Raw genomic sequence first — 60948 nt, forward strand, 5'->3', positions numbered from 1 at the left:
CAAGTCATTAAGGAATTCTACTTGCAGTCATTACAGAAGAACTAGTACCAGACTTGATTTCCTACTATACACATCTAGAAAGCTGAATAAATATAAGTTAACTGTTTTCAGGTTTCAGACAATAGGCAGTGTAAGATGGAAATCTTGAAAAACAAACATGCAGGGTGACGCCATGATCATGCTGGTGACCTACCTGGAGAACATTTCTTGACCACTGCACAAAGATGTTCATCTCAAATGGAGTATGACAATATTCCTGAGCTTATGATGCAGGGTTGAATTTTGGGGCTATTGAGGCAGCTGGAAATTTTGGGACAGATGGCTGAAAAGGAGAGAGCTGCACGGAAGGAGTTCTCATAAATTTATGGCGGGGAGGGAAATGTTCTATGTGGGTCTCTGGGCACAGCCTTGTTTTCACAGGTGTACAGTGAAATTCCATAAAGCTGAGCTCAACAGGGTTGACAATGAGATGAAAATCTTAGAGGTAGCAGAGTTCTGCGTGATATTGAAATATTGATCCAGGGGCCAGAGCTCTGGCATCATGGGTAAAGCTGCCGCCTGCAGTGCTGGCATCCCATATGGGCGCTGGTTTGAGTCCCGGTTGTTCCACTTCCTATCCAGATCTCTGCTATGGCCTGGGAAAGCAGTAGAAGATGGCCCAAGTCCTTGGGCTCCTTCACCCACATGGGAGACCTGAAGGAATCTCCTGGCTTCTGGCTTCGGACAAGTGTTGCTCCGGACATTGTGGTCATCTGGGGAGTGAACCAGTGGATGGGAGACCTCTTTCTCTCTGCCTCTCCTTCTCTCTCTGTGTAACTCTGACTTTCAAATAAATAAATAGATCTTAAAAAAGTGTGTTATCTGTTTTTTAAAAAAAGAAATATTGATCTAGCTCAAGTGGAGAAATCTCATGGATTGCCTGGGTATTTCATGGAGGGACAAGAAAAGCCAAAACTTAAAAGTAAGGAGCATATTTTAGAATAATGGCTACTCTAGGCTCATTCTAATAAAGCCTAAATCCAAGCCCTGACTGGGTCAAGAATAGCTGATGGTGAATTAACTGCTTGCCAGGACAAAAATCAAGAAGAGCTAACCAAACTCAAAGTAAGTAATATTAAGGTACTAATACAGATTGGAACAGAAATAAAAAATTAGAAGTCATATAAATACTAAAATTTAATAAAACAAATTTATTTTTTGAAATGAGTAATATAATTGAGAAATGAGTAATATAATTGATAAACCCATATGAAGATTCTTTAAAAAGTTCATGGAAAGTGTACACTATCTTGTAATTTTATATTTCCTTTTAAGTTATGAAGTACACTTGCAGCAATATCAGTTGGGAAAAGAAGAGTGAAAACAGAAGTCAGAGTTGTTAGTAATGAATAAGAGATTTTACTAGAGAATACAGACATAAATACAGTAATAAGGAAATAAATTTGACAACATAGATGGAATGGGCAGATTCCTTGGAGCATGAAATTTACTAAACGTAGTTCAAGATGAACAGTATCTGCATAGTACTATACCTATTAAATATCTATTAACACACTGAAGTTACAACTTGAAAAGACAACTTCTTATAGTAGTAATCCCAGGGACAGATGGCTTAGTTGGTGACTTTTATGAAACAATAAAAGAAGAAATTGGGTTGGCAGCATCTTAAGCCACAGCTTCAGATGTTGGCATCTATATTGGAGGGTCGAGTCAATTTCTGGCCACTCTGCTTCCAGTCCAACTCCCTGCTAATGTGCCTGGGAAAGCAATTGAAAATGGCCCAAGTACTTGGGCCCAGGCCCCTACCACCCATGTGGAAGACTGGAATTTGGCCTGGCCCAGCCCTGGACATTGTGGCCATTTGGAGAGTGGACCAGTAAATAGAAAATCTCTCTCTCCTCCTCCTCTCTCTCTTCCTCTGACATTCTTCCTCTCAATAAATAAATAAATAAATCTTTAACACGTATATAAAGAAGGAATGGCATCAATCTTATATAAACACTTGTATGAAACAGAGGCCACACTAATCCAGGCATCAAAATCAAGTTAATACATTACAAAAATTATAAGCCATTATCCATCATGAGCATAGGCACAAGTGTTATCAAGACAATATTAGCAAAACAAATGCAGCAATATATAAAATGGTGAAAACATTATCACCAAGTGGGTCTTATCACAGAAATGCAAAATTACTTTAATATTCAAAACTCAATGCAACTCACCATATTGAAGGGCAAATTATTAAGAAACAATTTATCATCATATCATTGAAGAAAACTCATTTGATAAAATTCAGAGCCTATCATGTCTACAAACACTCAAAAACACATGCACACAAATTATGAAAAGGAAGAACGTCTCAATTTAATAAAGGCATTCTACACAAAAGGACAGTTAATAGCTTAAGAAACTGTCATAAATTGAATGCTTCCGCATTCATGAATAAGGCAAAGATTTTAATGTAGGTTACAGGAAGTGCAATGAAATAAACAATAAAATTAATATTATAAAGGAAGATAGGAAACTTTCTTTACTCACAGGCAGCATTATTATGTACATAGGAAATCTGAAGCAATCTGAAAAAAACTACAATTAAGTGGATTTTTAAGGGTGCAGGATATGAGGTCAACATATGAAAAATTGCTATGAACAAAAAATTGGAAAGTACAATTAAGTGAGGTAGCTCAATTTATAATAACATAAAAATATAAAATATTTTTGGATAAACTTAACAGTGTATTCCCAGATCTGGGCACTGGAAAATAGAAAACATAGTTGAGGTAAAATAAAGAGGTCTAAATAAATTGAGAGGTGTACCACAATAATGGGTCAGAAGACACATTATTGCTAAGATACTGATTATCTTTAATTGAATCATAGATTCAAAGCAATCTCGGGAAAAATTGTAGGAAGTTTTTTGAAGAAGAGCAAGTGATTCTGAAATTTGTGTGTAAGTGCGAAGAACCTAGAATATTCAAAATAATTTTGAGTAAGAGAACAAAGTTGGGCGATTGACACACTGTTTCAAGACGTAATACATAAAGTTACAGTAATGAAGAAAGCATACTTTTGGTGTAAAGAGATACATACAGATAAATGGGGCAGACTAGAATCCAGAAATGGGGACTCACAACACATGGTCCTGAGACAACTGAATATCCCAACAAGAACAACAAAAGGAACCTCAAGTTTTACCTGACTTCATACACATAATTAGCTTAAAGCAGATCATGGATCTAAATATAAATGCCAAATATAAAAATCCTAAAATAAGGGACCGGTATTGTGGCACAGTGGGTTAATATGCCACCTGCAATGATAGCATCCCCTATAGGTGCTGGTTTGATTCCTGGATGCTCCAGATTTGATCCAGCTCCCTGCTAAATGTACCTGGGAAAGCAATGGAAGACGCCCCTGCAACCAAGTGGGAGACTTGGATGGAGTTTCAGGTTCCTGGCTGAGCCTGACCATTGGTGATTTGGGGAGTGAACAAGTGGATAAAGACCTGTCTCCCTGTCTCTCCCTGTCTCTGTCTGTAGCACAAATAAATAAATCTTTAAAGGAAAAGAAAAACTGTGCAAATGTTTAAAAATAATTTCGCACCAAAACTGATTTGTCTTTTAGTTTCAATTTCAGACAGAACAAATTAAGATAATTCATCCCATTAAGTGGCTAAAGAAGAAAAATCATATGATCACATCAACAGACATAGTAAAAGTCTTTGAAAAAAAATCCAGCTCCCTAGGAGATGGGATGGTTTGCGGGTGGGAGGGTAGTTATGGGGGGAAGAACTGCTATAATCCAAAAGTTTTACTTTTGAAGTTTATATTTATTAGATAAAAGTTTTTTTATTAAAGAAAGAAAAATCCAACTCCCATTCATGATAAAGCCTCTCAGGAAAATATGAAGAGTATGAACTTCCTTAGCACTTGACAAAGAACATGTATAAAAGACCTACAGCTGATATCTTATTTATTGGTGGGAAATTAATGTTTTCCTGGTAGGATTAGGAGGCAAGGAAGCCAAGAAGCAAAGATATCCCCTCCTCACTCCTATTCAATTTCATATCCAAATAACAAATGCAGTGAGAGAAGAAAAAGAAATAAATGGCATACGGATTGACAAACAAGAAATAAAACTGTGTTCACAGATGACATGATTGTTTATGTATAAAATTGCAAATTAACAAAATCAAACAAAAAAAAAACTCCTTGGAACTAATAAGTAATTAATTGTAGGATTAAGATTAACAGAGAAAATGAGGCCGGCACTGTCGTATAGCGGGTAAAGCTGCCGGCTGCAGTGCCAGAATGCCATATGGACTCTGATTCAAGACCCAGCTGCTCCACTTCCAATCCAGCTCCCTGCTAATGTGCCTGGGAAAGCAGCAGAAGATGGTCCAAGTTCTTGGGCCCCTATACCCATGAGGGAGACCTAGAAGAAGCTCCTGGCTCCTGGCTTTGGATCGGTTCAGCTCCAATCATTGCTGCCGTTTGGGGAAGGAATCAGCGGATGGAATCTCTCTCTCTCTCTCTCTCTCTCTCTCTCTCTCTCTCTCTGTAAATCAGCCCTCAAATAAATAAATCTTTTAAAAATTAATATAGAAAAGTCAATTGCTTTTGTATATACCAGTAATGAGAAATTCGTATTTAAAATCAGAAACAGTACACCACTTAATTAACATTATAAAAATGAATTACTTAGGTTTAAATCTAACAAAATATGTGCAAGATCTTTATGAGAAAAGTATAAAACAGAAGTGAGAAATTGAAGAATTTGTAAGTAACTGGAGAGATATTGCATATCAATGGATAGGAAAAGAGAATATGAGAGATGATCACAAAATTTGCAGAAAATGTGTATTGCTAGAAAAGCTACGTGTGGATTTCAAAAATTCTTGCACTGAAATAAGCTTTTGCTTAATACGACTTTCCCATGAACTATTTTTTTAACTTTTATAATAAATATAAATATCCAAAGTACAGCTTTTGGATTACAGAGGCTCCCCCCCATAACTTACCTCCCACCCGCAACCCTCCCATCTCCCACTCCCTCTCCCATCCCATTCACATAAAGATTCATTTTCAATTATCTTTATATACAGAAGAACAATTTAGTATATACTAAGTAAAGATTTCAAGTTTTCACCCACACAGAAACATAAAGTATAAAGTACTATCTGAGTACTAGTTATAGCGTTAATTCACATTGAACAGCACATTAAGGACAGAGATCCTACATGGGGAGTAAGCGTACAATGACACCTGTTGTTGACTTAACAATTGACACTCTTGTTTATGGCGTCAGTAATCACCCTAGGCTCTTGTCATGGGTTGCCAAGGCTATGGAAGCCTTTTGAGTTTGCCAACTCCGATCTTATTTAGACAAGGTCATAGTCAAAGTGGAAGTTCTCTCCTCCCTTCAGAGAAAGGTACCTCCTTCTTTGATGGCCTGTTCTTTCCACTGGGATCTCATTAGCAGAGAACTTTCATTTAGGTTTTTTTTTTTCCAGAGTGTCTTGGCTTTCCATGCCTAAAATACTCTCATGGGCTCATCAGCCAGATCTGAATGCCTTAAGGACTGATTCTAAGGCCAGAGTGCTGTTTAGGACATCTGCCATTCTATGAGTCTGCTGTGTATCCCGCTTCCCATGTTGGATCGTTCTCCCCTTTTTAATTCTTTCAGTTAGTATTAGCAGACACTAGTCTTGTTTATGTGATCCCTTTGACTCTTAGACCTATCAGTATGATCAACTGTGATCTGAAATTGATCACTTGGACTAGTGAGATGGCATTGGCACATGCCACCTTGATGGGATTGAATTGGATTCCCCTGGCAGGTCCGATTGAGCATGTCTCAAACTATACATCTCTTCCCTCTCTTATTCCCACTCTTATATTTAACAGGGATCACTTTTCAGTTAAACTTAAACACCTAAGAATAATTGTGTGTTAATTAAAGAGTTCAACCAATAGTATTAAGTAGAACAAAAAAATACTAAAAGGGATAAAGTATTAAGTTGTTCATCGACAGTCAGGGCAAGGGCTGATCAAGTCACTGTTTCTCATAGTGTTCATTTCACTTCAACAGGTTTCCTTTTTGGTGCTCGGTTAGTTGTCACCAACCAGGGAGAACTTATGATATTTGTCCCTTTCGGACTGGCTTATTTCACTCAGCATGATGTTTTCCAGATTCCTCCATCATGTTGCAAATGACCAGATTTCATTTTTTTTTATACTGCTGTATAGTATCCTATAGAGTACATGTCCCATAATTTCTTTATCCAGTCTACTGCTGATAGGCATTTAGGTTGATTCCAGGTCTTAGCTGTTGTGCATTGAGCTTCAATAAACATTGCGGTGCAGACAGCCTTTTTGTTTGCCAATTTAATTTCCTTTGGGTAAATTCCAAGGAGTGGGATGGCTGGGTTGTATGGTAGGGTTATATTCAAGTTTCTGAGGAATCCCCAGACTCACTTCCATAGTGGCTTTACCAGTTTGCATTCTCACCATCAGTGAGATAGTGTCCCTTTTCCCCCACATCCTCACCAGCATCTGTTGTTGGTAGATTTCTGTGTTAGCCATTCTAACCGGGGTGAGGTGAAACCTCATTGTGGTTTTGATTTGCATTTCCCTGATTGCTAGTGATCCTGGACATTTTTTCATGTGTCTGTTGGCCATTTGGATTTCCTCTTTTGAAAAATGTCTATTGAGGTCCTTGGCCCAACTCTTAAGTGGGTTGTTTGTTTTGACCTTGTGGATTTTCTTGATCTCTTTGTAGATTCTGGTTATCAACCCTTTATCTGTCACATAGTTTGCAAATATTTTTTCCCATTCTGTCAGTTGCCTCTTCTCTCTCCTGACTGTTTCTTTTGCAGTACAGAAACTTCTCAATTTGATGCAATCCCAATTGTTAATTTTGGCTTTGACTGCCTGTGCCTCCAGGGTCTTTTCCAAGAAGTCTTTGCCGGTGCCAATATCTTGCATGGTTTCTCCAATGTTCTCTAATAATTTGATGGTGTTGGGTCATAGATTTAAGTCTTTAATCCATGTTGAGTGGATTTTTCTGTAAGGTGTAAGGTAGGGGTCTTGCTTCACGCTTCTGCACGTGGAAATCCAGTTTTCCCAGCACCATTTATTGAATAGACTGTCCTTGCTCCAGGAATTGGTTTTATATCCTTGATGAAATATAAGTTGGCTGTAGATGTTTGGGTTGATTTCTGGTGTTTCTATTCTGTTACACTGGTCTATCCTACTGTTTCTGTACCACTACCATGCTGTTTTGATTACCACTACCCTGTAGTATGTCCTGAAAACTGGTATTGTGATGCCTCCGGCTTTGTTTTTGTTGTACAAGATTGCTTTAGCTATTCGAGGTCTCCTGTGTCTCCATATGAATTTCAGCATCATTTTTTCCAGATCTGAGAAGAATGTCTTTGGTATTTTGATTGGTATTGCATTGAATCTACAAATTGCTTTTGGGAGAATGGACATTTTGATGATATTGATTCTTCCAATCCATGAACATGGAAGATTTTCCCATTTTTTGGTATCCTCTTCTATTTCTTTTTTTTTAAGATTTTGTAATTCTCATCGTAGAGATCTTTAACGTCCTTGGTTAAGTTTATTCCAAGGTATTTGATTGTATTTGTAGCTATTGTGAACGGGATTGATCTTAGCAGTTCTATCTTTGCTGTGGCATTGCTTGAGTACACAAAAGGCTGTTGATTCTTGTGCATTGATTTTATATCCTGCTACTTTGCCAAACTCTTCTATGAGTTCCAGTAGTCTCTTAGAAGAATTCATTGGATTCCCTAAATAAAGAATCATATCATCTGCAAAGAGGGATAGTTTGACTTCTTCCTTCCCAATTTGTATCCCTTTAATTTCTTTTTCTTGCCTAATAGCTCTGGCTAAAACTTCCAGAACTGTATTGAATATATAGCAGTGGTGAGAGTGGGCATCCCTGTCTGGTACCAGATGTCAGCAGAAATGCTCCCAACTTTTCCCCATTCAATAGGATGTTGGCCGTGGGTTTTTCATATATTGCTTTGATTGTATTGAGGAATGTTCCTTCCATACCCAATTTGCTTAGAGTTTTCATCATGAAAGGGTGTTGAATTTTATCGAATGCTTTCTCTGCATCTATTGAGATAATCATATGGTTTTTCTTCTGCAGTCTGTTAATGTGGTGTATCACATTGATTGATTTGCAAACATTGAAGCATCCCTGCATACCAAGTATAAATCCCACTTGGTCTGGGGGGGTGTTCTTTCTGATGTGTTGTTGCATTCTATTGGCCAGATTGTATTGAGGATTTTTGCGTCTATGTTCATCAGGGATATTGGTCTGTAATTCTCTTTCAATGCTGCATCTTCTTCAGGCTCTGGAATTAAGGTGATGCTGGCTTCATAGAAAGAATTTGGGAGGATTCCCTCCTTTTCAATTGTTCTGAATAGTTTGAAAAGAATTGGAGTTAGTTCTTCTTTAGATATTTGGTAGAATTCAGCAGTGAATCCATCTAGTCCTGGGCTTTACTTTGTTGGGAGGGCCTTTATTATTGTTTCAATTTCTGTGTCAGTTATGGGTCTGTTTAGGTTTTCTATGACTTCATGGTTCAATTTAGGTAGCTTGCATTTGTCCAGGAATCTATCCATTTCTGATAGATTTCCCTGTTTGCTGGCATACAAGTCCTTGTAGTAATTTCTGATGATTCCTTTTATTTCTGTGGTGTCTGTTCTTACGTTTCCATTTTCATCTCTGATCCTATTGATTTGGGTCTTTTCTCTTCTTTTTTTTTTTTTAGTTGGGCCAATGGTGTGTCAATTTTGTTTATTTTTTCAAAAAACCAGCTCTTTGTTTGGCTGATCTTTTGTAATGTTTTTTTTTTTTTGATTCAATCCTGTTGATTTCTTCTTTGATTTTAATTATTTCTCTTCTCCTACTAGATTTGTGTCTGGTTTGCTGCAGTTTTTCTAGATCCTTGAGATGCATTGAAAGCTTATCTATTTGGTGCCTTTCCAATTTCTTGATGTAGGCACCTATTGCTATAAACTTTCCTCTTACCACTGCTTTATCCCTTAAGTTTTGGTATGTTGTGCTTTTGTCCTCATTTACTTCCAGAAAGTTTTTGATTTCTCTTTTGATTTCTTCTATGACCTAGTGTTCATTCAGGAGTATGTTGTTCAGTCTCCATGTGTTTGCATATGTTCTAGGGATTCCTGAGTTGCTAATTTCCAGCTTCATTCCACTGTGGTCTGAGAAGCTGCATGGTATGATTCTAATTCTTTTGAATTTTCTGAGACTTGCTTTATGTCCTAGTGTGTGGTCAATCCTAGAGTTAGTTCCATGTACTGCTGAGAAGAATGTAAATTCTTTAAGTGTAGGAGGAAAAGTTCTGTAGATATCTGTTAGATCCTTTTGGGCAATAGTGTCAATTAAATCTGCTGCCTGCTTGTTGATCTTCTGTCTGGTTGATGTGTCTATTTCTCAGAGTGGAGTATTGAAGTTCCCCAACACTATTGTATTGCAGTCTAAGTCTCCCTTTAAGTCCCTTAACATATCTTTTAAATAAACTGTTGCTCTGTAATTAGGTGCATATACATTTATAATAGTTACATCTTCCTGTTGAATTGATCCCTTAATCATAATATAGTGCCCCTCTTTGTCTCTCTTAACAGTGTTTGTGTTAAAGTTTATTTTGTCTGATATTAAGATGGCTACGCCAGCTCTTTTTTTGGTTTCTGTTGGCATGGAATACCTTTTTCCAACTTTTCACTTTCAGTCTGCATGCATCTTTGTTGTAAAGATGTGTTTCTTGTAAGCAGCAAATAGATGGTTTAGGTTCCTTAATCCATTTAGCCAATCTGTATATTTTAACTGTAGAATTGAGGCCATTGACACTCAAAGTGACTATTGATAAGTAGTAACTATGCCCTGGCATTTTCCAAAAGATATTTCTAATATATGCTTTGAACTTCCTGTGATCTTTTACTGGGAGGTTTCCTTCCTTTACCTTCTTTCTTTCTTTTTTTTTTTTTTTTTTGACAGGCAGAGTGGATAGTGAGAGAGAGACAGAAAGGTTTTTCTGCTAGGCTCAGGGCTGGTGCAGACCTGAGGTCGCCCTGCTTATGATGTATGTCCAAAATGGTGCCTGCTCTGTCTTGCTCGCCTTTGAGAGGTGAGCGGAGAGAGAGAAACTTGTGTCCGTATCAGTCACTTTTTTAATTTTTTTTCTCTCTGTTCTAGTTAGCCTGGTGAACTTTTCCCCACGGAGTTTCAAGCCTCGTTCCCTCTAGCCTCCTCTTTCCGCTTGCCTGCTGGTATCTCGGGCTATGGAGGTTCGGCTCACCTCGCGTTCCAGCGCTGGTGCGTTGAGTCTGCCGCTGGTGTCCCGAACTTGGGCTCCCACGCTCTCCACGCAGGTCCACTGTGAATCACTAGTTCCGGAAGAGTTTCCTCTGCTGTTTCATCCCCTACTCTTCCTTGACCCTGCAGTATCTCCACTTATATTAAACTTTCTCTCCCCCCGGACTAAGTGTGCTCCCTGCCTATTCCGCCATCTTGCCGCCTCCTCTACTCTTAATTCGAGAAAGATCTTCCTTTTTACCGTTGGTTCACCCTCCAATGGCCGCTGCGGCCAGCGCATCGTGCGGATCCAAAGCCAGGAGCCAGGTACTTCTCTTGGTCTCCCATGCGGGTGCAGGGCCCAAGGACTTGGGCCATCCTCCACTGCCTTCCCGGGCCATAGCAGAGAGCTAGCCTGGAAGAGGGGCAACCAGGATAGAATCCGGCGCCCCGACTGGGACTAGAACCCGGTGTGCCGGCGCCACAAGGCGGAGGATTAGCCTGTTAAGCCAAGGCACCGGCCCCTTTACCTTCTTTCATATTGATGGCCATGTTTCTGTGTTTCTGTCTGTAGCACATCTTTAAGCATCTTTTGCAGAGCTGGACGAGTGGTGACAAATTCTTTCAATTTCTGTTTGCTGTGAAAGGTCTTTATTTCACCTTCATTCACAAATGAGAGCTTTGCAGGATATAATATTCTGGGATGGCAGTTTTTTTCTCTTAGTACCTGGGCTATATCTTTCCATTCCCTCCTAGCCTGTAGGGTTTCTGATGAGAAGACTGCTGTGGGTCTAATTGGAGATCATCTGAGAGTAATCTGACATTTCTCTCTTGCACATTTTGGGATCTTTTCTTTATGTTTCACTGTGGTGAGTTTAATTACAACGTGTCATGGTAAGGATATCTTTTGGTCATGTTTATTGGGGGTTCTATAAGCTTCCTGTACTAAGATGTCTCTGTCCTTCTCCAAACTTGGGAAGTTTTCTGCTAGTATTTCACTAAAAAGGCCTTCTAATCCTTTCTCTCTCTCCATGCCTTCAGGAACTCCTAGAACTTGAATGTTGGTTTTTTTAAATAGTATCCTGTAGTTTCCCAACAATATTTTTTTTATTTCTAATTTCCTATTCTTTTCTTTGGTTTGACTGTATACTTCTTTATGCTCTGTTTTCTAAGTCTAATATTCTCTCTTCTGCTTCACTGATTCTGTTTTTAAGGCTCTCAAATGCATTTGTCATTTGATCTATTGAATTCTGCATTTCATTTTGATTTTTCTTCAATATCACAATTTCATATTATACTAGATTCTTCATTTCATTTTGATTCCTCCTTAAGATTTCATTTTGAGGACAGAGATTTTCTATCCTGTCCAGTAAGGATTTCTGTAGTTCAAGAATTTGTTTGTGAGAACTTCTAAATGTTTTTATCATAAATTTTTTGAAATCTGTATCTTGCATTTCTTCTATCTCATCATCTTCATAATCTTGAATTGCGGTGTCTTGTACATTTGGGGGCATCATAATGTCTTCCTTGTTCTTGTTGCTCGGTTTTTGCATTTGTTGCTTGGCATTGTGGAGATATTCTTTGGTTTCTTCTTTTTTTTCCTCACTGTGGTGGCTTTTCTCGTTATACTATGACTCTAGATTAAGTGGACTGTCTACTTTTGGTGGATCTTTAGAGGCTTGTGATGGGTGTGGCCAGAGAGCTCTGTTCAGTTCTTCAGGGTTAAGGGTGTGCCCACGGTGACACACCCAGGTTTGGCCTGGTAAATCTCTCTCTCTCTCTCTTTTTTATTCAGAAGGGAAGTAATTCCACAAAGCTGAGCTATTCTCCTTGAAGGCAATCAGTGAGCGCTAGCCCCTCCCTTTCCAGCACTGGTGCATAGACTTGGCTGCTGGGGTCCTGAGCTGTGGGTGCCCGTGCCCTCCACGTAGGTCCACCGTGTCCCACTAGTTCCGGAAGAGTTTCCTCTGCAGTTTTTTTCCCTAACTCTTCCCTGAAACTACAGTATCTCTACTTTTATTACATTATCTTTTCCCAGACTACTAGGGTGCTCCCTCCCTATTCCACCATCTTGGAGGAAGCCCCCATAAACTTTTTAAACTATCCTTATATTGTTAAGATGTCATTCTTTCTCAACTTGATTTTTAGATTAAATGCAATACCAGTTGAAATGCTAGTAAGTTATTTTGTAGATATTGAACTGATTCTAGAGTTTATATGGAAAGTTGAAAGATCCAGAACAGCTAATATAATATTGAAGAAGAACAAATTTAGAGAACTGAAACTATCCAATTTGAAAAGTTACTATAAAGCTATAATAGTAAAGATTTTTTTATTGATGAAGGGATAGACATATAGATCACTGGAAGACAATAATAAGCACAAACATACACTCATACAAATATAATCAACTGATCTTGGACAAAGGAGCTAAGGAAATTCAATGGGAGACAGAATAGTCATTTAAATAAGTGGTGCTAGTACAACTGGACATCCACAGACATAAAAATTTAGATAGGGGCTGGCACTGTGATGCAGTGGGCGAATACCCTGGCCTGAAGTGCCAGCATCTCATACAGGTGCCAGTTCAAGACCCAGCTTCTCTACTTCCAATCCAGCTCTCTGCCAGGGCCTGGAAAAGCAGTAGAAGATGGCCCAAGTCCTTGGGCCCCTGCACCCACGTGGAGGACCCAGAAGATGCTCCTGGTTCCTGGCTTCGGATCGGCACAGCTCCGGCCATTGCGGCCAATTGGGGAGTGAACCAGTGGATGGAAGACCTCTCTCTCTGCATCTCCTCTCTGTGTAACTCTTTCAAATAAATAAATAAATAAATCTTAAAAAAAGAAAAAAAGAAAGCAGTGCATGATGGTCTCAGTACTAGGTCCCCTGCCACTCCCCCGCCCCCCAAAATTAGATATATACCTTGCATTCTAAAGAAAAGTTAACTCAAAGGATCATAGATCTAAATGTACAACATGAAAGCAGGGATTGGCGTTGTAGCACAACGACTTAAGATGCTGCCTGCAGTGCCAGCATCCCATATCCATGTGCCCTGTGGAGTCTCTGCTGTTCTGCTTCTGCTTCCAATCCAGATCCCTGCTAATGTATTTGGAAAAGCAGTAGAAGATGGCCCAAGTGTTTGGGCCCCTACCACCCAGGTAGGAGACCTAAATGGAGGTCCAGGCTCCTGACTTTGGTCTGGCCCAGCCCTAGCCATTGTAGTCATTTATGGAGTAAATCGTATATGAAAGATCTCTTTCCCTCTCTGTCTCTCCCTCTGTCTTTCTGCCACTCTATTTTTCAAATAATTAAGATAAAACTTAAAAAAAAAACTCACAAAGGTATAAAATCCCTGGAAGATAACATTGGGGGCATTTGTTGGTGACTTTTAGATATAAAATTAAAGGCACACTTTATGAAAAAAAAAAAACTAGTTAGTCGAACTTCATTAAAATTTAAGTTTTGCTCTATGAAAGACACTGGCCATAGAATAAGACAAGCCATAAACTAAGAACATATTTGCAAAAGATATATCTGATAAAGGACTATTAACTCAAATAAATAAAGAACTCATAAGTTCAATAAGAAAATGAACAAACCTGCTTAAAAATGGGTAAAAGATCTGAAGATATTCAGATGGCAAATTAATCAAATGAAAGTGTAGCATCAAATATTACTAGGAAATTGAAATTAAAACAACAATGAGGTATTGCTAAACACATATTAGAATGGTCAAAATCCAAAGCACTGACAACACCAAACACTGGTGAGAAAGTGGAGTAACAGGAACTCTCATTCATTACTGGTGGGGCTGCAAACTGGTATAGGCCACTTTGGAAGACAGTTTTCCATTTTCTTGAGAAGCCAAACATATTCTTATTACACGATCCAGAATTGTGTTCCTTGGTATTTACACAAATGAATGGAAAACTTTTGTTCACACAACATGCACATGAATGTTTGTAACAGCTTTATTCATAATTACCAAAACTTGGAAGCCATCAAGATATCCTTCAATAGGTGAATGGATAAAAATGGTACATCCAGACAATGAAAGACTATTCAGCACTAAAAAGAAGTTAGCTACGGGGGCCGGCGCTGTAGCATAGCGGGTGAAGTGCTGCCTGCAGTGCGAGCATCCCATATGGGTACTGGTTTGAGTCCCGGCTGCTCTACTTGCGATCCAGCTCTCTGCTATGTCCTGGGAAGGCAGTGGAGGATGGCCCAGGTGCTTGGCCCCCTGCACCCTTGTGGGAGACCAGGAGGAGCCTGTAGGCTCCTGGCTTCAGATCAGTCCAGCTCTGGCCATTCTGGCCATTTGAGGAGTGAACCAGCAGAAAGAAGACTCTCCCCTCCCTCCTTCTTCTGCCTCTCTATAACTCTGCTTTTCAAATAAATGAATAAATCTTTTGAAAAAATAGAAAAAGAAGTTGGCTACCAAGCCATGAAAAGATATAGAAGAATCTTAAATGTATATTACTAAGTGAAATAAACCAATTTGTAAAGGCTACATACTATATGATTCCAAAATATGACATTGTAGAAAAGACAAAACTGTGCATCTCCTCCCTCTCTTTTTCCACTCTTAAATTTAACAGGGATCACTTTTCAGTTAAAATTTAAACACCTAAGAATAATTCTGTGTTAATTACAGAGTTCAACCACTAGTACTAGAACAACAACAACAACAACAAATACTAAAAAGGATAAAGTATTACATTGTACATCTAGAGTCAGGACAAAAGCTGATCAGGTCATTGTTTCTTATAGTGTCCATTTCACTTCAACAGGTTTCCCCTTTGGTGCTCAGTTGTCGCTGATCAGGGAAAACAAATGAAATTTGTCTCTTTGGGACTGGCTTAATTCACTCAGCATGATGCTTTCCAGATCCCTCCATCTTGTTGCAAATGACTGGGTTTCATTGTTCCTTACTGCTGTATAGTATTCTATGGAGTACATGTCCCATAATTTCTTTATCCAGTCTACTGTTGATGGGCATTTGGGTTGGTTCCAGGTCTTAGCTATTGTGAATTGGGCTGCAATAAACATTAATGTGCAGATGGCTTTTTTATTAGCCAAATTAATTTCCTTTGGGTAAATTCCAAGGAGTGGGATGGCTGGGTTGTATGGTAGGGTTATGTTCAGGTTTCTGAGGAATCTCCAGACTGACTTCCATAGTGGCCTAACCAGTTTGCATTCCCACCAACAGTGGGTTAGTGTCCCTTTTTCCCCAGATCCTCTCCAGCATCTCTTGTTGGTAGATTTCTGAATGTGAGCCATTCTCACCAGGGTGAGGTGAAACCTCATTGTGGTTTTGATTTGCATTTCTCTGATTGCTAGTGATCTTGAACATTTTTTCATGTGTCTGTTGGCCATTTGGATTTCCTCTTTTGAAAAATGTCTATTGAGGTCCTTGGCCCATCTCTTCAGTGGGTCGTTTGTTCTGTTGTTGTGGATTTTCTTGATTTCTTTGTAGATTCTGGTTATCAACCCTTTCTCTGAAGGGAGGAGAGAACTTCCACTTTGACTGTGACCCTATCGGAATAAGATCAAAGTCAGCGAACCCTAAAGGCTTCCATAGCCCTGGGAACTCATGACTAGAGCCTAGGGAGATTACTGATGCCATGAACAGGAGTGTCAAATTGTTAAGTCAGCAACAGGAGTCACTGTGTACTTACATCCCATGTGGGATCTGTCCTTAATGTGTTGTCTAATGTGCAGTGATGCTATAACTAGTACTGAAACAGTATTTTTACACTTTGTGTTTCTGCGTGGGTACAAACTGATGAGATATTTACTAATTATATACTGAATCGATCTTCTGTATATAAAGATAATTGGAAATGAAAAAAAAACCTGGTGTTAAATTGGAAATGGCATAGAAAATTAATTAATTTTTAAAAAAATATTATGTAGGATCTCTGCCTTTAATGTGCTGTACACTCTTATTTAATGCTATAACTAGTACTCCAACAGTATTTTTTTTTTCACATTGTGTTGCTATATGGGGGCAAACTGTTGAAATCGTTACCTAATTTATACTAAACTGATCTTTTGTATATAAAGAGAACTGAAAATGAATCATGATGTGATTGGAAGGGGAGAGGGAGCGGGAAAGGGGAGGGTTGTGGGTGGGAGGGAAGTTTTGGGAGGGGGAAGCCATTGTAACCCATGAGCTGTACTTTGGAAATTTATATTCATTAAATAAAAGTTTAATAAAAAAAAAAAGAAAAGACAAAACTATGAAGACAGGAAAAATTAATTTGTTTTTAGGGGTATGGGTGAGAGTGGATGAAAAGTGGAACATGGGATTTTTAGGGCAGGGAAACTATGTTGTGCAATACTTCAATACTTCAATGATGGGAACATCTCAGTTTACACTTCACAAAATTCATAGAATGTACAGAAAAAGAGTAAGCCTTAATATAAATAATGGATTTTGGTTGATAATGATGGTTTTTTTTTTGACAGGCAGAGTGGACAGTGAGAGAGACAGAGAGAAAGGTCTTCCTTTGCCATTGGTTCACCCTCCAATGGCCGTCGCGGCTGGTGCGCTGTGGCCAGCGCACCGTGCTGATCCGAAGGCAGGAGCCAGGTGCTTCTCCTGGTCTCCCATGCAGGTGCAGGGCCCAAGGACTTGGGCCATCCTCCACTGCACTCCTGGGCCACAGCAGAGAGCTGGCCTGGAAGAGGGGCAACCGGGACAGAATCCAGCGCCCCAACCGGAACTAGAACCTGGTGTGCTGGCACCGCAGGTGGAGGATTAGCCTATTGAGCCGCGATGCCAGCCTGATAATGATGGTCTCAATGTAGGTTTATTCACTGTAACAAATGATGCTGATGGTAGGGAGGCTGTGTGTGAAGGAGAGAAGAAGTAAGAGAGAACTCTCTGTATGTTCCACTCAATTTTACTGTAAGCCTAAAACTACTCTTAAAAATAAAATGTGATAGTAGCTAATACTAACTGATATAATTAAAAAGGAGAGAACAATCCAACATGGGAAGTGGGATACACAGCAGACCCATAGAACCCACCTACTTTAGGGAGAGTAATCTGCATTTTATACAATTTGCCTGTTTAAATGTTAATATCATTCAGAATAACTCTCACAAATATATGTAGAATGATGTCTGGTCAAATAGCTGGGCGTCTTGTGGCCCACTCAAATTGAAATATAAAATTTGCTATGAGAGCACTCTAGCAAAAATTTAAAAAATCTGGTTCTTAAATAGCACAGTTAAGAAAATGAGGAAGCATGGCATGTTTTGGGAGAAAATATTCTTAAATATTTTTATTAAGCATCACAAAGAGATCTTACATCTCAACACTAGTAGCCAAAAAATTCAATTTAAAAGAAATTGACAAACAACTTCATCAAAGAATACATATGAATGGATGATTTGATAAAAAGTACATGAAAATGTTTAAAAATCATTAGTCACTAGAAATCACAAATTAAAATCATGAGATACTAATGCCCAGCTATTAGAACATCTAAAATTTAATAGATTGACAATGAGTGTAGGTAAGGATATGCAGCAATCAAACATTATTGGAGAATGTTAAAATAGTACCACCACCTTATAGAATAATTCGTCAGTTTCATGTAAAGCTAAACATACACCTAACCTATGACTCAAAAACTTCACTTGAGAGTGTTTATCTAAGTAGAAATGAAAACATCTCTACACAAGGATTTCATACAAATGTTCACAACAATTTCATTCATAATAGCTAAAAATTGGAATATCTATCAACTAGTGAATAAACTAGTGACTGGAATATCCATTTAATGGATTACTACTAAGTAATAAAAAGAAATGAACTTCTGATGCTGTCAATAGTATGGATGAAACTCAAAAGGAATATGCTAAACAAAGGAAATCAGACAAAATGAATATTTGCTTCTGTATATATCATATTCTAGATCAGCAAAAACTAACCAGTGATATATAAATAGCATTAATGGCTATTTTAGGTTTGTGGGAGATAAACTTCAAAGGCATATGAGGGAACTTTCTATTGTGATATATATGTTCTGTATCCCAATTGAAGTGGTAATTACATGAATGCATACATTTGTCATCTAATTGCATATTTATTTAATTATTTTAAAAGATTTATTTATTTATTTGAAAGCCAGAGTTACACAGAGAGAGAAGAAGAGGGAGGGAGGGAGGGAGGGAGAGAGAGAGAGAGAGAGAGGGCTTCCATCCTCTGGTTCACTTCCCAATTGGCTGCAATGGCTGGAGCTGCACGGATCCAAAACCATGAGCCAGGTGCTTCCTCCAGGTCTCCCACATGAGTGCAGGGGCCCAAGGACTTGGGCCATCTTCTACTGCTTTCCCAGGCCATAGCAGAGAGCTGGATCAGAAGTGGAGCAGCCAGGACTTGAACCGGCGCTCATATGGGATGCCGGCACTGCAGGTGGTGGCTTTACCCGCTATGCCACAGCGCCGACCCCCATCTAATTGCATATTTAAATGGGCACATTTTATGGCAAGTATATTATACCTTAATAAATATCATTGAATATAAGACCTCACTGGATAGATACAGCAATAGACTAGACATTACTGAAGGAGGAATACTGAGTTGAGATCACGCAGAATGCAGGAGAGAGAGCTAAAGAAAGAGAAAACATGAAAGATACAAGAAAGATGCAATGAAAAGTTGCAAAGTTCACTTAGTAGAGTTCCAGGAAGAGAAAATAGAGACAAGGAGGAGGCACAACTTTGATACTGCAGAATTTTCCATATTTGAAGATAGATACAAGTGAAAATATCCATTGAAAACTAAGCAGGAAAAATAAAAGTCCATCCTGAGTTCACATCACTATGAAACTTCAGAACATTAAAGCAATCTTGCTGGTTTTTGTCTAAGTTGCATTTCTCACTATGTGAATCTGCTTTTTCTGGTTCCTTCCTAAGATAAATTGATGAACTTGAAGGGTAAATCTGAACAGCATGGTCACTTGGCTTCTAAGCCTTCTTTTTCTTTTAATCTCATCATCCAAACTTGGGCAGACACTGGAGTCCCAGGCATGCTGATGAGAATAATATTTTCATCTTAATTCTATTTGTGGAAGGAAGAGCTTCAGTTTTCCTGAGAGGAATTTATGCACAGAAACATGGAATAATAGCTATTTTGGACAGCAGGATCTTTCTGGAACACCGAAATAACACTCCATAAATGACCAACTATTCTACCTAAGCATAAGATTGGTTGTTGGCTCTGCTAAAGAAAGTGTGGCTGGTCAGCCAAGCTCTATTCAGTGACTCTTTTTCAGATGTTTTATTTTAATTACATCTGGTCAGCATTGTTTGGCTGCAGCAGTGGTAATCTCTTCATAATCCAGGGCTTGTAGTAGGCTTCAAACTCCCCTTCTTTCTGTCATAGGCTTATAACCCTTTCACTGCTATTTAGATTCTCAAGGAAAAGGCAGTCTTAGTCCATTTTACATTACTGTAACAGAATATAATAGGCATTCTCTATAGACAGCTTTGTTTTCTGAAATTTTAGTTATCTGTGGTCAACCATGGGCCAAATGTACTAAATGGAAAATTACAGAAATAAATAATTCCTAAGTTTTATTTTAAGATTTTATTTATTTATTTGATAGGCAGAATTAGAGAGAGAGAGAGAGAGAGAGAGAGAGAGAGAGAGAGAGATAGAGGACTTCCATCCACTGGTTCATTCCCCAGATGGCTACAGTGGCCAGCGCTGAGCCTATCTGAAGCCAGGAGCCAGGGGCTTCCTCAGTGTCTCTCCATGCGGGTTCAGGGGCTCAAGCACCTAGACCATTCTCCACTGCTTTCCCAGGCCACAGCAGAGAGCTATATCAGAAGAGGAGCAGCTGGGACATGAACTGGCGCCCATATAAGATGCCAGTACTGCAGGCAGAGGCCCAATTCTTAAGTTTTAAATAGCATACCATTTTTAGTAATGGGATAAAATCTCACACCATCCTACTCTGTCTTGCCTGGAGCATGAATCATCCCTTTGTCCAGTGTATGCAGGTTGTCTATACTTCCCACCCAGTAGTCACTTAGTAGCCATCTTGTCTCTCAGTTATACTGCTGCAGTATTACATTATTTTCAAGTAACCTTAATTAGTAGCCTGACACTATGGCTACCTCATTTATCTCAGTTCATCTCATCATGTAGGCATTGTATCACCACACATCATCACAAGAAGAGTGAGTACAGTACAACAAGGTGTTTTGAGAGGGAGAGGCCACACTCACATAACTTTATTTTTATTATTATAATTGGTTTATTATTGTTGTTAATCTCTTATGGCTCCTAATTATAAATTAAACTTTATTGTAAGTTTGTGTATATACGGATAATTATATATATATGTATGTATATATATATATATATATATATATATGTATATATAGGATTTGGTACTGTCCATCATTTCAGACCCCTACTGGGACTCAGGGAACATATCTCCTACAGATATGGCAGGACTACTGTACCACAGACTGGGTTATTTTTTAAAAAGATAAATTTATTTCTCATATTTCAAGTTGTTGGTGTCTAGTGAGGACCTTTATGCTGCATCATCCTATTGTGGAAAGCAGAAGGGGAAGAGTAAGAGAGGGTCAAACTCACCTCTGTAACAGATCTGCTCTTGTGATACTGAACCCACTCCTGTGATAATGGTATTAATGCATTCACCAAGCACAGAGCCTTCATGTCCTCATCACCTCACAAAGTCCTGTTGCGTTGGGGAGGCATCCAAACTATAGCAGCCAGCAAAAGGAGATGTAATTTGAGGAAGTTGTTCTTTCTTCCTGTGAGCAGCTCTCACTTGGCTAGAGGGGAGGCTGAAAGTTTGAAGACTAATTTTTGAAGGAACTGTAGGTTTTAATTAACCAAGCTCTTTATGTGGCTATGCTATGTGCTATGTCTTCATTGGCAGGCTGGGCAATAGCTACTGCTTCATTTCAATACTCAGTGTAAAAAAGAAAGAAAAGTGTCACATAGTCACATCCTTGTGTAACTTTTCCTCCCAGCAAAATATGAGATTGGCATGTCAGGAATGCAGACGTCTGCCTATATTTGTGTTTTCTAGCCTTCTTCACAGCCCCATGCTAATTGTTCTGCCACGTGGTTTCTAAGTTTTACAAACAAACTTTTGACCTGGGTGTCATTGCCCTTTTTAACAAAACTCAATCTCAAACAATAAAATAACTAAGGTGCCAATAAAGGACATAAAGAAGGAAAAAAAGAAAACAGCCTAAGTCAATAGAAATGGAATCAGAGGTTGTAATCCTATGGTAAAGCTACAGGAAACGAATTGGAATTCTTTTCACGAGGTAATAAAATTAGGCTCCTTAATAACAACTTTTGGCTTAAATGGATGGATTTCGAACACTGCGTGGGGACTGAAGGGGTTTATTTGTAGTGATCAGGAGACCTAAGATTGTTGCTACAGTTACAAGCAAAATGCTTGACTATATTTTCTGAATAAGTAGTGAAGTTACTAGTAGATTAACAAAACTGATGGATCAATTTTAGTCAGGAGGGTAGAATTATTTGAGTCTGTGTGGAGAGGTTGCAAATATCTAACTGACAAAAAGTTAAGGTAAATCAACTATTTCTACAATGTTTATGTTTCCAAGCTATCAAGTATCATGGCCTGGCAAACAATAGAGCAGCTGATTCAATTTTAGCTATTTTACCTGGACACCTCTGCCAATACTGTATGTCTTTTCAGGGCAGTTACCATACGTGATATTTCCTTTCTCTTCCACACATTGCCTATGTAAGTAACAGCCTGCAATAACTGCTTGATTATATGGTTGATAAGATATTGTGAGCCTGGATAAGCAAGTGTGTATCAGCCTTCAAAGTTGTCAGTGGCAACAATGTATAACTGACTTCCAAAGATTCCCATTCCCATTCCACGTCGTAGGATTGCTGTTGTGTAGTTGCAATCCAGCCAAGGACTGCATTCCACACTCCCATTACATTTAAATGGGGCCATATTACTAGTTCTCACTCATTAAATTTTAGGCAAATTGCTTTGTGTCATTTTTAAGCCAAAATAGTTAGCAAGCAGCGGCTGCAGTCCATTCCTATACCTACTAGCTGAATGGAGAGAAGTCCAAGGATTCAAAGGAGGGCCGAAGTATGAGCTGGGAGATTCTAAGTCCTTGATTTCAAGGCAAGAGCCCTTTACAACCAGAAATGGTCACACTGAGCTTGAAAATACTTCCACTTTGTTCTAACACTGAGAGCTTGGAGTTTATCTATTCAACCAGCTAGCATTATTGTATTGAATGCAATGTGATTTGCTGCATTCATGAGCTAGAATGGTCTCCTAGAGGTCACTTATATTGAGTCTCTGTGGTATCAGATGGCAGGAAAAGTGGTATCAGGGCATTCAGGTTGGGCTCCATTGGCACAGCAGGGAATGGTGCTCCATGTCTTTTAATTGCCCTTTCCAAATCCACTGTCTCCCCTTCTCTTCCTTGCTCTCTGCCCTCCATAATCTGAACTGTATGGATTACATCAACCCTTGCCCTCTGACACCTGGCTGGGTTTGGCTAACGGGGCGTTCCCTCAGGAGGCCAGAGGGAAGGAAGAGAATAAGGTCAGAGTATGGATTGCCTTGGCTCTCTCCCTATGAGGTTTCCTTTGGAAAGGCTGTGTCCTTCAACCGAAGGTCACTGGTTCTCTCATGGTAGCTTTTTCCACACTACTCTCTTCTGCCGTATAGTAATCATTCTCCCTCTTGTCCCTTCAGACCAGGGCTGATAAGGGCTTTGGCTGCTATTAGCTATCAGTTATTGCATTATACATTATGTGTCCCCTATGTCCCATCCATTTCTATATAATTAGCCTGATTAATTTAACTCCTCTTGCTTTCTCTTGATTTGAATGTGCGATCTATTCCTTTGCTGGATCCTGACTGATACCAGACCCAGAATTAGAAGCTCACAAGACAGTACTCATTAGTTACTATGCTTGGGAAACATTGAATCTTCCAGGCTCATCCAGCTCTGGTTATATCTGCTGTTTGTAGAGCATCTCATTTTTCTTTCTAGAGTAGCCTTAGTGGCTGAGGAAAGCAAATTTTTATCCTTTGAGTGGGATCTGAAGCTGTAGCCTACAGTAATTGGCTGCAAGTCTGAAATTTCTTGAAAATGTTAACTATGTGAATTCTGTTTTCTGTTACATATCTGTGTTTTAAAGACACGGAGCAGAGTAGTTTAAGCATACTTGGTATCAGCGAAGTCAGGCTCCAAGTTAGGCTTCAAATTGGGCTGTTTCCCCTGCTTCCCAGACTTGGATAAGTTGCTTACTCTTTATAGTATACCTAGTTTCCTAGTCACAGAAGTGGTAATAATAATGCTATGTATTGATGACGTTGTTTTGAGGCTTATATACCTGATTCAGTAAATCTTATCTCCATGTAACCATTTCTGCTTGACTAAAATGAATGCTCCAAAAAACTGTGCCTTGTTAAGCCTCTCACTTCATAGACCATCATCATATAAGCACACGTATTGAAGTCTGAGAAGCAGGAATACAGTCTAAAGTGTGTCCTTGGGGCTGGTGCTGTGGCGTAGTGGGTAAAGCCTGCAATGCTTATATCTTATATGGGCGCCGGTTCCCGGCTGCTCCACTTCTTCTTCTTTTTTTTAACTTTTATTTAATAAATATAAATTTCCAAAGTACAGCTTTTGGATTACAGTGGCTTTTTTCCCCCCATAACTTCCCTTACACCTGCAACCCTCCCATCTCCTGCTCCCTCTCCCATTCCATTCACATCAAGATTCATTTTCAATTATCTCTATATACAGAAGATCAACTTAGTATATACTGAGTAAAGATTTCAACAGTTTTCACCCACACAGAAACACAAAGTGAAAAATACTGTCTGAGTACTAGTTATAGCATTAATTCACATTCAACAACACATTAAGGACAGAGATCCTACATGGGGAGTAAGCGCACAATGACACCTGTTGTTGACTTAACAATTGACACTCTTGCTTATGGCGTCAGTAATCACCCTAGGCTCTTGTCATGGGTTGCCAAGGCTATGGAAGCCTTTTGAGTTTGCCAACTCCGATCTTATTTAGACAAGGTCATAGTCAAAGTGGAAGTTCTCTCCTCCCTTCAGAGAAAGGTACCTTCTTTGATGGCCCGTTCTTTCCACTGGAATCTCACTCACAGAGATCTTTCATTTAGGTCACTTTTTTTTTGCCAGAGTGTCTTGCAGCTGTTCCACTTCTGATCCAGCTCTCTGCTATGGCCTGGGAAAGCAGTAGAAGATGGCCCAAGTGCTTGGATCCCTGCACCTGCGTGGGAGACCTGGAATAAGCTCCTAGTTCCTGTCTTTGGATCAGCACAGCTCCAGCTGTTGCAGCCATCTGGGGAGTGAACCAGTGGATGGAAGATCTCTCTCTCTCTCTTTCTCTCTCTCTGCCTCTCTGTAACTATGCCTTTCAAATACATAAATAAATCTTTTTTAAAAAGTGTGTCCTTTTAAAAAAGGTTCATTTTTAGTTATTGAAAGTGACAGAGAGACAAGAGACAGAGAGAAACAGATGTAGAGAGATCTTACATTGACTATTTCACTCCAAAAATGCCTATAATGAGCAGGGCTGGGACAAGCCAAAGACAGAGCCAGGAACTCCAACCAGATCCAAGTACTTGAGTTTTGTTGGCTGCTTCCCTGGATGTGCATTAGCAGGAAGCTGGATTGGAATCAGGGGCAGGACTCTAACCCAGGAACTCCTACATAGGATACGGGTGTCCCAAGAAGTGGCTTAACCACTGCACCACAATGCTTGCCCCTAGAGTTGTGTTTAATAAACGAGCTATAAGTGCCAAGTTGTTGATGCTTTGATTTCGCAGAAGACAGAAAGGAAAGAAAAGAAGCAAATAAAAACAAAAGAAAGAGAAAAGGGAGGAAAGGAGAAAGGGAGAGAAGGAGGGGTGGGGGGGCAGAGAGGGAGAGATGGATGGCGGAGAGAGAAAATCACTGTGAAGAGACTGTGTAACACAGTGATTAAGAGCATAAATCGAGTTCAAAATCCTGTCTCTGATACTTATCAATAGTGTGACCTTGGGAAATTACCTAATCCAGTTTTTTCAAGTGTAAAATGAGAAATAATGATACCTGCCTCATAGGAATGTTACAGAAATTAAATAAATTAATAAATGTAAAACACATACAACAACAAGGACCATGTAAGTGTTTATTATTTCCTTGGTGAATTTCAGAACTTAGAGGAACTTCCTTATACTTAATTTCTATTTTGAGTTACATATGGAGAAGGGATATTATATGCTTTTCAAGTTCTTGAGTGTCATTGAAGATATTTTAAACATTTACTTATTTATTTATTTCAAAGTCAGAGTGGTAGAGAGAGAACCTGACAGAGCAAGAGATCTTCTATCACTAGTTCACTCCCCAGATGGCCACAACAGCTGGGGCTAGGCCAGGCTGAAGCAGGAGCCAGGAGCTTCTTCCGGGTCTCCCACATGGATTTAGGGACCCAAAGTACTTGGGCCATCTTCCCCTGCTTTTCCCAGGCCATCATCAGGGAGCTGGCTCAAAAGTGGAGCAGCCGGGCGCTGTGGCGCTGAAGCACCGGCATCCCATATGGGCGCCGGTTCTAGTCCTGGCTGCTCCTCTTCCGATCCAGCTCTCTGCTGTGGCCTGGGATAGCGGTGGAGGATGGCCCAAGTTCTTGTGCCCCTGCACCCACATGGGAGACCCGGAAGAACCTCCTGACTCTTGGCTTCTGATCGGCGCAGCTCCAGCCATTGTGGCCATCTGGGGAGTGAACCATCGGATGGAAGACCACTCTCTCTCTCTCTGCCTCTCCTCTCTCTGTGTAACTCTGACTTTTGAATAAATAAATCTTAAAAAAAAGTGGAGCAGCCGGGATGCTGGTGTTTCAGATAGCAGCTTAACCCACTGCACAACAACATTGACCTCGAAGATTTTAATTAGGCCTTGCCCTGCTTAAAGTAATCCATTCCCCTTTCTTACTGTCTACTTGGAGAGATTATGATAACTCACCTCAAGCTTTCCCAGGCAACTACTTGCTCTTTCCCCTCTGAGCTTTCACAGCATTCTGGTTACCACGTTATTTCATCCTCTAACTCAAGCACTGTTCTCTAGATCTTTGTGACTCTAATTCCAAGTGTCTGGCACACGGTAGCCTTCTAATAAACATTCAGTGAATGGAAGCATGTATTCAGCCCCAATCTATCCAACAGTCTTATTTCAATTTAATCCTTGCTACCTCTGTGTAAACAGGCACTACTGTGCCACTATCCTCTAAGGAACTCCAGAATCAGAGGGTTAACTGACTTGCTTAGGTTTAAAGAGGGAAACATGGAGTAGAGCTAGGATAGAACTCAATTATTCCTACCCACCATTTAAGTCAACTGCTAACCTATTTTAACTGGTAAACACCATGGAAGTACAGAAGGACGTTTTGTTGTCAAGGCCAACTCTCTCTTGCCACAAATTAGGCTCATTTCCTCTCCTGGTATAATGCCTTATACCACCTTATACTTTTTACAGTAATTTCAAAACATTCTACTAGTCAATTCTCAGATAGCAGGTAGGATAGATGTAAACTGTTTCTGGTCTATTCAGTCAAAACAGTTGACTATTTTTGTAGATATGACCTTGGTATAAGGGGAGTCATATTTGAAACTTGGTTAATGACATATACAAACATGTCTCTGATTGTGTACATAGGTTTGCCATAGATGGATTCTCTTTAGGCTTAGACCAAATCTACAGGCACATGATTAAACTGAGTGTATTGGAAAAGGATCAGTATTTTAAGTTGTCCACACTTATTCAGATGGCCCCAGAAACCAAGAGAGTAGAATTTCTAGTTCTCTGCCACTGGGAGGTCATGGACCTGAGTTAAGGAATTGGAGTAACCAGTTTTCCATCATGTCTGATTCATGAGCTCTGTCTAGATTCTGTTTAAAGCCTTCCTTATTCACCAAGGAGACTGTCTTCTGCTCACACAACAAAAGAGAGAAAGCCTAATGAGAACTAAGTGGAAAATGAGGAGTTGTTTCTCCTTCAGATTCATTTTGGCTTCAAAGTGGATGCACATGCTTGAGGGTGTGTTTTTGTAAACCTCCCTTCCCCTCTCCCCCTGAGTTACTTAGTTGGCTTACCCCATGGTTGTGACTAAGTTGGAATCGTTCTCCTGGGTGTGCCTTTCCCTTTCTGGAGAGAGTTCAGAAGAAGTAGGATCAGATCATTTTGACCTGGAGCAGACTAAGGTTGGAATTGTTATCCCATTGTAACCTTTATTTTCCCTGGGATGGTGTTTTTTTCTAAGTGCGCTCACCTTTGTGTGTCTGCTATGATATCAGAAGACACAGTAGAAAACAGTTTTTTTTCCTATGGGAACTGTTGTTGCATCTTACAAAATTTGGCTGCAAGTCTAGGATTCAGTTGTAATTTGTAGGACATAGTTGAGAAAATGTCCCAATAGACAGTCTCGAAGCATATGTACATGTTGCTTCACCCACATAAATCTATTTTGCATTTTAAGTGTGTTTAGTCACTAAGAACCCTAAAGGAAAAAAGTGTAAGATTTGTACACTCAAAACACTTCAAGAAAACTCAACAGTTTAATTCAGATCTTAAAATGAGGTCTCTTAATGACTGATAGTTACTCATTTGGCTATTATGACCTACATTTTCACATCTCCCTGTAGGCCTCAGTGCCTTAGGCCAGAGTTGCTGACATGCTCAGACTTCTTGCCCCAGTTGTTTCAATAAGGAAAAGTCACACTTTTTTACTTCTAAGCTGTCTTCAGCTTACTTTGCTCCTTTACTTTTTCTCACCTACATCTTTTTCCTTTCCAGGTTTGATCCCATGGACAAGTAAGTAGAGGAGGTAGTTGTATATTATGATTTTAGAGGTACTCTGTAAGGCACTGACCAGAAAGTCTCACACAAGGATTTCCACTGATGAACCTCAGTGTCTCTTCTAAGAGCCAGACCTGATTTCTGAGATCCTTTCTTGTTTTGCAGCAGCAGGATCTGAAGTCTTTGCCTATTCCCCCTTCCTCCACAGCAGTCCCACTTAGACCCTTTCACCCCAAACTCATGTGCTTCCAATCTCCCTGGCCCTACACTTCCTTCTAATGGTAACCCCACATGGCACTTGGGATTCTAGAGTATGGGTTAGCAAACTATAATCTACTGTCCACGTCTGGGTTACCACCTGTTTTCGCAACTAACATTTTATTGGAACACAGCCATATCCATTGGCTTACGTTTTACCTATGACTGTTTTGCACTCTAATAACAGAGGTGAGTGGTTGTGATGAAGACATTACATGGATTGCAATGCCTGAAATATTTACTATTTGGCATTTTACAGACAAGTTTTACTGATCTCTGCTCTAGAGATTTGCATGCTAACCACTATAGGAGAGCACTCAGGCAATAGCAAAAAATAGCAAACATGGAGCCAAGTTGTAAAATTTACAGCTTTTATGTAATGTTTTCTGATCAACAGTTTCTGACTCCTACAAAAGGCGAGTCCAAATGCAGATGGGCTTCAGGTGGCTGCTTTCACTTCTTGCAGATAAGCCTTCCTCACTGCTCCATTCTTTTCCCCTTCTCTCCGATGTTGGTATGGGTAGGTGGACTCAACTCCATGAAAGTCTATCATCCCAAGGTATGGTGTTAAGATGCAGTCCAAGCAGAAAATTCACATGCCTGCTTCATTTATACCAAGTAGGCAATGTACATTTCTGAGATCCCCAGAGTGGGTGACACTAGACACTAGGGTGTTTTTCCTACTTTCTGCACCTCCCCCTTCAATTCCATCCAGAAATATAGCTACATGGAAACCCTAGTTATTTTCTTCTTTGATTAAAATGTAGATGGACTTGGGAAACACTTGACACAGTTAGCTAATAATACTTTGGTTTTTTTTTTTAAATTTTGTATCAGAAGACTGGGCTCTCAAACCTCAAACCCTGTCTGCTTTTGAGCTTCTATCCTCTTCTGCCTGGAGCTGGAGCTGCAAAATTTCCTACTGCAGGCTTCAGTTCCATCTTCTCTCTAGGTCACAGGGGTGGGGAACCTTTCATATGCCAAAGGCCATTTGGATATTTATAACATCATTTTAGGGCCATACAAAACTACCAAATTAAAAGTTAGCCTGCTATAGATTTATTGAATTTTGAGTCCGGCTTGTGGTTGCCTTGGCAGGGCCAGACCAAATGACTTTGTGGGCTTTATATGGCCCACAGGCTGGATGGTTCCCACCCTTCCCGGCTAGGATCCATATTAACTATGGTCAGGAAGGATTAATTGTCTCCTAGTCTAAAACTCTAGGACAGGGCCTTCAGCTAATCTTGCTTGATTTTGTGTTCCAGTTCTAATAACTTCCTTCAAGTATTGTTTCCGGATTGTTCATTTTATCATAACTGTCTAGTACTTCCAGTTCTATTTTGGTCCTGTTGTCTTGGGACCGGAATCCTGTCAGAAACTCTGACCCCAGTGGTAGGGGACCTGACCTCTGCCAACATATTTCCTGGATGTTGACTTCCTACTTGGATTTCCAAGTGTCACCCTCATCTGGATAATAGTTTTGCCAAATTCTGTTTAGCCGTAGGGATACACTTTATGTTATTTCAGATCCCACAATGCCTACTACTGGACCACTAAACAAGTGATTATTGAAGCTCTGCAGAAGATATCCTGTCCTGTTCTTAAGAGACCAACAATTATTCAATGTCGTGAACTTTTGTGTTCCTAATGACTATCCTGGGGCCTCCCTGCAATGGATAAGAGCCCTGCGGATTCAAGAATACCAGCTTTGGCTGGGGAAAAGAAGTATCATATAGTCTACTAAAGCTCATGGAAACTTTGAAACATCTGACCTTTTTGTGGCTGACTAATGTGATTTTCATGGCTTTTTTTTTTTTTTGCTCTCTACTGTTTACATTCTTAATATCGTTTCTGTTTGATTTTTTCACTTTATTTTAACTTGTGACTTTTTGATATTTATGTCATTTCCTCTGATGACTGAGAAATAGGATAAGGACTGCAACATGAGGATGCAACTCTCTAGGATGGCTTAAGCTTGGTGTGCACTGTGGGCTTTTGGTTTGGAGACCCAAAGAGGTAAAAATTGAGCCTCAATCTCCCTCTTTTAACCAAGGCATCCAGGAAAGGCAGTGGGAAGAAGTGAGATTCCTGAATGGAAAATGGAAACCACATTTCCTCTTCTACTGGCTTAATTCTTGACACAGAATATGTACTCATAAAAGCATTATTAAATGTATGAATAACAATATGAGTTTTTAAAATCCTGGCTCAATCCATTTATCCAGTTAACGCTATCTGTAGGTTGTTAGTAATACTTTTTGTCTCTGTACTCATCTGACAAAAGTAATTCATCTTCATTGTTCTAGTCTACACACAATGATAAAACACAGCCTGTGCAATTAAAGAGCATGAGAACCTCTCCTTAAGAGAGACGTGTCATAAGCAACATCACACCTGAAAACTCTGAGTTGTAGTAACAGCATATGTTCACTGCATTCAATAAAATGCCTTGCTCTAAAAGAACATCCCCTTCCATGAAGACTTGCATGACATGAGGGTGAACTGAGGTAGTGGTAATTTAAACACCAACTTGGGTTTCACCACAGCTCGCATTCACAAGGCACAGTGTGTATGGCCTTGTCAGATGGGTGACTGCTACAGCAGTGCATTGTTCCCAGACCTATCAGCTACACCCAGTGAGCAGTAGCTGTAGTGCAGTCCAGAACTGGTGGTGAAAATTCTCTGCTGGCTGTTCAAATCTTATCGCAGCCAGCTTTAAGAGGGAATGACCTATCATCTTAATCTTGTTGAGCTATTGGTAATCTTTTTATAGAGGAGACTCAGACTCAAAGAGGAGAGCAATCACCCAGCTACACTGGGGACTAAAGTTGAGCTTGGCTTTCCTGATTCCCCAAGTTAGGGCCCTTTTGGTCTCCTGGGGCTGCCATACTGACTGTGACAAAACTGCTCATTTCACTGGGTAGCTTGACTCTTACTGCTGTCTCACCATGGAGAGTTTTATATCTGTCTGAGATTATAACCACTGGTTGAAAAGTAGAAAATAATGGTCCATAAACTAAAGTCACCTGATGATTCTTCCAAAACCCAGTATATGTACATGTGGATATGAAAAACAGAAGTTATCACTCTTCCTTAAAGTAGCTACATCTCCACACATTCTCCATGGAGGACCAATCAGGTTCGCTACTTGTACTGGAATGTATCGGTCAGTTCCTGAAGCAATCTGATATATTTTGTATTGCCTTAAGTTGATCTGGAAACAAATTTTGAGGACTTTGCTCTCGTTAAGAGCCTACCTACCTACAGAAGACTCATCAGTGGTTACTGATCCAGATAGTTTACAAACATTTATTGTCTCCTCCATAAAGGCACTCTTAAGGGCACTCTGTGTAAGTAGAAACATATGTATGAAGCAATATAGACACGTAATTCCTATTTTTAAGGACCTTGTAATCCGATCTGGGAGACAAGGCTAATGCTTAAAAAACCAGCACAGAGCGATACAAGACGTACTGGTCAACTGCTAGTTTGAATGCAATCGACTATAGAAAGGTACAGGTGATCTTAGTCTACAACAGCTAAGGGAAGCTCTTAAGAAGATGTATGAGGGCTCTTCAAAACGTTCGTGGAAATGCATATTATGGGAAAAAAAAACTATGCAGGGTTTTCAAATGAAATTGCACAAAATAAACCTATCTTTTCATTTCATTTTTCCATGAACTTTCTCTCTGAGAAGGAAGTCATACAGTCCCAGCTGAGCCGGAGGTCTGGTTAGGGGAGGACAATGGGATAAGGCACTGTGGTCATTCTTCACTCACACTCAGGCCCATCAGGGCCAAGCCAAGACCTTTCCTCATCTTTGTACAGATTCAACAGAAAAGAATGAATGACTGTTGTTTAAGGTTTGGAAACTCCTAGAACGTGGACATGTCTAACAAACTTGCTGGCACTGAGATGCTGCACCTAGAGCCACTGGCAGATGCGAGAGCTGTGTGAAGGGGCAGTCAAAGGGAAGAGTTGGAGAGTGGCTCGGGACCACAGGGCCCACCCCAAGGACAGCCTGCTCACTGGGAAGAACCCGAGTTTGTGCAGGCCTGACTGCACCTAACTGGCTGAACGCCTGGGGGCACAGAGGGCAGATGTAGGCAGATGGGGGAAGAGAGAAAAGGGAGGGAGAGACAGGCACTTGGAGCTAGGAAAGGAAGCCCTGCTACCCAGCCATTGCCGCCTGGGAGCGCAGGAGATCAGGGCATGGGGAAGCTGACTCTCCTGCTAGGCAGGCCTCTGTGGTCTGCTGGGGACACCGTGATATCAATAACAAAGTGGAAGCACCCCAGCCCCATAGCTTATTTAGAGCCTTAAGAGCGGGTGGGGAGTGGGGAGAGAAAGGTCTGGGCCCTCACGGGGGAGTCTGGAGGCCCAGTGAGGCCAGGGGAGTTTGGGACAAGGAGTTTGGGGACTGTTTTCCTTACATGCTTGTGTGCGGGGAGGCAGCTGCCCTCAAGGGACGGCAGGGTGGTGGGCAGGGACGGAACGTAAGACAGGAATGCAGTCTCGGTGAGAAGGGCAGGAAGAGAAGAGCCCGCTCACCACCTGCAGCCCAGCAGGGTCCTCTGCTAACGGCTCGGGAGGAGGAGGAAGCTGTGGCCCAGGGTGCCAGGAGAGAGGCTGAAGAACTTGAGCAAAGAGGGTCAAGTTGGGCTCCGTGTCCTGCTGGTCGCTCCCCGAAGCCCAGGCCTAGGGCATTGCTGCTTTGGGGGGGACAGCCCTCCCTTGGTCACACACAAACTATCTCCCCTGTCAATCCTATGTTGGTTTAGGTTCAACGAGAAACAAAAACGAACACAAAACAAGCCCTTGCCCCTATCCCAGGCCCCGAGCTTACGCAGCGGGAATGGGGAGAGGAGCTTTGGGGGAGCCCCTTCTACCTGGTACTGGAGGGCCACAGGAGCCCAGGAGGAGGGGCCACCTGGGGGCTACTGCAGAGGCACTGCCAGTGCCAGAACCGCCAGAGAGGGACCCTGGGGGCAGGGCTGAGGGGTCTTGGCTGGGAATGCTCTCAGGTGTCCAGGCACCCTGGTGAGTACCCGTCAGCAGCAGGGGCTCTACCCCACCCGGCAGATCCTTCTTTGCTTGGGCAGGTCCATTCTTCTTCAGAAACGTAGACACTGAGGGAGGACACTGAACGATGAGTCCTCAGGGGTGAGAGAGATGGGGCTTGGCAGTGTGTGTCATTGCAGGAGGCACCGTGCCTGCTTCCCCCCACCCCCGCGTGGCAGCAAGTTCCAGACCCCCTGTTACCATGGCAATGCTCATGGCTGGAACTTAGGGCTCCAGGAAGTCTGTGTGACACCCTGGGCACTCTCAGGCACCTGTGGGAAGATGGTCCAGCAGGCAGAGGGCGAGGCGCTGTGGAAGCCCCAGCTGTGGCTGGGGCAGAGGTTTGGCACGACTGTTTTTTCCCAGCAGACAGCTGCTCCAGTGTGGCTTATCTGACCGCGTCAGCCAATGGGAGGCAGTCACCCTCCCCCCTCCGTCACAAAGGGCAGCAACAGGAAGCGCCTCCCCCCACCCCCCCACCGCTGTAAGTTTCCTACAGCAGGGGGCTCCCAGAAGCTCAGACCACATGGCCAACTCCTTTCTGCAGTTCTGGCCAAACCATGGTCTTCTTCTCGGTGGGTCTTCGCGGCTCATCGTGTCTGAGGCCAAGATTAACCCAAGGAGGAGTCGGCCACTTCCCACAGGCCTTTCCTGGAGAACCCTACCCACCCCCCGCCCTGCCCTTCTCCCTGGGAAGGCAGGCCTTCTCTGGGGAAGCGAGGTGCTATGAGGAGAACTGAGAGGTGCGCAAAAAGAAAGACAACAGAAGGAGGGAGAAGGACAAAAACAAAGGAAATTTTTACATAGGCTTTGTCCCTAGAGAATTCTTTTAAAGAAACAGGGCCTGTTCATAGCATGGCTTTCTGATCTTCTGAAGTTTCGATGGTGTAAATTACAAAAGAAAAAGACAAAGACAAAGAAGTAAGCAACACTACAAGGAGAAGAAGCCCAAACAAATTTCATATTGTTGGAGACCCAACTGTCTGGAGATAGCCAAGCAGCCAAGGCCAGCACCTGTACTCTGCTGTCCTCTGTCCAGCACACGATGAGACTGAGGTTCTCCATCTAGTTTAAAACACCCAAGATGCTCAGCCCTGCATTTCAAGCAGCACCTGTGACCAGGTCCATTCTGGTTTCAAGTTCAAAGGCATCAGGCTGGTCATGTGGGTTAGTGGTTGGCTATGTCTTTCAAGAGCTGCTTGATCCCATCAGACATGAAAGTCCTGTGTTGCTGGGGGATGTGCAACTCCATCTTTGGGTTTTCTAGCAGCGCCTCGCCAACAGGGACAGTCTCAGTGCCCTGCTTGCTGGAAGTCCCCAGGAGCTCTTTCTTGGTATCAGAGTCAATAAAAGTGATTCCATCATTGCCCAGATGATAATGCCCAGAGCAAAGATGTCCGCCTTGGCCGTGTGGTGTCCTTCTCGGACTTTGGGAGGCATGTAGAAGTCTGAGCCGCAGGCACAAGACAGCCAGTATGTATTCACATTCATATTTCTGTTGTCTGTATTGCCCTCTTTGCTTGGGGTGCCAGCCCAGCACAGAACTAGCTTAGTCCAAAGTCTGCTACCTTGAGGGTGGAGGTACCTGACTGCTTGGTGATGAGAATATTGTCCGGCTTTAGGCCTCTGTGCACGATGTAATTTTTGTGTAGGAAGGCAGTGGCACTGGTGAGCTGTAGCGTGAGGCTTTTGTTGCTATAGGGTCTGGCCTCTGAAGCTTCAGCCTCCTTGTAGAACTTTCTCTAGGCTTCAAGACTTGCTAGGATTTTTATAGGTAAAAGAAACAGAGAAAGATATGTTGAAGTGGATAAAAAGCATAGGAAATATAGGCATGAGCAGCATAGGAGTTCATGAAGTAGTGAGACAATCAGTACAAATGGAGCAGACAGTGTGTGGAAAGTGAGGCTCAGCTAAACTCCTTTAGCTAGAATTCAAATCTTCATGTGGTTAGGAGACAGTTTCATGACTTTCATTCTTCCCAAAGCCTGACTAAAGATCTTATCCTGATGAAGTCTAAAGTCAAAAGTGTGGCCATTTCTTTCAACACCTGTGGAAAATGGACAAAGGCATTTCAAAATCTTCATGACAGCACTACCAGAGCCTGTTAAAGCAGTCTGAGCCCTGGAAGAACAGGGGTAGGACGCCCTCCTGGAGATTTTTTTTTCTAGAGTGAGCAGTGTACTAGGGATCACAGGGAGGGTCATGGAAATAGTTTGGAAATTTTGCATGCTGGAATTAATTGCCTTCAGTTTTCAAAAGACCTCTTTATCTTTCTAATTTACAGTCAGGATTTGGTGAAAGGAGAAGTTGCTCCTAAATAATGGCAGAAAAATAGCCGCTCTTCTAGAGGCTGAGCTGGCTCTTGGTGGAATTGATCCATCTCTTAGATAAGCTGTGTGTGGTGTAGGATCTGAGGCAGATTTTTCCCACTGGTGTTTCTATTACTGCTTCAGAGCCTTTCTTAAGCCAAGAGTTGGGGGGGGGGGTTTCCTTCAAACGTGGCTTTAGTGCTTACTCAAAAGTAAGCCCTGCCTCAATTGCAAAATCCTTTATATGAAGATGACCCATTGTACATGTGTGTGAATACATTTCCCACGATTACCTCAGCAGCTGTATTTTGATGATCTGCCTGGGGAATACATGTGAATGAGTGAAATGCAGTCAGCTAACTTCACCAGTGATTAATGTGCTCTCTGCTTCCACCTTGTGAAAATGAAGCTCTAAGATCTTCTTTGTCTGGAATGATTTCCAGGGAAGAAAAAGTGACTAAAACTGCCATCAATGTCCTTGACAATTGCTCCTAGTGGTTTGTTTTGGGATAAGCTTGCCCACCATGTAAGATGATAGCTCTGTCTCCCTGTTTGCAAACATCAGTGTGGTCATTGTTAGATCGAACACACCTAGCAGGCAAGGAACATGCTCTTCACAACTTTGCTCTTCAGAACACCCATGATGGGATCAAAACATCGTTCTTCATGGCCACAGAGTTGCTTGGAGACAAATTTGGGACAAAGTGGTTGGTTGTATTAGACTTAAAATTGGAGTGAATTAGCTAAATAGGAGTAAAAAAATAATTGATTTTCTAAATTCTTCCTGGAACCAATAGCAATAAGGTGTTTATATATTTACAAGTGGGAATTAAGTTGTGTTTTATTTAACACAAGGACTCTTAACTTTGCCCAAAGGAGGAATTGCTATGGTATAATATCTAAGCTTTCTTTCTTTCTTCTAAAGATTTATTTATTTACTTGAGAGGCAAAGTTATAGAGAGAAGGAGAGACAGAGAGAGGTCTTCCATCCACTGGTTCACTTCCCAAATGGCTGCAATGGCCAGAGCTAGGCTGATTCAAAGCCAAGAGCTTCTTCCAGGTCTCCCATGTAGGTGCAGGGGCCCAAGCATTTGGGCCATATTCTACTACTTTCCCAGGCCATCAGCAGGGAGCTGGATTGGAAGTGGAGCAGCCAGGACTTGAATCGGAGCCTATATGGGATGTTGGTGCTGCAGGCAGATGCTTGGCCTACTACACAACAGTACCGGGCCCCTCCATAAGTTTTCTTGTGGCGTATGCCCTGTGGGAGTGTTGGTAGAGATTTAGGGAGCAAATCACGCATTAATAAAGCTCATTGGCAAGCCCATGTGTGGAACGCAACACCAATTCAATCTCATTTCTTCAGTGAGGAAATTCCTTCATGAGGGGCTGATGCAGTCTGGAGAGAATGTCTCGTGCCCTCTCTTGATAAAAATCTAGTTATTTACTCAGTAGATGAATTCCTCGCAGCTATTGACTTCCATTTCTGTAATTTACCTTTGGATTTTGTGCAAGATTTGTATGGCAGTGACACCTAATTTCTTCATATCTCCCTGTTCCTAGACCTTTTATAGTCCGCTTCCCCACTGCCTCTGGCTTCACCTATGTAACTTGCTATGGCCATTGGGACTACAGTATATGTAATGCCAGCAGAGACTTGAAAATTGTTGGGGCTTGCTCTGTTTCCCTTCTTATAGTACTCCTGTGAAAGATACCATTGAAGAAGTTTATGTTTGCTTGCTTTATTAGCTTTTTGCCACTCTAACAAAAGTACCTGACAAAAGATAAGTTTGAAGTAAAGATGTTTATTTAGCTCACAGTTTTTGCGGATGGAAATTTCTTTTTTAAAGACTTATTTATTTGAAAAGCAGAGTTACAGAGGGAGGGAGGGAGGGAGGGAGAGAGAGATCGTCCATCTGCTGGTTCACTCCCCAAATGGCCACCCTGGCCAGAGCTGAGCCAATCTGAAGCCAGGAGCTGGGAGCTTCTTCTGGGTCTCCAACATGGGTGCAGGGGCCCAAGGACTTGCGCCATCTTCTACTGCTTTCCCAGGCCACAACAGAGAGCTGGATGGGAAGCAGAGCAGCCGGGATGTGAGTTGGTGCCCATGTGGGATGCTGGCACTGTAGGCAGTGGCTTAACCAGCTATGCAATTGTGCCAGCCTTTTAAAAAAGATTTATTTATTTATTTGAAAGGCAGAGTTAGAGAGAGAGACAGTCTTTGTTGTAAGAGCCACCCCCTTTCTTAATAAAATATTTATTTGAAAGGCAGAGTGGCAGAGAAGGAGACACACACAGACACACACACAGACACAGACACAGACACAGACACACACAAGGAGAGAGAGAGAGAGAGAGAGAAGAGAGAGATCATCCATCTGTTGGTTCACTCCCCAAATGGATGGGGCTGGGTGAAGCCAGAAGCTAGGAATTCCATCTGGGTCTCCCACATGGGTGGCAAGGAGTCAGTACTTGAGCCATCGTCTGTTGTTTCCCAGGTACTTTAGCAGGAAGCTGGATGGGAAGCAGGGGTGGGGGCAGGACTCTAACTCAAGCACTCTGATATGGGATGTGGGAGTCCCAAGTGTGGCTTCTCCCACTGTGCCACAATACCTGCCTGTTTCTCATGAACTTTTCTAAGACCTCCTGTATTTGGCTCAATCATCCCTGTTGCCCTGGCCAATAACCCACCCAATACCAGAAACCTGAGTGGGGGCTCTCCTATATCGTCTATCTAGTGTCTCACAAGATGATCACCATAGCACAAAAGAATTGAGAGGAATTAAAGAGTTAGTGTCCCCCACAATTAAAGCTTCATTTTGTTTAACCTTGTGTAGTTTTCTTTCAATGGATGTACCACTCTAGAGAGTACATTTTCAAAAGGTTCTTTGGGAAAATGTACCATCTACAATATCAAGTTCATTTAAAAGTTAAACTTGAAAAGTCTCTGTAGCATTCATCTTATAGCAGTAGAATTAATAATGTTAATATGTTCAATTAATTCCTGAAGGGATTTTTCCCCTATTTGATCAATCACACACACAAAAATCAATATCCTTTTCAGAATACATTGAGTTTGTATAAGGGCTTCATTACAGAATCATTATTTTACTTTTCCAGGAGGAAATCTGAATATGAAAGATCATTAATTAGCTCCATTGTCTCTCCTGACACGAGGAAGATTTTATTGTAGCATAATTAATTTGTTCTAATTATTTTAATAAATCAAATAGACATTCTAAAGTATTGTCTAATTTCTATTTCAACTGGACTTATAACTTGCCTGAGGTCTTTGTAAAATTTTTATTTATTTGAAAGGCACAGGGACAGTAAAGAGAGACACAGAGATCTCTGAACTGCTGGTTTACTCTGCAAATACCTACAATAATCAAGGCTCAGATAGACTGAGGCCAGGAGATAAGAACTCCACCTGGTTCTCCCACATGGGTGGCAAGGACCCAACTATCGGAGTCATCACCACTAACTCCCAATTTGTGCATTAGCAGGTCGTTGGAGTTTGGAACTCCAATCCAGGTGCACTGATATGGGATGCGGGTGTCCCAAGTGTTGTTTAATCACTGGGCCAAATGTCCATTTCTGGCCTCACTTCTTCAAGAAATTAAGAAACTGTGGTGTAGCGGGTAAAGCTGCTGCTTGCAGTTCCAGCATCTCACATGGGCCCCGGTTTGAGACTGGCTGCTCCTCTTCCAATCCAGCTCTCTGCTATGGCCTGGGAAAGCAGTGGAAGATGGCCCAAGTCCTTGGACCCAGGGGACTCACGTGGGAGACCTGGAGGAAGCTCCTGGCTCTTGGCTTCGGATTGATTCAGCTCTGGCCGTTGTGGCCAATTGGGGAGTGAACCAGCGGATGGAAGACCTCTCTCTCTCTCTCTCTCTGCCTCTCCTTCTCTCTCTGTGTAACTCTTTCAACTAAATAAATAAATCTTAAAAAACTGTTAAAAATCAGAATAGTAAAAAGAATCCACATGCAAATAGAATCTTGTATGATTTCAAAAACAAATACAGTATATGAGGTTGAAATTAATTGGCAAAAAAATAAAAAATAAAAAGGGAGATTTTTGTGAAGAAAATGGTGTTTCTTTAAAGAAAAAAATAAGAAAAAGAAAAAGAAAAGAACCTAGCAGAGATTGCCATCCAGGGTAGGACTAGGGTGAGACAAATGTGGCATCAAGTGGATGGGGCATCAGTCTTAGAGTCATGCAAGTTCAGGGGTAACATGTATGAGAGTGAGTGTCTGTTTCAGCTTCGTGCCTTTGGCAGCTGACATTGCTTCACCCTAATGTGAGCCCTGTAAGTCACCTGAGTCACCACAGAGTTCTGAGCCAAACAAATGGTTGGTAGTTTAAAACACTACGTTTCAGGGTAGTTTGTTACACAGCAATACATAACCGGTACATGTTGACTGTTTCCTCCATTGTCTTTTCAGGATTGTAGGTTGAGCCCTGAAGGAATCCAGCTGCACATGCAATCCAGTAAATGAGCTCCCTGAGGGCAGATTCCCTAATGCATTGGATACCTGACAGATTTTCCATATGATCTATAGATGCCAAATCATCATTTGTTCTTGGTGTGACTTATTCGAGAAGTAGATTGTATAGCATGCATCACAGACAAAGCTGGTACCAACTGAAAAGAAGTCAAGGCCAGCGCCCTGGCTCAACAGGCTAATCCTCCGCCTTGCAGCACTGGCACACCGGGTTCTAGTCCCGGTCGGGGCACTGGATTCTGTCCCGGTTGCCCCTCTTCCAGGCCAGCTCTCTGCTGTGGCCCGGGAGTGCAGTGGAGGATGGCCCAAGTGCTTGGGCCCTGCACCCCATGGGAGACCAGGAGAAGCACCTGGCTCCTGCCTTTGGATCAGCGCGCCAGCCGCGGCGGCCATTGGAGGGTGAACCAATGGCAAAGGAAGACCTTTCTCTCTGTCTTTCTCTCTCACTGTCCACTCTGCCTGTCAAAAATAAAAAAAAAATAAATAAATAAAAAAAGAAAAGAAGTAAAAACGTTCTTGGAAAACTGAAATTAAATGTAAGTCTATTGGCTGGCGCTGTGGCACAGTGGGTTAATGCCCTGACCTGCAGTGCTGGCATCCCATATGGGCGCCCGTTTGAGACCTGGCTGCTCCACTTCTAATCCAGCTCTCTGCTATGGCCTGGGAAATCAGTAGAAGATGGCCCAACTCCTTGGGCCCCTGCACCAGCGTAGGAGACCCAGAGGAAGCTCCTGGCTCCTGGCTCCTGGCTTTGGATTGAAGCAGCTCCAGCCGTTTTGGGCAACTGGGGAGTGAACCAGTGGATGGAGACCTCTCTTTCTCTTTCTCTCTCTCTCTGCCTCTCCTCTCTCTCTGTATAACTCTGACTTTCAAATAAATAAATAAATCTTTAAAAAATATGTAAGCCTATTTTAGTGCAAAGAATTGAAATCCATGCATAGTTTGTCAAAGTATGGCATATTCATGAACTTTTCCCAAGACTACTCAAAGGCATAGATTTCAAATTTTTCTTTTGTTAATGTCATATCATTTGGTATTTGCTTATAAATATACTTCACTGAATCATACCATATAAATGACAATATAGTCTTTTTTCTCCACATTATGTCATTGTCACGAATCCCTTAGTCTGTGATATTAATATCTCCGTTTTCAGGAAAAATTGTACATATGTATTTTATATATACATGCATGTTATAATGTCTACCTTTGCAGTGAATATGGCAAAATGCTAGAAATTGTAAAATAAGAATGCAAATTAGGAAAAAAAAACCCTTGTACCAAAATAAACTTATCTTTTGATTGTATTTTTCATGAACTGCTTGATCCCCCTTGTATGAACAGGGACACACTGTATTACACCTCTAGTTGCTTATCTATGTTCAACACCACCAGAGTATAATTTTCTCAAGAGTAGGAAGAGTGTCTCAATTTTCTCTGTATCCCTAGCATAAAACCTTACACATAGTAGGTGCTCAGGGAATCTGACTGAATTAATGCTTGCCTACATGCTTGCGTGCCTGCATGAATGAATAGGACTAAGACTTAAAGCCAGAGAGCTCCCGTGGCTCTTCAGGGAAACTAACAGAGAGGTCAACAGCCAAAGGCATTTGAATCAGACTGCTTTCAGTCTCCAGTTCCAAATCACATGAGAGGTCTTCAATGAGTCCATGGAAAATGCATATATGAAAAAAAAAAAAGAAAAACCTTGCATGGATTTCAGCATTTTTTTTTTGCTAGCTATATGCCACTAGGCAAGTTACTAAAACTACTGGTGAGTCTTTTGTCACTTGACACAAAGCCTGGCACACAGTAAAATACACACTCAAAAACAGTAGCCTGTCTCTGTAGCGATAGTAGCATGGTAGCAGAAGTAATAACCACAGTACCCTTTTGCTTTTCTGTATGAGGTCAGTTTTCATTGTGCAGGGACCAGTCCCCTGAGATTGCTGTCACAAGGGGAGAGCTCTGCAAAAGTGAGTTAAGAAGGCACCTGAAAATTTTGAAGCCTATACCTCAAAAGTTAAATTGAAAGTATAAATTTCCAGGGTTAGGTAGTTTATTGCACTTAGCAGAATTAGTGTGGCTTAAACTGAGACTGACTTTTTGTGTTTTTTATATCAGCAGACCAGAATATTTTTACATCAACAGACTAGAACCACTTTGATGTGGTTGAGTGTTGTCCTTCCAAATAGTAACCCTGGGGAAACGTGCTTACACCAAAGTGGCTGCTCCTGCCCAAACATTTTGGACTTCTTTGCTGGGAAATGCCTTCAGAACTGGTTTATGAGCCACATAAGAAACCAGGTTCTTCATATTTCTGTTGAAGTCACACACCCTGTGTGCTGAACATACAGTCTGTCATCTGACCCTGGGCGTCAGCACTGGCCTTTGGTCCTGATTCCACAAGGTAGTTTCCAAAGAGCCCAGATTCCATGGTGACCGACTTTTTCATCAGTGGAGAGGAAGGACTCTTTCTCTTGAATTTACACAGAATGATTCTAGAAGGGGGGAAGTGCCATTTGTTATTTTAAAATAGACCTGAGAGTGTTGTGATAGCATAGTTTGAGTAGAAAATGACTTTGGGTATTTTTAGCTTTTGTTTGATAACTAAAAATTGTGATTTTTCTTCCTCATTAAATAAAAATGCTAATATTTTCTACTTCAAAAATGCAATATATTCTGTTGTAACAAAAAGTAAAGCAGTATACAAAGAAAAGAAATTGTAATTTTCCTTTTCTTTTTTCTAATTCTAATTACTCAAAGTATTAAATATTATTATACTTAGGGCCGGCACCACAGCTCTCTTGGCTAATCCTTCGCCTGCAGCGCTGGCACCCTGGGTTCTAGTCCTGGTTGGGGCGCCGGATTCTGTCCCGGTCGCTCCTCTTCCAGTCCAGCTCTCTGCTGTGGCCCAGGAGTGCAGTGGAGGATGGCCCAAGTGCTTGGGCCCTGCATCCACATGGGAGACCAGGAGGAAGCACCTGGCTCCTGGCTTAGGATTGGCGCAGCACGCTGGCCGTAGCAGCCATTTGGGGGGTGAACCAACAGAAGGAAGTCCTTTCTCTGTCTCTCTGTCTCTCGCTAACTCTGCCTGTCAAAAAATATATATATATATATATTATTATATTTGTGTGTATCTCTATAACTTTTCTATCTTTACACACGTAAACATATAGTTCTCCCCCCTTTTGGATGTTAAAAAATGAGATCACATGATATACATTATTCTATAACATACTTTTGCTTAACAATATACCATAGACATTTCGCTGGGTCAGTACTGTTGATCTAACCCATCACAAAATTTTCTGCAGAATAGTCTGTTAAAGAAATGTAATTCAATTTATTCTACTCTTTTCTTATTAAGGGATATTATGCTGTTTTTCATTTTTGTGGCCACTGCATATCTTGTTGTTTTGTATTCCTTATATATATAGTATCCTCATATACTTGTTCTTTTAATTCTATAGAATGCACTGCCCACAGTGGGAATATTGGGCCAAAGGGCATCTGGCTTGAAGAAGTTCATAACTACTGTGATGCCAGTTACAAAAAGTTGAAGGGAGTCACATTTCCAGTAGCTATGAGTGCTCACCAACATCGAATACTATAAATCGTTTACATTTTTACTCTAGCAACCTGAAGGGTAGAATTCATTTCCTTGGTATGATAATGTGCATCTTCCTGACTCCTAGTAAGATTGGGAATCTTGTGCTGTTAAACAAGTTTTAGTCATTGGCATTATGAGACCATTCTGCTGTCACTCTGGATTAGTTCATAGGGACTTTGCTGTGATTCACCTGATATCTCTGCCATTTTTTTCTATTTTATAGATAGTCTTTTTTCAAATCAAATGTTAAGAACATTTACAAATATTAAGACTACAATTCTCCTTTTTAAAAAGATTTACTTTATTTATTTGAAAGGCAGAGTTACAGAGAAAAAGGAGAGATAGATAAAGAGACCTTTCATCTTCTGGTTCACTCCCCAAATGATCTTAACCAAGCCAGGAGCTTGCTCTGGGTCTCCCATGTGGGTGAAGGGGCCCAAGTACTTGAGCCATCCTCCGCTGATTTCCTAGGCCATCAGCAGGGAGCTGGACCAGAAGTGGAGCAGCCTGGGCTGGAACCAGTACCCATATGGGATGCTGGTGCTGCAGGCAGTGGCTTAAAACACTTTGCCACAATGCTGGCCCCAAGACTACAATGCTGCAGTTTGTAATCTTATGTGATGCAAATATTTTCCCAAACAACTTTCCCTTACCTTTAACCTAAATTTGTTGTGTTGCAATTCACTTCTCTTTCCCTGGTTCCTGTGGCTTATTAACATTGTATGTATCCCTAAAGACAACTATGCTGTGTCTACTGGAGCTTTGCTGTTGGGCAGAACTGCCTGATCAGTTAGCCAAGAATCTCCTTGGACTAACTTTTTTACCACTCCACTCAGTTGACTGGTTGTTTGACTGAATTGATCTCATCAACCAGTCTTCTTGGCAGTTGAGTGTGTGCAGTCTGTGTGTGTGTGCACATGTGTTTATGTATGCATATATACACACGTGTCCATTCCCAGTGGTAGGACCATGGCACACTGGGTTCAACTGTGTTTCAGTTGAACCGATTAGCCTCAGGCCACTGACCTCACATTGCAGTCAGCAGCAGCCCACACAGTGGCTATGTAACACTCCAGTTACCCTGCTGGGCAGAAAGAAGTGGGCTTGATTTGTTCAACTGAGAATTCAGTTATGATTCTGCCTCTGTGAAGCAGGCCTGTTTGGTTAGAGATGTCCTCCTGTCTCATGTTTCAGAGTCCTTATCTCTGGTGACCCTCCCTGGCATAGTGCTCATGTTCTCCACACCTTTTTCTCTCTCTCTGGCTTATGTTCTAGCCTGTGAGTTCCTTGCACACAGTGGTTGAAAGGGACACCATTTCTGGGTGATTCTGTATGTTGAGATGTGAGGCGGTAGGAACAATACATGCTTGTTGTGAAGAGGTTGGTGAATGGGGGACGATGCTCCAAATTGCCTCTGCCAGAAACTAGATTTGTGGGATATAAAGAAGGCTTACGGGCAGGACATTTCTGTGGCCAGAGAGTGCACCAAGTCAGACTGCTGGATTTGAGGACGTTGCTGCTCATGCTCCTGCTGTGTGAACTTCAGCAACTGACTTTATCTCTAAGAGCTTTGATTTCAACACTAAATGGGATTATGCATAACATTGACATCACGAGATTGTTGAGATAGAATAAACTAATACATGTCAAATACTTAGCATAAGGCCTGGCACACTAAGTGTCCAGTAGCATGAGCTCTTTTTACTCATCAATACCTTTTGGAAACTCAGGATTATTCAGTTTACTTCTTAGAGTCTCTAATATGCTGATGTGCCTGGTGTTATCACCAGAAGTCTAGTAGAGAAAAAAAAAGCAAAAGCTTATTAGGTGGTGAAACTCCTCTTTCTATCAATAGAACTTTCAATGAACTTGTGATCAGTGGAGGACACTTTGGGAAACACTGGTGTCGGGGAAGAAGGTGTGAATTGGAGACAGAAAAAGCACATTGGTTCCAGTTTGACTTGATAATGATTTCTACTGTTCTTATCACCTTGTGTAAGTCATTTAATCCCTCTGAGTCACAGGTTTCCTATTTGTAACATGCGGAGCAGACAATCGCCTCTTTTGTAAGGTACAGGAAGAGAGAGCTTTGTAAACTATCACATAGTATACTAACTTCAGGTATTAGGAGTTAGAGTGAATCCAGGTGCACGACAGTGAGGAGAAGAGTCATTGTGTGGTTCAAAAGATTTCTAGAAACAAATGAAAATGATAACACAACCTATCAAAACCTGTGGGACACAGCAAAAGCAGTGCTAAGAGGAAAGTTTATAGCAATTGGTGGCTACATCAATAAGCTGGAAAGGAACCAAACAAATGAACTCTCCATGCACCTCAAGGATTTAGAAAAACAGCAGCAAGTCAAGCCCAAATCCAGCAGGAGGAAAGAAATACTAAAGATCAGAGAAGAAATAAACAAAATTGAAACAAAAAAAATACAAAAGATCAACAAAACCAGGAGCTGGTTCTTTGAAAAAATAAACAAAATCGACACACCATTGGCCCAACTAATCAAAAAAAGGAGAGAGAAGACCCAAATCTGTAAAATCAAAGATAGTAATGGAAATGTAACAATAGACACAACAGAAATAAAAAGAATCATTAGAAACCACTACAAAGAGATGTATGCTAACAAGTTGGGGAACCTGGAAGAAATGGATAGATTCCTGGACACATACAACCTTCCTAAATTGAGCCATGAAGATATAGAAAATCTAAACAGACCCATAACCATGGAAGAAATTGAATCAGTAATAAACGCACTACTAAAAAAGAAGAGCCCAGGACTGGATGGCTTCACTGCCGAATTTTACCAGACATTTAGAGAACAACTAACCCCAGTTCTTCTCAAATTATTCAAAATGATTGAAAGGGAGGGAACCCTCCCAAATTCTTTCTACAAAGCCAATATCACCTTAATTCCTAAGCCCGGAAAAGACACAACAGAGAAAGAAAACTACAGACCTATCTCCGTGATGAACATAGATGCAAAAATACTCAACAAAATTCTGGCAAACCGAATCCAACTGCACATCAGAAAGATCATTCACCTGGACCAAGTGGGATTTATCCCTGGTATGCAAGGATGGTTCAATATTCGAAAGTCAATCAATGTAATACATCACATTAATAAATTGAGAAACAAAAATCATATGATTATTTCAATAGATGCAGAGAAAGCATTCGACAAAATACAACACCCTTTCATGATGAAAACCCTAAGCAAATTGGGGTTAGAAGGAACATTCCTCGACACAATTAAGGCAGTATATGATAAACCAATGGCCAGCATCATATTGAATGGGGAAAAGTTGGAGGCATTTGCATTGAAAACTGGCACCAGACAGGGATGCCCACTCTCACAATTGCTGTTCAATATAGTCCTAGAAGTGTTAGCCAGGGCCATCAGACAAGAAAAAGAAATTAAAGGGATACAAATGGAAAAGGAGGAAGTTAAACTATCCGTATTTGCAGATGACATGATACTACATATAGGGGACCCGATAAACTCCTATAAGAGACTATTGGAACTCATAGAAGAGTTTGGTAAAGTAGCAGGATACAAAGTCAACGCTCAGAAATCAACAGCCTTCGTATACACAGATAATGCCAGGGCCGAGGAAGAACTGCTAAGATCAATTCCATTCACAATAGCCACAAAAACAATAAAGTACCTTGGAATAAATTTAACCAAGGATGTCAAAGACCTCTATGATGAAAATTACAAAACACTAAAGAAAGAAATAGAAGATGACACAAAAAAATGGAAAAACCTGCCATGCTCATGGATTGGAAGAATCAATATCATCAAAATGTCCATTCTCCCAAAAGCAATTTACAAGTTCAATGCAATACCAATCAAAATACCAAAGTCATTCTTCAAAGACCTAGAAAAAATGATGCTGAAATTCATATGGAGAAACAGGAGACCAAGAAAAGCTAAAGCAATCCTTTACAATAAAAATAAGGCCAGAGGCATCACAATTCCAGACTTCAAGACATACTACAGGGCAGTTATAATCAAAACAGCTTGGTACTGGTACAAAAACAGATGGATAGACCAATGGAACAGAATAGAAACACCGGAGATCAATCCAAACATCTATAACCAACTCATATTCGACAAAGGACCTAAAACCAACCCCTGGAACAAGGACAGCCTCTTCAACAAATGGTGTTGGGAAAACTGGATGTCCACATGTCGAAGTATGAAGCAAGACCCCTATCTTACACCTTATACAAAAATCCACTCAACATGAATCAAAGAACTAGAGATGCGCCGCAACACCATGAGACTAATTGAGAGCGTAGGGGAAACCCTTCAAGATATTGGAACAGGAGAAGAATTCCAGGAGAAGACCCCAGAGGCACGGGTAATCAGAGATAAAATAAACAAATGGGATTACCTCAAATTGAAGAGTTTCTTTACAGCAAAGGAAACAGTCAGGAAAGTGAAGAGGCAACCAACAGAATGGGAGACGTTATTCGCAAATTACACAACAGATAAAGGATTAACAACTAGAATCTACAAAATGATCAAAAAACACCACAGAATCAAAACAAACAACCCAATAAAAAAAATGGGCCAAGGACCTTAACAGACATTTTTCAAAAGAGGAAATCCAAATGGCCAACAGACACATGAAAAAATATTCAGGATCCTTAGCCATCAGGGAAATGCAGATCAAAACCACAATGAGGTTTCACCTCACCCCTGTTAGAATGGCTCACATACAGAAATCTACCAACAACAGATGCTGGTGAGGATGTGGGGAAAAAGGGACACTAATCCACTGTTGGTGGGAATGCAAACTGGTAAAGCCACTATGGAAGACAGTGTGGAGAGTCCTCAGAAACCTGAATATAGCACTACCACAGGACCCAGCCATCCCACTCCTTGGAATTTACCCAAGTGGAATTAAAGGGGAGAAAAAAAGAGCCATTTGCACCTTGATATTTGTTGCGGCTCAATTCACAATAGCTAAGACATGGAATCAACCTAAATGTCCATCAACAGATGAGTGGATAAAGAAACTATGGGATATGTACTCTATTGAACACTATACAGCAGTAAAAAACAATGAAATCAGGGCATTTACAACAAAATGGAGGAAGCTGGAAAACATCATGCTGAGTGAAATAAGCCAGTCCAAAAGGGACAAATATCATATGTTCTCCCTGATCGATGGCAACTAAACGAGCATCTAAAATGATACCCATTGAAGTGAAATGGACACTATGAGAGACAATGACATGGTCAGCCCTTGTCTAGACTGTTGAGGAACAACTTACTATTTTATTCCTTTTAGTATTTTTGTTGTTGTGGTTGTTGTTGTTGTTGCTCTGTTTGTTCTACATAAGACCACTGGTTGAACTCTGTAATCAATGCACAATCATTCTTAGGCATTTAAAATTAACAGAAAAGTGATCTATGTTAAACATAGGAGTGGGAATAAGAGAGGGAGGAGATATATAGGTTGGCACATGTTCACTCGGACTTACCTCCAATGGTGGAACTAGAAATGTGCCAGGGGATTTCAAATCAATCTTACCAAGGAGGCAGGTACCAATGCCAGCGCACTTGGTAAAGTGATAAGTATAAATACACAACCGATCAAAAAGATAGGGTATGTGTCGAAGAGATTTCACAAATAAAACCAGTGTAAGCAAATAATGAAGGATAGAATTAAAAGGGAGAGAATGATCCTGCGGGGGAAGCAGGACACACAGCAGACTCATAGAATGGCAAATGCCCAAAACAGCACTCCTGCCTCAGAATCAACCCTTGGGACATTCGGATCTGGCTAAAAGGTCCATGAGAGTCTCACAGGCATGGTGACATGATGGCAAAAAACAATCTAAATGAAAGACCCTGGTGAACAAGACCCCAGCAGAAGGAACAGGCCATCAAGGAGAGAGGCGCCTTTCTCTGAAGGGAGGAAGGAACCTCCACTGTGACACGGCCTTGACTAAACAAGTTCAGAGTCGGTGAACTCAAGGGACTTTCATAGCCTAGACAGCTCATAGCAAGAGTCTCGGGTGATTGCTGACTTCATAAATAAGAGTGCCAATTGTTAAATCAACAATGGGAGTCACTGGGTACATGCTCCCCACGTAGGATCTCTGTCCTTAATGTGTTTTACTATGAAACTTAAAAACACTACTAGTCGAACAATACCCTATACCTTGTGCGGTTGTGTGAATGCAGCCTGTTGAAATCCTTGCTTAGTATATACTAAGTTGATCTTCAGTATATGAAGGTAATTGAAAATGAAACTCGATAAAGGGCGGGATGGGAGAGGGAGAGGAGAGGGCCACAGGAAGGAGGGAAGTTGGGGGGGGGAAGCCACAACAATACAAAAGTTGCACTTTGTAAATTCACATTTATGAAATAAATAAAAAAAAAGTCATTGTGTGGTGAGTTCAAGGGCATGACCGGCACGACGTTAGCATGGCAGTGACGAGGACCGCAGTGTGCACACCACAGAGTTCCCTGGAGCTTACAGCTTGAGGTAGCCTGGATTTGTAGGCCCCATCCAGCTCCGTACTATTTTTTCAATGCAATTAGTCTCCAAAGCAGGGGCATTTTCTCTAGATGGACAGGAGGGTTCTAAGGAAATCCAAGCATGCTGCAATCTATTGCTCAGCTCCCTGGGTTACATCATTTGTTCCTTCCCTCAGTGTGGAATTACAGAACCCTTGGAAATCAACTGTATGCCTAATTCATAAGATTTTAGTGTTTGCAAACAGCATGAAATGTTTTTTTTGAAAGTCTCTTTTAAAGGCAGCATCTGGGAAAGGCAATACTTACTTGCAATAGGAGGCTGATGGAGAAGACCACCTAGGGCAGGAAAGCTCTTCAGCACCCCTCCTGTCATATCAGAGAGGTGACTGTCTCCTCCCTGTGCAAAATAGACCAAGCACAGATTAATTTTTCCTCTGCCTGTTGTTCCCAGACACACAGCCCAGTGGAAAGACTATAAATGGAAAGCATGTGACTGACCCTTGTCTGTAATATTTTGGCTGGATGTTAAACTTCCCCTGCCTTGGAGCCACCCACTATTTTCTTCATCAGTAGCTTTCAGCATTCTTCCCCCAACTGGTCTAGATGCTTAATTGGTAGAATGAAAAGAGCACTGGGCTGGGAATTGAGACCTGGAGGCCCCGTCTGTGCTACTGACTCATTCTGACGTAAGACAAGTCATGACCCCTTTCTGAACCTCAGTTTTCTCATCTGTTACACAAGGCATTTGAACTTGGGTGATCTCAAAGTTCCCTTCCAGTTCAGTCCATGGTTTTACTTATTCATCTTCACCCCTCGGATCAGAGTCACCCTCATTCCATCTTCCTGCATGGAGCACATCCACTTAGACTAATTGCAGGATGTTGGAGAGCAGTCCAGGAACATCTGAAGCACTGGAGTATTTGTTTGAAATTAATCAGACACAACAGAACATGCAGGTGGTTGCTCTTTCCCTTCCACTCCTGGCTCCTGGGATCTTGCCTCCTGGAAGGTATTCACAGGCCACAGCTGCAGAGCACAGTTTGTGGATTATTGCCCAGAGAGTAACCTCTGAGAATGGGAGGGATGAGGGCAAGACTACTCCTTTGCACTCCTTCCCCAGTGAATAGGGATAAGAGTGTCGAGGGACTGGCTGTAGGATAGGGGTCAGGGAATACTTACCGAGAATGAATGTCTCAGCCTTTCTTTCTTGACCCTTGGCCTTTTGGTCTAGAGATTGGCTTGGGTTGACATCATGAAGGAGATTGTCTCCTGCTGCCCTCCCCTAAAACTCCAGATGTTTCCAAACATGCTGATGTATAGGGTCACATGGACATTTACCCACAGAGTAGCCTGGCATTTCTCATCAGTGCTTGAACCTCCATAGGTCTCCCACAACCCTGTTGCCTTCTGTTCTTCAGCCATATTCTCCTTGAGCTTTTCCATTTTGGGGCCTTTGTATATGCTATCTCTTATGAGGAGTCTTTTTTCTCCAATATTCACCTCAAATGTTACAGTCTATGTGAAATCTGTTACAGCCTTAGGTAAACCTCGTTGCTTCCTCCTTTATGCTTCCATAGGCTTCTAGAAACTCCTCTCCTGTGTATCCACTGGGCTGCAAAGTCCATGCAAGCAAAGACTATCGATTTTGGTGTTGAGATAATGCTGGCTTCAGTCTAGATAAATTCCAAAGTTTCAATCTCAATGATTTGACAAAAGAAGTTTATGTTTCCCGTCTACATAAAGTCTAGTTGGTGATGGCAGTGGTGGATAGTAGTGTTTTGTGTACCGCTCCATGAAGTAATTAAGGGCATAGGCTGATGGGGGTGCTAGAATCTTTATTATGCAACTTTCAAAGTCCCTTTGAGAACCTATATCCAAAAAAAAAAAAAAAAAAAGAAAAGAAAAGAAAAAAGAAAGAAAGAGAATCCATACCCAGCCCACTAATGGGAGAAAAAGAGATCAAATACCTTAGGTCTTTTTTTATGAGCCAGGTCTTTAAGTGGCACACATCACTTCCATTTGATTTCTGTTTGCCACAACTCGATCAGCTCCCCACCTTTAACTGCTTGGTTAAACACATAGCTGCCTCTAGAGGCCACACTATTTTATTCACTGCTGAATCCCCAGGACTGAGCACAGTGACTGGGAGGAGGCGACCACTTTGGATTGTGATAAGAAGTCCACCATTCTGCTGAGAGCTCATGGTCTAGCATCTGAACACTCTGATCAAGCACAGACAAATAGTATGGATTCAATAGATGTTGCCTGGTCAGTATTAGAATTGATGTATCCAGGCCGGCGCCGCGGCTCACTAGCCTAATCCTCCACCTGTGGTGCTGGCACACTGGATTCTAGTCCCAGTCGGAGTGCCGGGTTCTGTCCTGGTTGCCCCTCTTCCAGCCAGCTCTCTGCTATGGCCCGGGAGGGCAGTGGAGGATGGCCCAAGTGCTTGGGCCCCGCACCCCATGGGAGACCAGGAGAAGCACGTGGCTCCTGGCTTTGGATCAGCGCAGTGCGCTGGCCGCAGAGCGCTGGCCATGGCGGCCATTGGAGGGTGAACCAACGGAAAAGAAAGACCTTTCTCTCTGTCTCTCTCTCTCTCACTGTCCACTCTGCCTGTCAAAAAAAAAAAAAAAAAGAATTGATGTATCCAGGAGATGATCTTATTTCAGGAAAACACTTAGTATAACTACCTCTATGGATAACTCTTTTTTTTTTTTTTGACAGGCAGAATGGACAGTGAGAGAGAGAGAGACAGAGAGAAAGGTCTTCCTTTGCCGTTGGTTCACCCTCCAATGGCTGCCACAGCTGGCACGCTGCAGCCAGCGCACTGCGCTGATCCGAAGGCAGGAGCCAGGTGCTTCTCCTGGTCTCCCATGGGGTGCAGGGCCCAATCACTTGGGCCATCCTCCACTGCCCTCCCGGGCCATAGCAGAGAGCTGGCCTGGAAGAGGGGCAACCAGGACAGAATCCGGCGCCCGAACCGGGACTAGAACCCTGTGTGCCGGCGCCGCAAGGTGGAGGATTAGCCTGTTGAGCCAAGGCGCCGGCCTATGGATAACTCTTTTCCTAGCAAGGTAGAACTAGCTCTTCTGCTTTCCAGAATGATTCTCATCCGTTAGTTTTTGACTCAATTTTTACCAACCATCAGACTAATCTACTCCTCAGACTTCTTAGAACCCACTTGCCAATTTCTGTCTAGCCAAAAATGCTCTTCTGAGACCCTGAGTCTCTTTCTCTTTGAAGCCCTGTTTTATTCTCTCTCCTTTCCCTCCCCTTTCTTTCTAGCATATACTCCATTTCTGAAATCTTATATTTTTCCTTGTCATATCCAACTGTGCTTAGCTACCTTCTTTCCCATATATCCATGATTGAAGGGATGTCAATGACTAGGGTAGGGGAGTTGCTGATATCCAGTCAGCATCAGTATTGTGAACACTTCACAGTGCTTGTCTCTGCTCTATCCCAGTCCTGTCTAGCCTAGTCCAGACTAGCTGTGGTGACTTAGCCAATCAGCGTATTTTGTTACTTAGAGAGATATTTCTGGAGCCACAAAGAAGTCATTGTCTAATGGTGACCAGGAAATGTGTTCTTGTCCTCCAGCTGTCATAACCCAGAATATCCCATCAGCTAAAGGTCCACTCAGCCACATATTGCTGTTCCTCAGGGAACACTTCTCTGCGAGAAAAACCAGAATTTTCAATATGGATAGGAGCCAGGATACACCAATATTTCTTAACAGGCCTGGAGAATCATCTGGAACTGCAAGGAGTAGAGGAGGTATGGAGTTAGGCTTTGACTGGGGTGAAGAAGGGGTAAGTTTGCAACATTGCCACTGTTAGTCTTTGAGAAAGTCTAACCTCCCTGCCCTGGGGCCTTTCTCTTGCTGCAAGGTGATTTTTCACGCACTCCATAGCAGCCCAAGGCCCTGTGCCCCTTGACTCTCTCCCCAGTTTGGCCACACCTACTCAGGTTATTTCCATCCCTAGAGAAATGATGGTCAGTGTGTCTTGCCCGCCCTGTTAGGTGCTCTGTGATTGGAGGGGAAAGAGATCTAAAACCCGGCCTCCATGAGTGTGTGGGGGAGGCAGTTATTAGTCCTCAAGAGGCAGCAGTCCACGTTACCGCTGCTGAATGGCAGCTTTGGCCAGACTCAGTGCTTCAGAAAGGGGCCTTTCACCTCCACAGAGTTTGAATCACTAACAACTGGACACAGGAGCCTCATGGACTTATTTCTCTTACTTCTGCTTTAGAGAAATATAGAAGAGCTCGTTCAACAGACTGAGGTCCTCAGATAGAAGGGTGGAAAGTGAGGAGGGAGCTCAAAGCAGTGCAGGAAACCGAAGGCAGTTCCTCTAGCTTTGGACTCACTGGGAATGATCAAGACGCCTTGAGGGTGAAATGACCACATAATGATACGGATCTGTGGGGGCCTAGTTTTTGATGGGGAAGGAAGCAAAGTGTAAAATTTAAGTCTATTGAACAAAAATAGTGAAGGAAGTAGTCATTGGAGAAATAAGAACTGCAGAACCTGGGACACATGACTGGGACACAGAGAGAGAGAGAATAAAGAAAAAGTTGGCTGTAGATGCTTTTTTCCTTTAAAAGAGGAGGGAAATTCTTGTTTAGATTAAACAAGAAAACAAAGAGAAATCTAATAAACACTGTAAATTCTGCTCCCAAAGTGTTTGTGTCAAATGTCTCCTTTGTCTCTGGTATAGTATTAAGGAGATTAGACAAAAAAAAAATCCTGGGGTTGTTTATTTGAAAAATGAAAAAAAAATCTAATTCCAAGGGAATTATGCATAATTTAATCATTTGGGGAAAACAATGGCATGAAGTAACTTTTCCTACTCTGCTGTGAAAGCCCCTTCTGAGTCACCAGAGGGTCCATTATTCCAACATGTCGCTAAAGGAGAATGTCAGATGGAGTTTGCAAACACATGAATCCTTTTAAGGGCAGCTTGATAGGAAGTATCATCTCTGGGATGGGAGGCTCTGCCAGCCATCCTTGCTAATCTTGGAAATTTGAATAATTGAGTTTGATCATTATTCTGTCTGTTACCCCCACCCACCCCAAGGTTCCCAAGAAGGCATTTCCAACAACTTCAGCTCTGACTCACCACACCAACTCTGATGACTTCCAGGAAAAGGACTATTGTTTAAACTCAAGAGCAAGAAGAAAGGAGAGAGAGAATCTTTATCTTGTGAATAGCCTCCTTAGCATAGTCAAATTCCACTGTTTATTTCTACAATGGCAGAAACTCTTTTAATAATTATAAAAGCAAGTACATTAAAAAGCAAGTATGGGCCGGCGCTGCGGCTCACTAGGCTAATCCTCCGTCTGCGGCGCCGGCACACCAGGTTCTAGTCCCGGTCGGGGTGCCGGATTCTGTCCCGGTTGCCCCTCTTCCAGGCCAACTCTCTGCTGTGGCCCGGGAGTGCAGTGGAGGATGGCCCAAGTGCTTGGGCCCTGCACCCGCAAGGGAGACCAGGAGAGGCACCTGGCTCCTGGCTTTGGATCAGCGCGGTGCGCCGGCTGTGGCAGCCATTAGGGGGTGAACCAAAGGAAAAGGAAGACCTTTCTCTCTCTTTCTCTCTCTCTCTCTCTCTCTCTCTCACTGTCCACTCTGCCTGTCACAAAAAAAAAAGCGAGTATGGTGGGTAATTAGTCCAGCAGTAAAGATGTAGGTAAGGGTCTCCACATCTGATGTCAGAGTGCCTGGGTTTGTACCTCAGTTCTGGCTCCTAACTCTAGATTCCTGCAAGTTCACACCCTGAAAGGCATGGTGATGGCTCAGATGGCTTTCTGTCACCCACATGGGAGACCTGGAATCAGTTTTCAGTGCCCCCACTCCTAACCATTTCGGGAAGTGGGTCAGCAGATTGGGTCTCTTTCTTAAATAAAAAAAAAAATTAAAAAACCCATTGATGTAACTCATCACATCAACAAGCTAAAGAAGAAAAGTCGTATGATCATGTTAATTGATACTGAAAAGCATTTAACAGAATGCATCATGAATTCCTGGAAAAAAATTCTCAGCAAGTGAGGAACCAAGGACAATTACCTCACCCTGATAAAGAGCATCTACAGAGAAAAACTACAGCTAACATCAACTTAGTAGTGAAAGATAAATGCTTTTTTCTGTAAGACTGGAGAAAAGTCAAGGATTTTTGTTTTCACCACTCTTAGCATTATACTGGAAGTTACAGTCACTACAATAAGGCAAGGAAAAGAAATAAAAGGTATACATACCAGAAAGGAAGAAATAAAATTGTCCTTATTTACAGATTACAAAATTGTCTATGTAGGAAATCCAAAGTAATCAACAATAAACTTCCTCCTTAAAACTAGTAAATGAATTCAGTAAAGTTGCAGGATTTTTTATTAAGATTTTATTTATTTATTTGAGAGGCAGAGTTACAGAGAGAGGGAGAGGCAGAGAGAAAGTTCTTCCACCCACTGGTTCACTCCCCAGATGGCCACAAGGCCGGAGTTGAGACTATCTGAAACCAAGATCCAGGAGCTTCTTCCATATTTTCCATGTGAGTGCAGAGGCCCAAGCACTTCGACCATCTTCCACTAATTTCCCAGGCTATAGCGGAGAGCTGGATTGGAGGTGGAGCAGCTGGAACTTAAACTGGCAGTCGTATGGGTTGCTGGTGCTGCAGGTGGCAGCTTTACCTGCTACGCCACAGTGCTGGCCCGAAGGTTGCAGAATTTGATTAACACTCAAAAATCAATTATATATCTCTATACTAGCAAATGAACATATAGAAAATGAAATTAAAACACAAATTCTTTTTTTGGCAGTCCTACTGGGATATTTATTCACTGTTCTGATATCCATGGAGAGTTTTTAAAGACATAGATACATCTTTTTTTAAGAAAACTTTTATTTAGTAAATATAAATTTTGAAAGTACAACTTTTGGATTATAGTGGTTTTTTTCCCCCATAACCACTCTCCCACCTGCAAACCATCCCATCTCCTACTCCCTCTCCCATCCCATTCTTCATTAAGATTCATTTTTAGTTATCTTTATATACAGAAGATCAACTTAGTATATACTTAGTAAAGATTTCAGCAGTTTGCACCCACACAGACACGCAAAGCATAAAGTACTGTTTGAAGACTATTTAAAAGCAAATATTCTTTACCATCACTTCAAAGAAAATGAAACGCTTAAGAATAATGCTAATAAAATATATACAAGATTCGTATGCTGAAATTATAAATTGCTGATGAAATAAATTAAAGACTAAAATAAACAGTGCATTTATAGATCAGAAGACTTGGCATAGTAAAAATGTGAGTTCTTTTGAAATTTATCTATAGGTTTATTATGATTCTTATCAAAATACAAGCAAGGTATTTTGTAGACACATACAAGTTTATCCTACAGTTTATGTGGAAAGGTAAAGGCCTGAGAATAGCTCTTTTCCAACAGAATCTTGGAAAAGAGAAGAAAACAGAAGGAATCACTTTATCCAATCAGTATGAATAAAGTAATCAAGACAGTGGGGAATATAGATCAATGGGACAGAATAGAGGACCCACAATATTGTGCTCAAATGCTATTGACCAAATTGCAAGAGTAAAACAATAAAGGACAGCCTTTCCAACAACTAGCACCAGGAAAATTGGACATCCCTAGGCAAAGAAAAATTAAACTTGATTTAATCCTTCTTGGATCAGTTGTTCAACCATGTGCAACTCATACCATGCAATAATGGTTACCTGAGGCTGGGTAGAATCCGAGGGGTAATGGAAGAGGTTGGTCAATGGATATGATGTTACAGTTAAATAGGAGCAATAAATTGTAGTGTTCTGTTACACACTAGGGTAAATATAGCTAACAATAATGCATTGTATATTTCAAAACCAGCTAGAAAAGAGGATTTTGAATGTACTCATCATAAATAAATGATAAAAGTTTAAGGTTATAGTTATGCTAATAATTTTGATTTAATCTTCACACTGTATATATAATATTAGGATAACATTTACTCATAAATATGTACAATTACTGCTTGCCAATCAGAAATAATAAAAAGAGATACAGTGTTTCAAAAATTTTTGAAAATGTGTTCAAAGAAAAAAGGACCAGGAAGCCTACCAGAGCTTCTTACTCACCATAAGTCTCCTACATGTACCTTCTGATTCCAAGAGATGATATTTGTTTTCACAATCCCTCTTATGCTATCTCTATCCTACAATTGTATCTCCCCAGAGGAAAAACAGAAAACAGGCAACAAAGGGAAGGCAGTTCTACTAGTGAGAAGAGGATGCAATTCAAAAGCAAATTGGAAAGCAAGAATAAAAGGAGTGAGATAAAAGACTGGAATGGAAACTGACAAATCTGGGTTAGTTTGCTCTGATTTGAGGATTGGAAATGCTAGATATTTAAAGTGCAATGATATTGGTAATAAATCATCACCCTTTTATTTTGACTCCTCCCAAAGCGTATCATCCACCACACTGTGATATGCAACAGGTGTATTTTGGGGTTTGAAACGGCACACAAAATCACTACCATCTACTACCACATTGCCAAGATACTGCTAGAAGAGTAGCAGGGAAGCTGCTCCATTATCTTTGCTCCCATGATCGGCTGCTCGTATAAGATCCTCCTGATGGCATAGAGAATAGCCACTGATGCAAATGTGTTGAGAAAGAGCTTACCCTGATGTTGGAGATCTCTGGGGAATAAGCCAGGCTGTTATTCATCTCAAAGAGGTAGAAAACAATCATCTCGCTCCTCAGACACAGGGTTAAAATTGCCTATTAGAATATGTAGATATTAGAAGATTATCATTTCTGCACAACATTTTTCCTTTCTACAGTGATTGCCACATTCATCACCTCCTTTATAGAACAGCAGGATCCAAATGACTTCCATTGAAGATGTGAGTCTGATTGAGTGTCCTTCCTGTTGCTTCTGTTGATCAATACTGGGCCCGACCTGGTGCTATGATTTGGCTATGTCCCCTGATATTTGGAGATGGTGCCTTTGGAAGTTAAAAGGGATTAGCTGAGGTCATAAGGGTGGACCACCATGATAGTACTAGTGACTTTATAAGAAGAGGAAGAGAGACAGCCAGAAAGCTTGCTCTGTCTTATGATGTGATGGCCCACATTGCTTAGAGATTCTGCAGAGTCCTCACCAGCAAGAAGGCTCTCACCAGATGCAGCTCCATGGCTTTAGACATCCTTGCCTCCAGAACTTTAAGAAATAGCTTTCTTTTCTTTCTGAATTCCCCAATATGTGGCACACAGTTATAGCAACTCAGCAATGGACTAAGACACCTAGAGACACAGTTGCCAGCTTTCTGACAAATCCTAAGCATGTAGATGTATGTGTCTGGGCTCTGGTCCATAGTGCTTTCAAAGCTTTGTTATGCAATAGTTTCATTCACTTTAGTAAAGCTGACTCTTTCTCTGAATCTTTACCCATTTCTTCTATAGCAGGTCTCAAGTTGTTTTCTTCTGTGTGCCATCATTATCTTACTTCTATAGACAGGAGTCACAGCAACAACTATCTAGTCTTGCAGCAGCTATAGAAGGGGACACCATAACACAGGAAAAGGGAGTAGACAAGGCTCAGCATCCCTCTGTGAATACCTGTCTGTTGCAAGAAGACAGGACCACTGTGGACCCTGGTCCCAAAGTTTGTGTCAACTCAGGACCCTTCACATTATCTTTAAATTGGAATTGGCAATGGGTGAAAGGAAGATAGATACAGGATGAGAAAACCTACATAGTGCATGGTATATAGTAGATTTAATTAAAATGTCTCAAGGCTGTGTTCCATGCTTTCCATGATAGCAACCTGCTGTATGTCAGCTAATCTGAACACTGTATTGATTTGATGCAGGTTAATGTGTGATCCCACCACAGATAGGACATTTGCTCTTTGGTAGTCTATGACTTCTGGTAGTACAATGTTCTCAACTCATGAAATCATTTTTTAAAAAAAGATTTATGTATTTAAAATGGAGAAGGGGGGGGAGAGAGAGAAAGCGCACAGAGAGAGGTCTTCTAGCATTGATTCACTCCCCTAAAAGACCATAACAGCTGGGACTGGGCCATGGCAAAGCCAAGAGCAAGGCACATCAATTTGGTCTCCCACGTGGTTGGCAGGGACCCAGTTGCTTGGGTCATCATCTGCTGCCTTCCTGGAATCATTAGCCGGGAGCAGGATTGGAAGCAGAGCAACCATATCTTTAACCAGTGTTCCGACATGAGATATTGGCTTTGCAAGCTGTGATTTGACCTGCTGCACCACGCCAGCTTCCATTTCCATGGGATCAATCTTGAATAGTGGATTTTGAGGCACACTAGCCAGTTAGTGAGCAGTGGATATTTCCATGAAAGTTATCTAGACATTCACATTCAAAGAATACCTTTATGTGATCTATACACAATGCAACACACTTATTATGGCTTCTCTGGTA

At 41.5% G+C, this 60948-nt stretch overlaps 2 pseudogenes; both read right to left on the reverse strand.

The window, feature by feature from the left end:
• Window positions 1-34658: 34658 nt before the first annotated feature.
• On the reverse strand, window positions 34659-42294 carry LOC133752600 (serine/threonine-protein kinase 35-like; annotated as a pseudogene).
• A 407-nt stretch (window positions 42295-42701) lies between these two features.
• On the reverse strand, window positions 42702-59948 carry LOC133752601 (cation-dependent mannose-6-phosphate receptor-like; annotated as a pseudogene).
• Between the last annotated feature and the right edge of the window lie 1000 nt (window positions 59949-60948).

The sequence above is a fragment of the Lepus europaeus genome, chromosome X, assembly GCF_033115175.1.
Source record: "Lepus europaeus isolate LE1 chromosome X, mLepTim1.pri, whole genome shotgun sequence".
NCBI classification, from domain to species: Eukaryota; Metazoa; Chordata; class Mammalia; order Lagomorpha; family Leporidae; genus Lepus; species Lepus europaeus.